This window comes from Humulus lupulus, chromosome 2, assembly GCF_963169125.1.
Source record: "Humulus lupulus chromosome 2, drHumLupu1.1, whole genome shotgun sequence".
Taxonomy (NCBI): domain Eukaryota; kingdom Viridiplantae; phylum Streptophyta; class Magnoliopsida; order Rosales; family Cannabaceae; genus Humulus; species Humulus lupulus.
In genome coordinates this window covers 263,838,784-263,910,872 of record NC_084794.1, presented here as the reverse complement: position 1 = coordinate 263,910,872, position 72,089 = coordinate 263,838,784, and the positions used below count along the sequence as shown (strand labels likewise).

Sequence of the window (72,089 nt, the reverse complement as noted above, 5' to 3'; positions counted from 1 at the left end):
AACATCAACATTCAAGAAGATAGTACATAAGCTTGGAATGCACCGATTAAAAGATCTCATAGAATGTCACAATGATGGGAGTAAATAAACATTGTACTCTTTTTCCTTACCAAGATTTTGCCCCACTATGTTTTTATGGCAAGGTGTTTATCCAAAAATATTTGCTTGATGACGTGACACGATCAAGGCGCACATGAACCGCACGTGACTGTTTATTGATGAAAGTCTAGTCGACCAATGACCAGGAAATTAAGCTGGGCGATAGGCACGAGGGGCATGCTGAGTAACAGGGAAGTTGATGTGCTGAAATATGCGACTAGATCTGCTTGAAGGACTAAAGCCAGAATTCAAATACGGTTATGTTAGATATTTCTAAGATATTTGATTTTCTTTATATGTAAATATTATTATTTTTGTTATTATTTAAATATGCTTGTAGCACAAGTATAGGACGGCCCATAGGCCCATATGTACACCCTAGAGCCTATAAATAAGACTCATAGGACCTATCTGAGAGATACACAATAATTTGTATTAAGAGAGAAGAAGTGCTTTTATACACGATTTTGTATTCCACTTTGGAGCTTGTGAAACTTAGTGAACCCTAGTTTGCTGATCGCAGGTTTCAGGATTTACATCAATAAAATCACTGAGTGGACGTAGGTTATTACCAATTTCTAGGGCCGAACCACTATAAAATAGTTGTGTCATTTTAGTTCTTGCATTCAGTTTATTAATTCTTTCATTTTTGGTGACTCTGTGTCGTTGACTAAATCAAGGGTCAACACGAGGTTTTAATGAGGTAGTTATTATAGACATACAATGGGGAGTTTTATAAATATTATAATATATAAATACATATCAATAATAATGGGAAATCCCCTTAGTCAAATACCAAAATCATAGAGAATCACCAGATTACCCAAAGTTAAACATCATCATTAATTCTTGATTGTATTTATGTTAGCTACTTGATTTTCCTAGATCATATCTTTATGTATAAATAAGAGTTCATCATTGAAATAATACACAAGTGTTTTACTGCCTTTTTACATCTCTCTATTAATCTGTTTATTTCTTCTCTTTATACGGTTATATTATTTATAATATAATTTTTAGATTAAATAAATGTGACAAAGTGTATCGTATATTGTAACATAATATATATGATAGTTATATTTTTGAATAGTGTGAATATCCAAATATGTAACATGTTTGGGGTTACAAAAACAGCTACAAATTTGTAACTCCCAAATAATACCCAATAATGTGTAGATTTGATGTTACACATTTTGTTTTATATTTGTCAAAGCCGTAAGTGATATGGCTGTTGGAGACATGATTTTAACCCACATAATGTGTTGGGAGGTTACAAAGTCATGTGGGAAGAGTATAGAACCGTTTTGAAAAATTTCACAAAAGTGTGTGCTGAAAATGGGCTGTGGCCGCAGCCACAAGTGTTCCTGGCCGCTGCCTATGGAATAGAGGCTCACGACGGCAGCCAGGAATAGCTTTGGCCATGGCCAGTGAGGCTGACAACCTAAACTATTTTCCATTTCAATTTTGAATGATTTCAACAACTCATGTAACTCCCAAAACTTCTTTTTAATTCCATAAACATCTAATTAAACATTGGTAATAGTCATGGGGATTGGTGGAATTTGAAATTCAAAGGGTGTCTCAAAACTCTATAAATAGGAGTCTATTGCTCACTTGTAAGACACACCAATTTCCATCCACTAGAGCAATTGGCTAGAAATTTACCATAGATACTTGTTTATTCTAGAAAGCAATTTAATTTTTGAGAGTTCCCTTAGTGCTTGAGATGGGGGAAAATAAGCTTTTGGACAAAGGTTGTAAACCTTGTTCAAGTTGGTGATCTCCAAACTATTCACTGTGGTTGTGTGAGTGAGAGTGTTTATTTTGTTCTTGTTCTTCTTTGCTTTTATCTTCATCTCTTTTTGTCTATTTACATATTTAATTGTATTTTTTTGCTATAAAGTTGTACTTCCATTTTATCTATTGTTCTTCATCTTTTAGTTTATTTGTATCTATTGTCTAAAGTTGTATTCTTTATTATTCTCTTTATCTACTTATTTCTATATTTACTTGTATTTTTTGTTATAGAGTTGTAATATTATTTAATAAATCACTTTTTCTTTTGTATTATTTTGCGTAGAGTTGTAAGAGTCTTACCTTTTTTCCATTGAGGCAATTTACATATCTCTAACATTCAAAAGCTTATCCTTTGTTTGTTTCAATGGAAGGTGAGACTATCAAGATTATGAATTAAGACCTAGTGAGGTTGGATAGGTTTTATGGATCCAATTTCACTAGGTGGCAAGACAAGGTGAGATTCCTCTTGACCACTCTCAAGATCACCTACATCCTAGTGTCCACCCTTGAACCTCTCCCAGCACCATCCGACAAAGATTGTAACGCCCTCGATAACCAAGACCGTTACACTGTGTAGTTAAATAGTGCAGGACTGGCTAATCAAGTCATTTGATTGAAAACGTGATCCTAAGGTCAACAATCAGATTAGGGTTAAAAGATTTTGATCTTAAACGGTTAATTTTTCATTAAAATAGATGTTTGGTACATGGGGTCCCAAAAACAGGGTTTAAGAGACAAAGCTACAAAATTCTCAAAAGTTATATACAATCAGTGGCCACTCTAATGGCAAAATTACAAGTTTTAAGCTTTTGTCCCTGTACTTTCCCTCGACCGTGGTGGGCGAGCAGATGACAATGTACATCTCCCCCCTAGAGCTCTCTAACTCATGGTTGATCCATCTTATCCTTGCCTTTACCTGCACCACGTAGCACCCGTGAGTCAAGGCCCAGCAAGGAAACCATAACAATAATACATAATCAATGATAATAATCATTCAACCATAAAAGAGTTGTCCAAATATTCAACAAGTTATAGACATCAAACTAATATCAGTAAACATATACGTTCAACAATTTATCTCAATCAATATACAATATCCAGGGTTGGCGCCCTTAGGTCGCGCCCTCTATTTACTCCACTGACTCCGGCTCGCTTAGGCTAAGTCTAGTGTTTATCTAGTTGACCTTAGCTCACAATGGCCGAGCTGTGTCCTGTGCGCAAATTATCAGCCCCAGCTCTCTTAGGTCGTTAATTCTTATATGCCAAGTCAATCATTTAACCATAGAGTAAACATGTTCAAGTATTGGGAATCTCAGTCCCGTTATAACCACTTAAGGGTGTAGTTTTCTTACCTTGAATTTCGAGCAAAGAAAATAGAATGGTCCCGAGCACGATCACTACAACAAATTTGATATACAATGACCCCCTACAATGTCTTACACCATTGGTGTAAGACATTAAAACTTATCAGGGATTTTAAATGTCTAATGGTGGGAGACATTGAAAGTTTTTATTAATGGCTACAATTGGAAGACATTAAAAATGGTGGAAGACGTTGAAAATATGCTAGATACGTGGCCAAGGGGACATCCAACGTCTCCCACTACGAGACATGAGACACGTGGCACTTCTCCCAGTGGGAGACGTTGGATGTATAAGGAAGACATCCAACGTCTCCCATTGGGAGACGTTACATCCAATGTCTCCCACTGGGAGAAGTGCCACGTGTCCCATGTCTCCCAGTGGGAGGCGTTGGATATCCCCCTTATATTTATAACCCTTGCTTCTCTTCTTCCTTCTTCACATCAGTCGATTTCATGATGTGGGAGAAGGGGCTGCGTTTTTTAGGGTTTTAAGGAAAGTTTTTATCAATTTTCATGAATTTTAGTTAATTATTTTGAAAAAAATCATAAGTTTAGCATTAAGATGAGTAATATACATGATTTTCTGTTAGTTTTATATTTTTATGCATTTTTTTTCTATATATTGTAGGATTTCTTAGTTTTTCCATGGTAGGTTTCTATAGATTCAGGATTTCTTAGTTTTTTTGTTTAATTTAACCTATCACATTGTATAGATTTCATTAGAGTATATATGTTCATGATTTTTTAAAATTTTTATCATTATTTATTTCGAAATTTAGGTATATTTGTATATATATTTATTTATTTTTAAATTCTAACTATTTTGTTATATATATATAGTTATGTTAAAATAAATTTATTAAATAATTTTTAAAATATAAATATATGAAAATTTTTATGTTTTTGTTGATTATTGAGTTTTTAGGTTATGAAATTTTTTTATTGATTTTTTGTTTAGGTTAATTAGTGGCTCATTGGAGTTTTTTTATTTGTTTAACAATCATTTACTTATTAGATATTTAGTGATATTTGTTTAGTAATGTTTAACATATTAATTAATTTAATTTCGTAGGTTGTGATTTTGTTGGTGATATTTTATAGAGTATTTTTTGCATCAAAATTTCTATATCAATTACACATTTGAGGTAATTAAGTTTATAAAGTTACAATAATAAGTTATATATTGCTAGATATTTAGTGATATTTTATTTATTATTTATTAATTTTATTTTATTGGTTTGTGAATTTAATAGCGAATTCAATTATTACGTGAAGTAATTTTGTCAGCTTTCGGATTATTAATTGCAAGAGGTACATATATATTCTCTTATTTCTACTTTTAATATTATTAAAAAAATGTTAGAGGAGTTTGAATATCTTAAATATTCATCCATAGTGAAGAAGGTTCTGAGATTAAAATTGTGTGCTGCGGTGATAACGGAAGGTTGAGAACTTGTGTGTGTTTAGTGAAGTAGGTACTGAGAAATTTGGTTGTGTGCTGCGGAGCTATAAGGAAGAAACTTATTGTATGTTGTTTGAATTGTTTGTTTTTCTATTCACATGCAGAAGGTTAGGTCACTATTATAGGGGAAATGCTGCTCGATTTTATATAGGATAATAAATATTTACTTTTATATAGACATCCAACTTTATCATGTGCTTATTTAGTGTCGTTTCTTTTCTTTTTCATAGACATAGGAGAATATATGGATAAATAGTGGATGTCGACGAATAGGTTATCTACGGAATATAGGAACGAGGTCAATTTGTCCTTAAGGTTTTGTTCAGAAAATGTGAAAGACCCAAATTTTACTTATTGTCCATGTCTTAAGTGTGGAAATGTTAAAAAGATGGATCTTACTTTATATATTTTACTTTATATTTTTTGCAGCTAACAAGTACGTCATATACAGAGGCACAAATTGATGAGTTGTGACAAGAATGAGCGACATATATGTTACCGATAATCCAAAGTTACCGACCTCGTTATTAGGTTTTCTTATTTTTTTACCTCTTTCTTCATACACAATGCAATATTTGTTAATTTTGAATATGTCTAACAAATATTGCGTTTATTGTATATGTCTAACAAATATATGTCTAACCAATTTTTTTTTCTTGTTATTTTCATTTTATTAATTATGTCAAATTCAATTTAAATTAATATTAGATTGATTTTGTTGACGTCGTTTTTTGTGAACTTAAATCGTAGAGCAATTAAACAATGTAAACTATGGTGCAAACGAATAGTAAGGAGAAACAAGAAGGTTTTTACGTGGTTCAGCAGTTAAATCTGCCTAGTCCACGAGTCAGTGTTATTAAGACTTGGAGTGTTCTGGAAATTCTTGCAAGATGAATTACCCAGACTTTTCTCTCCATATATCAGATAATTGGGCCTTTACAAGTGGTCATTCCTCCTCTATTTATAGAGAGGTTACAGAGTTCATTCTCACATATTTCGGAAAGATATTCTGTATATCAATTCAAATAATTACATTAAATGTTGTATCTTCTATATACAAGGAAACGTCCCCTGAAGACCTGGGGACGGATAACAAACTAAAAATATCCCTTAAATGTTGGGAGTATACAACAATAAATATGTTCATACATAACGGGTTGTCCCAGATGACTCATCTGATCTTCGAGATCAGCGATCAACCTTGTGGCTGTCGAGACTTATGGTATTGCTACGAGCTTGCCTTCTTACTCCAAGACATGCTCGGAACAGATAAATACTATCGAGGCTATCACACTCGAGCCTGCGTTTCCCAAGCTCGGGATGCTCAATCCGAAGGCACTCGATTATGGATGTATCCCAATGTCATGTCATTTCGAGCTCAGAAAGAATCTGGAGGTTACACATGTTCGAGATCGTCATTTTACTTCGGAGATCTTACAACTGGACCATACAATGTATTTCATATATTGCGAGCTCACACCTGAAGAGTCCAGTTTTCGAGGTCATAACTTCTGGTCTCGAAATCTGGGTGTAACAGATTTCAATTTAATTAATTATAAAATTAATATTAAAATTATGTCAATTTAATTAATTATTAAATCAAATTAAAATAATTATTTAATTTAATACAGAGACATGGGAAGTCTCTCACCTCTCCCATTGGGAGACGTGAGACATATACCTACAATGACCCCGCCTACAACGTCTCCCCAATTGGGAGACATTGTAGACTTTCAATGTCTCCCAAATGAAGTCATAAAACTCATATTTTGTTGTAGTGGATCCTCAGTCCCGAGCCTTGGCGATAAACCTAGTCACAGTGGCCAATATGTATTTATCAACTTCTAATCCAAATAAATACTTTGGAGATAAAAACTAGCCTCCAGGACCACAATTTCTGCTAAATTGGGTAGTAGAAATTGTCCCAAGCGCTTAGGTTTCAACCCCCAAGCCTCACCAACCTTAGAAACTAGTCTAGGGCAAAACCTCTAGGCGGGCCGCGACCTGGCCCTTAGGGTCACGACTTGCCCCCTAGGTTCGCGGCGCGCCCCGAACTTGAGAACCCAGGGTCTATAGGGCACACGTGTCGCAGTGCCCCAGAACTGGATCGCAACGCTCCCCCTTCGAACCCAGAAATTCTGGGTTTTCTCCAACCCTTTCCAGCCAAATTTTCCCATAATTCAATTCAGTAAAACCCCACAACTACAACCAAACTTAGGCACGGATTTATGACCTTTAATCATCCAATTAAACACAAAATCATAACAATACATACTGAAGTTTCTATCCCAAATCATCGGCTATTTATTACCCAAAAACCCAGTCTAATTTTAACACCAGAATTTCTTAAAATGATCAATGATATTCCTCAAGATACAATCTCCAATCTTTGAGCTTAAGTCCCAGCCAAACCCCCTAGTTTCCATATCTTCAATTTTTCCAAATTCCTTCCAGCTTTAAGCCTAAGCTCCTCAGTCCTTCAATTCCTTCAGCTACTCAAACTCAACCACCAAGAGAGAGAGATGGGATAAATCATGAGAGAGAGAGAGAGAGAACTTTCCTTCAGTTTCTGGTTATTTCTTAGAGTTACTGAGCTTATCCCAAGTGTTTTGTCTAAGTATATCCTTGCTTAACAAAATACTATTTTGCCCCTCAAGCCTATTAGTCTTCAAATTGTTCCTAGAGGTAAATTGGTCATTCCACCCCCAGTTCCCACTAATTCCTCAAGTGTTCCTAACATTCACCAATTAACCTCGTCATATCTAACTATATACCAATCAATTATTCAATATTTAATGATTCCCAAAATATTCTCTGAATTTCCAAAAATACCCCTAGGCTCCCTCAAGGCGGGTATTAAACCCCGCGGTGACTATTTCGCTAATCCAGTCACTAAGACCGTCCCGAGCCATAAACTGCAAATATATCCACATAATAATGTAGTCTCAACAATTCATCACAAATAATCACATTTATGCCCTTAATGGGCCAAAATTACATATATGCCCTTATAAGCTATAAATGGCCCACATGCATATCTAATACTCATAAGCATGCATGTCACATATTCATATAATAATATTAATCATGCATGCCACATAATCATGCATTTTAACCATTTAATCACACATATAAAAATTATGCCCTCTCGACACGCTAATCAAGGCCCTTAAGCCTTATTAGCATTTTGGGTCGTTACAAAGACACTCCTGAGGAGGTGGAGAAAAGAAGGAAGAGAGAGGAGGACAATTTTCTTTGTAGGGGTCATATCCTCAATTCCCTATCCGATAGGCTCTATGACCTCTATACCAAGACCAAGTCGGCAAAGGAGATTTGGGATGCACTTGAGACAAAATTCAAGGCGGAAGAGGAAGGCACCAAAAAGTTTTTGATTTCTCAATACATTGATTTCAAATTTTTTGGTGATAAACCTGTTCTTCCTCAAATTCATGAGCTTTAAATAATTGTTAACAAATTAAAAGTTTTGAAGATTGAGTTTCCTGAGGCCTTTCAAGTTGGTGCAATAGTGGCAAAATTACAACTAACTTGGAGGAGCTATAGGAAAAGAATCCTTCATAAAAATGAGGATTATTCTTTGGAGGAAATCCAAAAATATATTCGAATCGATGTGGAATTTATATGTAGGGATAAACTTGTGGAGAGGTCTAATGGATAGACTTCCAAAGCAAATGTGGTATCACAACCAAAACATCCAAAAATAAGGGGAAATACAAGACGGGTAATGCGAGAACTTTGGGTCCAAAAACCAACCCAAACAAGTTGAAGGGCGAGAAAGGTCCTTGCTTTGTGTATGAGAAAAATGGTCACTATGCTAGAGAGTGTAGGCATAGAAAAGACCAACAAGGACCTTTTGATACCCTTAGTGAGGTGAATGAGTTCCAAGGCAAGGTGAAAGGGTGGTGGTATGACACATGTGCCACCGTCCATGTCACCTATGACAAGTCATTGTTCAAGACCTTTGAAGAGTCAAAGGGCAACTGTAATGCCTCGGAATCCCTAATGCAGTTTAATGGAAGGATTAGTAGGCCGGGAGGGCCATAACTATTTAATTATGCCATTAAATGATAATATGCATGTTTATGTGAATTATATTATAATATGATGTTAAATGTATGCATGTGGGTCCACATTTTATTATAGGGGTGTTTTGGTAATTTGGCCCGTTGAGGGCGTAATTGTATATTTGTATGCATGTCGGTGACATATTATTGAGACCACATTATAATGTGGGTTTGTTCGAGCCATTCGGCATGAGACAATCTTGGAATATTAATTAGCGGTCTAGTCATAATAGGTTTAAGTTCGGGGCTCGGGATGAGTCTCGGGGTGAGTTTAGTGATTAGAGCGTTGCCGTGAATTAAAGGGTAACGGGATATGTATTATTGGTGTTTGAGAATAGCGGGAATTGGAGAGCGTTAATTATGATTAACGAGATAAGTGGAAAATGCCAATTTTGTCCTTGGGAGCCTTTAGAAACCCTTAATTGACCTAGGGGTATTTTGGCTTTTCACCCCTAGGATGGACATAAGCCATTAAGGCTGTAGAATGGAGAGGAAAACAAAGCATAAGTTTGAAGCTTCTCCCGTACCTTTTCTCCTTCAGTTTTCTTTGTGAATTTTTGAGCCATTCTTGAGGATTCAAGCTTGGGAAGAAAGTTTTGGAAGTTTGGGAGTGTGTTCCACCATTGAAGAGCATCATAATCTGAGCATGAGGTAAGTTTCTAGCCATTAAAATCCCTGTTTTGCTCTGTTTTAGTTATGGTTTTCAGCTTAGATTTCTAGGTTGGATGATTAGTTTTGTTGGGAGTTTTGGCTAGGGCTCTTGTGGTTGTGCTGCTTGGGGTATGTGAGGATCGTTTTTGGGTTCATTTGGCATCAAAAATGGGATTTGGAAGCATTGGAATCAGGTTAGAATTGAAGGAGTCAAAGAAGGAGGTTTCAGGGGAGCATCAGTCTGGGGGTAGTGCTACAGCACCCAACAGAGGGCGCTATAGTGCTACACATAATGAATGTTGGGTGGTTGGGGGTTCTGAGTATGGCGCTGGGGCGCTAGGGAGCAGCACTGTAGCGCTACTCTGTTCCTCCAGAATCCCGTTTTGAGTGTTTATAAGGGTTTTTGGCCCGGGGTTTCATTCCTTAAAGCCCGGGATCGAATCTACTCACCGTGTGTGCATGTTTCAAGGTCCTGAGAGTGGGGTTTAGGTTAACACCCTTTCAATGTTGATTTTCATTAATGGAGATTATAATTGGTTGTGATTAGGTAACCGCTAAGGAATCAAAATGGGTCGATCGTTCTCAGGAGTCGTTCTTATTATATTTCTCGCTCGAACCAGAGGTAAGAGAATTGCACCCCATATGTGACATGCATGGTTGTTCATGAGGCATGTTGAGTGTGTAAATGTGGACATGGATTGATTATTGAATGCTTAGAAAATATTGCTCACTTGTACATGGTACTGACTAATTAGTCAGAATTGGCAAAGATGTCAGTATCAACTGTGAGGTTGTGACTTATTAGTCAAGTTCGGCAGTGGTACTGGGCACTGGTCACATAGTGCTGACTCATGAGTCAGGAACGGCCTTAGCGTGTTCAACGCAAGCCAATAAAGATTAGATCTGATCGACATCTACATTAGATGACTCAAAAAAGTGTTAATGCCAGACCGACCTCAAGTTCGATGAATACTATAAGCGCTTGTCTAGCCAAAGGCTAGTCACTTAGAGCCACAGTGACTATTTAGTCACATGGTTGTGGGTGTTGAGCCCATGAGACTTACCCATTAGTCTTTCATCTGTTTAAGCTAGTGACTACCCATCAGTCACTCATCTGTTTAAGTTAGTGACTTGCTTGTCAGTCACTCAGTATGGTTTACCAGAACTTCAAGTGTTGAATCACTCATCTGTTTAGAGCTATAAGCTCTGTGTGATTATAATAATAATCAGTTGTTAATATCTATATGCATTACTGTGTTTTCTTGTTGGGCTTTGGCTCATGGGTGCTATGTGGTGCAGGAAAAGGGAAAGAAAAGCTCACCCAGCCTTGAGTGGAGAGCTTAGGTGGTGATGTGTACATATGCGGCCGCTTGACCACCATGGCCAAGGAGTTCTCGGAGGAACTAGGGGGTTTACCCTATTTTTTCCGCTTAGGTTGGCGGGTTGTAAATTCGAAATAGTAGTGAGCACTTTGAGTTGTAAATAACTTGTAAATGTTTTGATGGGCCCATGAACAATTTTATGTATTAAATAAAATATATCCTTTCCTTTTTATTGGTTTTTTTCACCTTAGCCTGTTAATAACACTTAGAAGCACGTTTTTAACCAAAGGACTCGGGTAGCGAGTCATATTTTCGATTCACCGTTCACCGTAATTGTTCTAGGGTAACCAGGGCGTTACAACTTGGTATCAGAGCGTGCCAAGGTTAGGGTTCCTGTAGACTGACTATGCATGTACACACATCACTGAAGTCAAGCTCGACTCATGGTTTGGTAACTATTTATGTAGTTATATGTTTAACTGCTTAAATATAGTATATATGCTTTACCTGTATGCATGAGACACCATGTTAAACCTGTGCCCTGAAATATTATATCTTCGGCAAATGTGTGCTAAATAGTACTGAGATTGCTGGAACATACTTATTAGTATTGGTTATTGTGAATTATTATATGATACATGCTGAGTGCTAAATGCTATAAACATGTATCTGCTTGTATAATTGTATGACTGTGGAATGTGATAATTGTCTGCTTATTCTTGGACCGTAAGGCGGTAATAGGTTTAGTTATTACTACCTAACTGGTCGTATTGACCATTGTTTCAGCAAGGTATCAGTAATAAGAATGAATCCAGGGCAGACAGATACTTCAGCTGGCCAGAGTGATCAAGGACAGAATAATAACAGTCAGGGTCAGGAGAATTACCAGTCACAGATTCCACAACCAGCTCCTGTAAACTGGCAGCAGATAATTAGTGATCTGCAGGCAACAGTGTTCAAACAGGGAGAATAGCTTCGTCTCCTGAAACAACAGCAAGCGCCTGCAATAGCTAGTGTACCGGAGGCACCTTCTGTGTCGGTTCCAGCAGCAGAGCAGCTACCTGAGGTTGGAAATAAATGGGAGCCTCTTTATGAAAGGTTCAGGAAGCAGCAACCTCCAGTTTTTTAGGGCAGTGCAGATCCTGCCAAGGCAGAACAATGGATGAGTATGATTACCACTATCCTTGATTTCATGAGGGTAACTAGAAATGAGAGGGTGGCCTGTGCCACTTATATATTTCGGGAGGATGCCCAGATTTGGTGGGAGGTTATTACCCAGACCAAGAATGTTAATGCCCTGATTTGGGAAGAGTTTCAAACTCTGTTCAACGAGAAATATTACAATGATGCCATCAGGGCAGCTAAAGCTGAGGAATTCATTAGGCTACTTCAGGGAAGTTTGTCAGTCACTGAGTATGCCTTAAAATTTGATCGTTTGGTGAAATTTGTCTTGGAGCTAGTGCCCACTGACGGGACCAGAAGAGAAAGATTTATTCAGGGGCTTCAGCCCAGATTAGCTTGTGATGTGCGTATTACCACTGTGGCTGGGGTTACTACCTATGCACATGTGGTTGAGAAGGCACTCACAACTGAGAGTGTAGAGAACTAGATTTGGCGAGACAGTGCAGCCAGAAAGGATTTCAGGAGGACAGGTCCTCCATTTGTGGGTTCTAGTAGGGGTATAGGCCCCAGTGAGCAGAAGAGGAAGGTTCCTGACACCTTCCCAGTTCCAGGTCCTGATAGGCGGCCCCGTGGTATTTCAATGGGTTGTTCAGGTGGTAGTGAAGCCTGGAAGACTCATCCTGAATGCCCTAGATGCAAGAGGCATCATTTGGGAGAGTGTAGGGCAAGGGCCTGGTTCTCTTGTGGAGCAGTGGGTCATCTTAAAAAGGATTGCCCTAACATCAGAAAAGAAGATCCCAGAAAAGCGGACAGCTCGACCCCAGCTCGAGTGTTCGCATTGACTCAAGCAGAAGCTGAGGCTTCTCCCTCAGTTGTTACAGGTCAGCTTCTTAGTGCTGGAACCCCTTATAATGTACTGATTGATTCTAGTGCTACACATTCTTTTGTTGCTAGTAGTATTATTGATAGACTGTGTAGACCCTGTGATTTTTATGCTGTGGGGTTTGGAACTTTGTTGCCCACTGGAGAGTTAGTGGTATCCAGGAGATGGGTCAGATATTTTCTAGTGACAGTAGAGGGCAGAGAGTTATCAGTGGATTTGATAGAGTTGGTTATGACTAACTTCGACATGATACTGGGTATGGATTGGTTGGCGAAGTATGGGGCAACCATTGATTGCAGAAGGAAGATGGTCACCTTTGAGCCTGAAGGTGAGGATCATTTTGTGTTTGTTGGTATTGTGCATGGACCTCGCATACCTATGATTTCTGTATCGAGGGCTAGGGATTTATTGCAAGGGGGTTGCATTGGATTCTTAGCCAGTGTGGTTGATACCAATCAGGTCGTGCCAGTGAGGCCAGAAAAGACCAGACTTGTTTGTGAATTTCTGGATGTGTTTCTAGAAGATTTGCCAGGATTGCCACCACACAGAGAAATTGAATTTGTTATAGAACTGGCACTAGGGACGAATCTAGTTTCTAGAGCACCTTATAGAATGGCCCCAGCTGAATTGAAGGAGTTAAAAGTACAGTTGCAAGAGCTGTTGGATTTAGGTTTTGTCAGACCTAGTTTCTTACCTTGGGGTGCGCCAGTTCTGTTTATAAAGAAGAAGGATGGTTCTCTGAGGATGTGTATTGATTACAGAGAACTGAATAAGCTGACAATTAAGAACAAGTATCCTTTGCCAAGGATAGATGATTTGTTCGATCAGTTGCAAGGTAAAAAGGTATTCTCAAAGATTGACCTTCATTCTGGTTATCATTAGTTGAGGGTCAAGGAGGGAGACATACCGAAGACTGCTTTTCGTACCAGGTATGGGCATTATGAGTTCTTACTCATGTCTTTTGGATTGACTAATGCCCCTGATGCTTTTATGGATCTGATGAACAGAGTGTTCAAGGATTATCTGGACCAATTTGTGATCATCTTCATTGATGATATTATGGTATATTCTTAGCCTGAGTCAGAGTATGAGCATCATCTGAGGTTGGTTCTATAGAGACTGAGGGAACACAGAATGTTTGCCAAGTTTAAGAAATGTCAGTTCTGGTTATCTTAGGTATCCTTTCTTGGGCACATTGTCAGTAAGGAGGGGATTAAGGTAGATCCAGCAAAGATTGAGGCGGTCAGAGATTGGCCAAGGCCAAAGAATGCTTCTGAGGTTAGAAGTTTCCTTGGATTGGCAAGTTTCTATAGGCATTTCGTGGAAGGGTTCTCAAAGATTGCTACTGCATTGACTGAGTTGACACGCAAGAGCCAGAAATTTGTGAGGACAGATAAATGTGAGAACAACTTCCAGGAACTGAAGCAGAGATTGATTACAGCTCCGATTCTGAGTCTTCTAACAGATCAGGAGAAGTTTGTGATTTACTGTGATGCTTCTCATCAGGGTTTGGGTTGTGTTCTGATGCATTCAGAGAAGGTATGAAAAGAGATGTCCCACTAATGATTTGGAGTTAGCAGTTGTAGTCTTTGCTTTAAAGATATGAAGGCATTATCTTTATGGAGAGAAGTGTGAGATCTATACAGACCACAAGAGCCTGAAATACTTCTTCACTCAGAAAGATTTGAATATAAGACAAAGGCGTTGGCTGGAGTTTGTAAAAGAATATGACTGTGAGATTATGTATCATCCAGGAAAGGCCAACGTGGTAGCAGATGCTTTAAGTCGGAAGGGTCCAGGACAGATTTATGATATGAGGCTGATAGCCAAGGAGTTAGCAGATGATATGACCAGAGCTGGTATAGAGTTGCTAGTAGGACAGTTGGCTAATATTACGCTACAATCTACATTGTTGGAGAGGATCAAGGAAGGTCAGCTGAGTGATCCGCAGTTGATTAAGATCAGAGAGGATGTTCTGGCTGGAACATCCAGAGATTATACAGTGTCTGAGTTAGGGTTGTTAAGATACAAGGGGCAGATATGTGTTCCGTTAGATATTGCTTTGAGGCGAGATATTCTGGATGAATCTCATACTACACCTTACTCTTTGCATCCAGGCACCACGAAGATGTATCAGGATGTGAGATCGTTGTATTGGTGACCATGGATGAAGAGAGATGTAGTAGAGTATGTGGGTAAGGTCTTGACATGTCAACAGGTCAAGGCTGAGCATTAGAGGTCGGCAGGGTTATTGCAGCCTCTGGATATCCCAGAGTGGAAGTGGGAGGACATCACGATGGATTTCGTGGTGGGCTTACCCAAGACTGCTGGTCAGCATGATTCTATTTGGGTGATAGTGGATCGCTACACCAAGTCAGCTCACTTCTTGCCAGTAAGGACTACTTATACAGTTGATCAGTATGCAGATCTCTATGTGAGAGAGATCGTGCGCCTCCATGGAGTTCCTAGGTCGATCGTGTCAGATCGGTACCCTACTTTTACTTCCAAGTTCTGGGGAAGTTTGCAAAAGGCCATGGGGACACAATTGAAGTTCAGTACTACTTATCATCCTCATACAGATGGGCAATCTGAGAGGACGATCCAAATATTGGTAGACATGTTGCGAACATGTGTGCTGGACTTTGGTGGATCTTGGAGTAAGTATCTACCTTTGATAGAGTTCTCCTACAACAACAGTTATCAGTCTACCATTGGAGTTGCACCTTATGAGATGATGTATGGTAGGAAGTGTAGGTCTCTCATTCATTGGGATGAGACAGGTGAAAGGAGGTACTTAGGTCCTGAGGCAGTTCAGAGGACCAGTGAGGCCATTGAGAAGATTAGAGCTCGGATGCTTGCTTCTCAAAGTAGGCAGAAAAGTTATGCAGATCCCAGGCGCAGGAACGTGGAGTTCCAAGTGGGAGACTATGTCTTCCTTAGAGTCTCGCCATGGAAATGGGTGAGAAGGTTTGGGAAGAAGGGCAAGCTGAGCCCTAGGTTTGTAGGTCCATTTGAGATCCTGGAGAGGGTTAGTCAAGTGGCTTATAGATTGGCTTTGCCTCCGGCGTTGTCAGCCGTGCATAATGTATTTCATGTCTCAGCTCTTCGGAGGTATGTATCTAATGTGAATCATATTTTGAGCTATGAAGATCTAGAGCTTGAGGCAGATCTCTCCTTTTAGGAGCAGCCAGTCCAGATTCTTGACAAAAAGGATAAGGTCCTCAGGAATAAGACGATACCTTTGGTTAAGGTATTGTAGAGGAACAGCAAGGTTAAGGAAGCGACCTGGGAGCTGGATTCAGATACGCAGAGTCAGTATCCCGAGCTGTTCAGGTAAATTTCGAGGGCAAAATTTCTGTAAGGAGGGGATAGCTGTAATGCCCCGGAATCCCTAATGCGGTTTAATAGCTGGATTAGTAGGCCGGGAGGGCCATAACTGTTTAATTATTCCATTAAATGATAATATGCATGTTTATGTGAATTATATTATAATATGATGTTAGATGTATGCATGTGGGTCCACATTTTATTACAGCGGTGTTTTGGTAATTTGGCCCATTGAGGGCGTAATTGTATATTTGTATGCATGTCGGTGACATATTGTTGAGACCACATTATAATGTGGGTTTGTTCGAGCCATTCGGCATGAGACGATCTTGGAATATTAATTAGCGGTCTGGTCATAATAGGTTTAAGTTCCGGGCTCGGGATGAGTCTCGGGGTGAGTTTAGTGATTAGAGCGTTGCCGTGAATTAAAGGGTAACGGGATATGTATTATTGGTGTTTGAGAATAGTGGGAATTGGAGAGCGTTAATTATGATTAACGAGATAAGTGGAAAATGCCAATTTTGTCCTTGGGAGCCTTTAGAAACCCTTAATTGACCTAGGGGTATTTTGGTATTTTCACCCCTAGGATGGATATAGGCCATTAAGGCTGTAGAATGGAGTGGAAAACAGAGCATAAGTTTGAAGCTTCTCCTATACCTTTTCTCCTTCAGTTTTCTTTGTGATTTTTGAGCCATTCTTGAGGATTCAAGCTTGGGAAGTAAGTCTTGGAAGTTTGGGAGTGTGTTCCATTATTGAAGAGCATCATAATCTGAGCTTGAGGTAAGTTTCTAGCCATTAAAGTCCCTGTTTTGCTCTGTTTCAGTTCTGGTTTTCAGCTGAGATTTCTATGTTGGATGATTGGTTTTGTTGGGAGTTTTGGTTAGGGTTCTTGTGGTTGTGATGCTTGAGGTATGTGAGGATGGTTTTTGGGTTCATTTGGCATCAAAAATGGGATTTGGAAGCATTAGAATCAGGTTAGAATTGAAGGAGTCGAAGAAGGAGGTTTCAGGGGAGCATCAGTCTAGGGGTAGCGCTATAGCGCTACAAAGGATGAATGTTGGGCGGTTGGGGGTTCTGAGTATAGCACTGGGGCGCTAGGGAGCAGTGCTGTAGCGCTACTCTGTTCCTCCAGTATCCTGTTTTGAGTGTTTATAAGGGTTTTTGGCTCGGGGTTTCAATCCTTAAGGCCCGGGATCGAATCTACTCACCGTTTGGGTATGTTTCGAGGTCCCGAGAGTGGGGTTTAGGTTAAGACCCTTTCAATGTTGATTTTCATTAATAGAGATTATAATTGGTTGTGATTAGGTAACCGTTAAGGAATCAAAATGGGTCGATCGTTCTCAGGGGTCGTTCTTATTATATTTCTCGCTCGAACCAGAGGTAAGAGAATTGCACCCCATATGTGACATGCATGGTTGTTCATGAGGCATGTTGAGTGTGTAAATGTGGACATGGATTGATTATTGAATGCTTAGAAAATATTGCTCACTTGTACATGGTACTGACTAATTAGTCAGAATTGGCAAAGATGTCAGTATCAACTGTGAGGTTGTGACTTATTAGTCAAGTTCGGCAGTGGTACTGGGCACTGGTCACATAGTGCTGACTCATGAGTCAGGAACGGCCTTAGCGTGTTCAATGCAAGCCAATAAAGATTAGATCTAATCGACATCTGCATTAGATGACTCAGAAAAGTGTTAATGCCAGACCGACCTCAAGTTCGATGAATACTATAAGCGCTTGTCTAGCCAAAGGCTAGTCACTTAGAGCCACAGTGACTATTTAGTCACATGGTTGTGGGTGTTGAGCCCGTGAGACTTACCCATTAGTCTTTCATCTGTTTAAGCTAGTGACTACCCATCAGTCACTCATCTATTTAAGTTAGTGACTTGCTTGTGAGTCACTCAGTATGGTTTACCAGAACTTCAAGTGTTGAATCACTCATCTGTTTAGAGCTATAAGCTCTGTGTGATTATAATAATAATCAGTTGTTAATATCTATATGCATTACTGTGTTTTCTTGTTGGGCTTTGGCTCATGGGTGCTATGTGGTGCAGGTAAAGGGAAAGAAAAGCTCACCTAGCCTTGAGTGGAGAGCTTAGGTGGTGATGTGTACATATGCGGCCGCTTGACCACCACAGCCAAGGAGTTCTCGGAGGAACTAGGGGGTTTACCCTATTTTTGACGCTTAGGTCGGCGGGTTGTAAATTCGAAACAGCAGTGAGCACTTTGAGTTGTAAATAACTTGTAAATGTTTTGATGGGCCCATGAACAGTTTTATGTATTAAATAAAATATATCCTTTCCTTTTTATTGGTTTTTTTCACCTTAGCCTGTTAATAACACTTAGAAGCACGTTTTTAACCAAAGGACTCGGGTAGCGAGTCATATTTTTTATTCACCATTCACCGTAATTGTTCTGGGGTAACCAGGGCGTTACAACAACCATGAGATTCAAATGGGCAATGAGGGCAAATCCAAGGTACTTGGAAAAGGTACCATTGAAGTATTTTTCACCTCTGGCAAGAAAGTCACATTAGTGAATGTGCTTTATGCTCCCGAAATGAGTAGAAATTTGGTAAGTGGAGATTTTCTTGGCAAGCCCGGCATTAAGGCCATTTTTGAGTCCGATAAACCCATTCTTACCAAGTCCAATGTATTTTTGGGATATTAGTACTCTTGCGAGGCTATGGTTAAGTTGTGCACCAATGATGTAACTTTCAATGTTATCAATAAAGATATTAATTCTGCTTATATTGTTGAGTATGATTGTTTATTTTTATGTATCTTAGAATATCTCATATAGATTTTTCAACAATGAAAATAGTTGTAAATTGTGATATGATTGCATGCAACATTAAAAACTATTGAAAATGTGAAACATGTGTTAAAGCAAAAATGATAAAGAAATATTTTCCTAGTGTAGAAAGATCATCTAATTTACTTGATTTAATCCATAGTGATCTTTGTTAATTAAATGGTATTTTAACTAGAGGTGGTAAAAGATATTTTCTTACTTTTATAGATTATTTTAGTAGATATACCTATGTGTTTCTTTTAAAGAATAAAGATGAGACTTTTTATGCTTTTAAAATTTATAAATTAGAAGTTGAAAATCAATGAAATAAAAAGATTAAGGTGAAGTGATAGAGGAGGTGAGTACTTCTTTGATGAATTCAATGCATTTTTTTTTTGAAGAAAATGACATAATTCATGAGTGCACCGCACCTTATACACCACAACACAATGGTGTTGCCGAAAGGAAAAATAGGACTTATCTAGAGATGATAAATTCTATATTGGTGTTTTCTAAGTTGAACTTCAACTTATGGGGTGAAGTGTTGTTAACCGCTTGTCACATTCTTAATCGAATACCGATGAAGAAAAATGAGATATCTCCATATAAGTTATGGAAGGGAAGAAAACCCAATATAGGGTACTTCAAAGTGTGGGGGGGTGTCTTGCATATTGCAAGAAAAATGAACCTAATAGAACAAAATTAGGTTCAAGAGCCATAAAGTGTGCTTTTGTTGGTTATGCCAACAATAGTAAAGCTTATAGGCTATTAGACATAGAGTCTAATGTTGTGATAGAATCTAGGGAAGTTGAATTCTTTGAGAACATGTTATGTGACAAAAATTCTCATGCTTCAAACTCTCTAAAGGAGAATTTTATATATGTGAACAATTCTCAAGCATCTACTTTCAAAAATAATTCTCAAGAGGAGAATTCTCAAAGGAATGTAGAGCAACCCATTGAACTTAGTGCGCAATTGAAATTGCGATAATGGTATACAACAAAAATTTTCATATAAACAATCTTTATGTGAGGATCCTTTAATATGCAATATGTTAATCAATATATAATATGAATATGAAAAATAATACGGACCAATAATGTAATGCCCCAAAATCCTTAATGTGGTTTAAAGGTTGGATTAGTAGGTTGGGAGGGCCATAATTGTTTTATTATGCCCTTAAACTATTATATGCATGTTTTATGTAAATTATATTACAATATGATGTTAAATGCATGCATGTGGGTCCACATTTTATTATAAGGGCATTTTGGTAATTTGGTCGTTAAGGGCATTTTTGTGTATTTTGGTGCATGTTGTGATTTATGGATGAGATCCTATTATTATGTGGATATATTTGAGCTATTCGGCATGAAACGATCTTAGGTTGCAAGTTAGCGGTTTTGTCATAACGAAGTCAATTATTGGGATATTGGATAATGAGAATGTTTATTTAATGATATATTGGGAGATAGTGAGATCAGGAGGAAATTATGGGAGTTTTGACTATTTTTTCACCGAGGGCGTTTTTGGGACCTCGAGCATTATGATTTAGTTGAGGTTACTTAAGCTTGAAGTAACCTGTCAGAAAGGAAACTACGTTCAAACACTTTGACTCTCTCTCCCGTTATTCCTTTTTACCGTTCGTCGCAATTTCGAAGAAAACTTGGGTTTTAGGAGTTGGAATCAAGCGAGGATCGAGGCATAGCGATCCTAGGAAATATTAGAAGATTCTTAACCAAAGGATTTAGCGAGAAACAGCCTAATCAAAGGTAATCCAAGCTTTAAGTTTTGATTTTTCGAGTTTCTAAGCTTTGAATTGGATTTTATGTGTTGATGAGTTTTTGATTTGTTTGAGCCTCGGGTTTTGATAGTTTTGGATTATGGGGATGTTTGGGAACTTTGATTTTTGGATTTGGAGATGTTTGAGTAGGTTTTTTCAAAGTTCAAGAAGTGTGAATTCTGGTTATCTCAGGTATCTTTCCTTGGGCACATTGTCAGTAAGGAGGGGATTAAGGTAGATCCAGCAAAGATTGAGGCAGTCAAAGATTGGCCAAGGCCAAAGAATGTTTCTAAGGTTAGAAGATTCCTTGGATTGGAAGGTTATTATAGGCATTTCGTGGAAGGGTTCTCAAAGATTTCTACTTCATTAACTGAGCTGACATGCAAGAATCAGAAGTTTGTGTGGTCAGATAAGTGTGAGAACAGCTTCCAGGAACTGAAGCGGAGGTTGATTACAGCTCTGATTCTGAGTCTTCCAACAAATCAGGAGAAGTTTGTGATTTACTGCGATGCTTCACATTAGGGTTTGGGCTATGTTCTGATGCAGTTGGAGAGGGTAATTGCTTATGCCTCACGTCAGCTGAAGGAGTATGAAAAGAGATATCCCACTCATGATTTAGAATTGGCGGCTGTGGTCTTTGCTTTAAAGGTATGGAGGCATTACCTTTATGGGTAGAAGTGTGAGATCTATACAGACCACAAGAGCCTGAAATACTTCTTCACGCAAAAATATTTGAATATGAGACAAAGGCGTTGGCTGGAGTTAGTAAAAGATTATGACTATGAGATTTTGTATCATCCAGGAAAAGCCAACATGGTAGCTGATGCTTTAAGTTGATGTTTTATAATACTACGAAATGATATTTGAACAAGTATTATTAAATCACATATGGTCCAGTTCTACATACTCTCAGCAGGCAAAGTACCTCCACTAAAGTGTCCTACTGTAATGCCCCGAATTCTCCGATGTGTTTAAGGCTGTGAATAGTAGGCCAGGAGGGCCATACTTGCTTAATTGTGTTAATAATTGATAAAATGCATGTATATGTTGATTATATTATGATATGCTGTGAAATGCATGCATGTGAGTCCATATTCTTAATTACAGGGGTGTGGTGGTAATTTGGCCCGTTGAGGGTAAATTGTTTATTTGGATGCATGTTGGTGATATGTTTTAAGGCCACATTAAAATGTGGATTTGTTCGAGCTATTCAGAATGAGACGATCTTTAAGTGTTAAAGTAGCGGTTTAGTCATAACGGGATTAAGTTCGAGTCTCGGGGTGAGTCTCGGGATGTTTTAATGATTAGAACGTAGTCGGGAGTAAAAAGGGTAACGGGACATGAATTATTGGTGTTTGGGAATTTTGAGAATAGCGGGAATTGGGAAGCGCTAACTATGATTAACGGTATAGGTTCGAAAGTACCAACTTTGCCCTTGGGAAGGCTTTAGAAACTTTTAAAGACCTAGGGGTATTTTAGTCATTTGGGTTTGGATTTATATGGTTTTGGATGGCTGTAGAAACAGAACAGAAAAACAGAGTAAGAAATTCCCTTCCCGTACATCCATTTCTCTCTTTCTTCCTTTGAAGTTCTTGGTCCCAATTTGAAGATACAAGCTAGGAAATCAAAGCTTGGGAGTTGTAGACTCGGTTCATCCATTGAAAAGGACTTTAATTCCATTTGAGGTAAGAATTCATCCATGAAAAACAAGCCATACTCTGTTTTACTTTATAGTTTTCAGCTTATAGTTTTGGTGTGGATAGTTGGAATCAATGGGAGTTTTTGTGAAAGATTGATTGGTTTTTGATGAGGGTGTGATGTAGATGAAGTTTAGGGGTGAATTGGGTGTCTTGGTAAGGTTTTGGTTTGGTTTGGAGGGTTTGGCTTCAAGAGAAATCGCAAAGAAGATGAACCAGAAAGTTTCTGGTCTGTTATTGGCGCAGCAGCGCCACTTGGGGCGCAGCAGCGCTATTCAGGGCTCAGAGACGGGCTCTCTGACTTGGAAATAGGGCTGCAGCGCCACTCACAGGGCTGCAGCGCCATCTGATGGGGCTGCATCGCTAGTCCATTTTTCAGCAAACACATTTTAGGGCTCGGAATGATCCTTAAGGTTTGGGGTTTGGTTCCTTTGCCCCGTTTGAGTATTTTAAGCACCCCGAGAGTGGGGGATTGATCCCGGGAGTGTGATTTTAGATTGTGAACCATTTATTAATTTATTTTATTAATGGATTATAATTGGTTATGATTAGGTAACCGCTAAGGAATCTAAAGGTTGATCGTTCTCAAGGGTCGTTCTTTTACTCATTCTAGCTCGAACCAGAGGTAAGAAAAATGCACCCCAAGTGTGACATGCATGGAGATTCATGAGGCATGTTGGTTGTGTTAATATGGACTTGGATTGAATAAAGAATGTTTAGCATATGTTGCTCACTTACGCATGGTACTGACTCATTAGTCAGATTTGGCAAAGGTGCTAGTATCAACTGTGAAGCTGTGACTTATTAGTCAGGTTCGACAGTGATATTGGGCACTGGTCACGTTGAGCTGACTCATTAGTCAGGACGGCCTTAGCGTGTTAACGCAAGCCAACAAGATTAGATCTAATCAACTATCAGCATTGAATGGCTCAAAGAGCATTAATGCCAGACCGACCACGAGGGTCGATGAATGAAATAAGCGCTTGGAGGCTAATGGCTTACCTAGCAGCCACTCTCCTACTTGAAACAGTGACATACTTGACAGTCACTCAGTATGGTTTACCAGAACCTGTTGAAGGCTAGAGGCTTACCCAACAGCCACTCTTCCATTTGAATTAGTGACATGCTTGTCAGTCACTCAGTATGGTTTATCAGGACCTCATGTGATGTTCACTCATTTGTTTGAAATCTTTATGCTCAGTATGATTATAATGATAATCATTTGATAATGTTTATGCAAAGTGTTATGTTTTCTTGCTGGGCTTTGGCTCATGGGTGCTATGTGGTGCAGGTAAAGGGAAAGAGAAGCTCACCTAGCCTTGAGTGGAGAGCTGATGTGGTGATGTGTACATATGCGGCCACTTGACCACCACGGCCAAGGAGTTCTCAGAGGAACTAGGGGGTTTACCCTATTTTTGCCGCTTAGGTCGGCGGGATTGTAAATTTTAAACAGTAGTGACCATTTTGTATTGAGAACAACTTGTAAACGTTTTGTTTAGCTCTGCAGAGCAGTTTGTAATGAGAATCTCCATTTCCTTTTTACTGGTTTCATACCTTAACCTGTTAATCACACTTAGAGCACGTTTTTGACCAAAGGACTCGGGTAGCGAGTCAAATTTCCGGTCCACCGTTCACCGTAACTGTTCTGGGGCAACCAGGGCGTTACACCTACTACACTAGTAACCCGGATATAGGTCACATGTATTCATAATACTAGTGGATCGTACTAGTAGTAATTAATCTAAAGATTCCATAACTTTATTTTACTGCGAACTATTTAAATTCATTATCTCAATCTCGATCCTCTCATACCAATATGAGATTGAGACCACATAGATGAACTTGAGAATTGTGACAGTCAGAATCCCGTGATCCACAGGGGGAAAGACCGGGTAAGAGATGTGCAATCCCACATCACCTGGGGAAGGTCAAGTGTGATGATTCTAAGACTATGCAGTTATGGAACTACACAGTTGAAGATGGCTTAAATGGATTGATGGGTACTACCTATGCCAACAAGATGCATCTTCTTTTCGGTAGCCCATCACTTGAGAACTCCAAAATTAAGCGTGCTTGACCTGGAGTAGTCTCACGATAGGTGACCTCCTAGGAAGTTTTCCCAGGAAGCGTGTGAGGACAAAGCACGCCGGAAAGATTCGTGTTGGTTTGTAGGGTCAGTCGTCATTCCAAGAAGCAACCATAATGTCGTGGGGCGTTCAAAGCACGCTATAAAGACTCGTATTGGTTTGCAGGGCCAGTCATTCCAGGAAGCAACCATATTGACGTGGGGCATTACAAGAATTTTCTGATATTTACTTAATAATATTAGCAATAATATAGTACATAAGCTACATATATACAATAATTCAATTCATTTATTTATTTCATTAAAACCATTGTCTACTAAAATTGCTTTAAGGGCACAATTCCCAACACCTAAGACTTATAGTGAAGCCATGCAATATAGAGATAGTGCATTTTGGAAAGAAGCCATCAATGATGAGATGGGTTTCAGTCTTTCTGTTGACCCTGATTTTGGTCAACTGACACGGAGTCAAAAATGCTTTATGTGGACAAATATGTTGAAATGAGAATGATGACAAAAATAATAAATCACACAAGAATTTATAGTGGTTCGACCCCAGAATCTGGTAATAACCTACGTCCACTAGAGCTGTTATTGATATAATATTTCAAAGGAGTGATCACAGAACTAGGGTCCAATGAGTTTCACAAACCTCTGAAGAACAAAACAATATATCGAATATGATCGCTCTAATACACTCGTAAAACTCTAATCTCCAATAATTAGAAAGCCAAAAGTCCCTTCCTTGATCTATCTTTCTCTATTTATAGGCTCAAGGAAGATTACATTAATTTGTTACAGATATTCTTTCCTAAATAATCGGATACTCAAGAAATCATGGGAGATAATTTCAGATATGATTATAACTGCATAAGATTTTCTCCAAATATAGCGAGTATACGACCAAGCTGGTCGTATATAAAGATTGAGTGTTGCGCCATAGACATCTTCCTGGTCGATGGTCGAGCAAGAATTATGCCAGATGTCAGCCACATGTATTAAATGGCTGCCATGTCATCCATGCCTGTTTTTTGGATAACACTTGGTAATTGGTAGACCTCCCACCGGGGTCTAAGCCAATTGGGTGTAAGTGGGTATTTAGGAGAAAATACCACACTGACAAAATTATCCAAATCTTTAAAGCTAGATTAGTAGCTAAATGGTTTAGGAAAAATGAGGGTATCGATATTTCGATACCTATGAGCCTGTTGCAAGAACAACTTCTATAAGAATTTTGTTCGCTATGACTTCTATACATAACTTGTATGTGTTAACCCAAGATATGTTTCCAAGAGGGGGGTGAATTGGAAATTTAAACTAATTTCGGAAATTTAAATCTTAATATGCCAAATTATGCAATAAATCATATTTATCAAGTATAAGCAAATAATATGGCAATCAAATAGATATAGCAAATAGTTAAACTTGTAATGTAAAGAGTTGAAGGTTAAGAAATCGCAAACTCTCGAATTTTACAAGGTTCGGTAGAACTAAGCCACCTACGTCCTTGGTCTTCAAAGCTAAGGACCTAGCTTTGAGTTCAACTATCGAGCCAAATTAGCGGGCTTGACTAACCCTTACAACCGGGAATTTTTCACCAAGGTATTTCCAAACCTCTTACAATAGTTTTCCACCACCAAGGACTATCAACCTCTTTTTCGGATTGTTGAAGTGCCAATCTCACTCTAACCGGGTTGTTTACAAAACCGGTGCCAACCTCACCTCAATCTCAATATGGGAATGTGTTTGATATTACAAGCAAAAATCACTCTAGAAGTATGATAATACAATGAGAAACCTAGAGTGATTAGCAAGCACACTTAGAAGAAATAAATACAAATTTTGGCTCAAGTGTGTGAATATGTGTTTGGATGAGTTAAACTTTGAAAGCTCTTTGAAATCAATGGATTTGGTTTGGTATATGTAATAAATGCTCAGCCAACCTCCAACTTTGAGTGAAAAACGAGTTTATATAGAGTTTGGGAAAAAACTAGCCGTTTATAGCCGTTAGGGATCAATTTTCGAAGCTGTCTGCCGCAAATCGGAAGTCCGGATGAGGGAACCGGAATTCCGGTTGGAAGCAACCGGAATTCCGGATGGCAAACAGAGAGCAAAATCAGTTTTAAGCCTATTTTCCCATTTTTCAATTCTTTATAACTTTTAGCTCGTTTATCCGATTTCAAAAATTCCAATTGCGTTACGACCGTATCGGGATGTATTTTCTTAAAAGTGAATTTAGGATAATTATTTCTCATTTTAAAAAATCACCATTTTTTAGTGCGTGAGTGAGCCAAATTCTATACTTATGACTTAAAGTATACTTGCAATCACTTTACAAGACTAAGAAATGAAGTTAAACCTTTATCTTGAGTTTCTTGAGTCTTGAAGTCCATTTCGGGTCGTTTCCGGAAAACTTGGTAAAATGACCATTTTGCCCTTGGTCATAATTTTGACTTTGAAGTGCTAATTCACTTTAGTTTTTGCTACAAAATCAACAAATCATTAGTAACAAATAATAATCAAATATTTGTTAATCATCAAAACAAGGAGACTTAAGAGTTTGGGTCAACAGTATGTTCATCAAATGGATGTCAAGAAGACATTCATTAATGGTGACCTCAATGAGGAGGTCTATATGGAATAACCTGAAGGGTTTGTACTACCAAAGTATTAACATAAAGTGTGTAGACTTGTAAAATCCTTATATGGATTGAACACAAGCTCCAAAGCAATGGCATGAAAAAATCGATCAAGCTATCGTGTCAAATGGGTTTGGACATAACCATGGAGACAAGTGTTTGTATTCAAAAACTTGTAAGGGATATGTGATTATTGTTTGTCTATATGTGGTTGACATGCTTATCTTAAGTGATAACATGAAAGAGATAGTAGAATCAAAGAGGTTTCTATTAGCAACCTTCAAGATGAAAGATCTTGGAGAAGTTGATACCATAGTTGGTATCAAGGTGATGAAAAATAGTGGGGAGTTTTGTGCTGGGGAAAGCCCACTATATTGAGAAAGTATTGAACAAATTTAACCATCTCAAGGTTAAAGATGCCAATACTCCATTTCACCATAGTGTAAAACTAGAGAAGAATGAAGGAAGAGTGGTGGCTCAATTGGAGTATGCAAGTGCTATAGGGAGTCTTATATACGTCGCTCAATGTACTAGACCTAATATAGCTTTTGTGATAAGTAAACTTAGTAGGTTTACAAGTAATCCAAGTGTGGATCACTGGAAGACTATTGGAAGAATCCTTGGTTATCTTAAGAAAACCAAAGGACTATGTAACGTCTCAAATTACCTAATAAGGCTTAGGGCCTTGATTAGGATGTCAGGTTGGCAAATTAAGGAAATTATGTGATTATGTGATATATATGTGTATCATTATATGATTATGTGAGTTATATTATATTATGACTTGATATGCATGTTTAGGTGTATTAAATATGCATGTAGGCCCATTTCTGATTAAAATGACAATTTTCTTAATTTAGCCTGTTATGGGTATATTTGGCATATATGTGATATATGTGTGAGACCACAATATTATGTGGATATATGTGTGTTACTCAGCATGAGACGATCCTAGGGAGCAAGCTAGTGGGAAAGTCACAACGGGACCCATATTTGACTCGGTGTGAGTCAAGGGGTATATCGGGAATTTAGAACATTACCGGGTTATTGGGTAATGGGAATAAATATTTGATGATATATTTGGAGTTAGTGAGATCAGGAGGGAATTATGGGGATTTGACTATTTGGCCCCCGGGGACGTTTTGGGTACCTTGAGCATTTGGATTTGCTTAAGGTTACTTAAGCTTGAAGTAATCTGATAGAATAAATAGGAAGACAACGTTCAGTTCTCTCTCTCCCGTTATTTTTTTGGGGTTCAATAGCATTTTCGAACGAAACTCGATGTTTAGGACTCGGATTCAAGCAAGGTTAGAGTTATAACGATTCTAGGGAAGATTAGAAGCTTGTTAGCCGGATGATTTAGCAGAAAAATGACATAATCAGAGGTAATTTAAGCTTTGAATTTTTGAGTTCTTACTCTGTTCTTGGTGTTCTTGAGTTTTACAAACTCAAGACTTGGATTATGAGGTCCTATGGGGATTTTGGGTATTTGCTGCTGTTTTAATGTTGCTAAGCTATTGGGTGAACTGCTTGGATGATTAAAATGTTGATTTGAGGGGATGGGGACCCGTTGGGATCGGATTTGGAGCTTTGAGGCTCGAAGAACACGAAGAGAAAAACCTAGAAATTTGAAATTCTGGTATTAGTGTTGTAGCGCTAGGTTGGAAGCGCTACATCGCTAGGCTATCTTTTGGGGGTTGAAGTTCTGACTATAGCGCTGTAGCGCCCAGTAGGTAGCGTTGTAGCACTATACAGTTTTCAGGAGTTGATTTTTTTGTAAATTTTGGGGTTTTGGCCCGAGGGCTCGGGGGACGATTCCACCACTCTGTTTGGTGGGATTGGAGGTCTCGAGAGCGCGGGATTGGTCCTAGGATTGGGTTTTGGAACTTGAACTCATTGAAACTCCGTTTATGGCTGTGACTAGGTTATCGCTAGGGGCTCAGAACCGAGATCGTGCTCGGGATCGTTCATTGGTAACCTGTACTTGGACCAAAGGTAAAAAAACTGCACCCAGTATGTAATACATGTGATTATGGCTTGGCCTGAATGTTGAATATATAATTGATCAAAGCTTGGGTCTCTGTAAATGTGCATGATTATGATTATGCTTGTGATTCCCGAATTGTTGAACATGAACATGAATAGGGCATGAACGCCTGAGTATGTGCATGATTATAATTATGCTTGTGATTATTGATTAAGCATGTTGAATGCTTTATATCTAGATATTTGATATATGATGAATGCATGTTAGCATTATACAATTGAGAAAAGCATTGACTTATTAGTCAAGGAAGACATTAGCACATTGAGTGTTGGTCATAAGGCATTGACTTATTAGTCAAGGACGGCAATAGCGCTGAGCGCTGGTCGTAAAGCATTGACTTATTAGTCAAGGGCAGCATTAGAGTGTTGTGCACTGGTCGTTATGGTTATGCTTAACCAGGAGCGCATCATACGCTTGACCGACCTATTGGACGTGGAAAACTCAGCGCCAGGTACGCTGGGCTAGCTCCAATGCTGATTATACAAAGGATAGGGCAGCGGGCCCCAGGGTGACTTATTAATCTCATATCCTAAGGTTGGGCCCCAACATTGAATTATTAGTCAAGGACGACCTTAGCACGCTGAGTGCTGGTCGTAAAGCATTGACTTATTAGTCAAGGACGACTTTAGCACGTTGAGTGCTAGTAAAAAAACATTGACTTATGAGTCAAGGACGGTAATAGCACGCTGCACGCTCATCAATATAGTTTAGTCTAACTAGGAGCGCATCATATGCTTGACCGATCTATTGGTCGGAGAAAACTAAAGTGCCAGGTACGCTAGGCCAGCTTCAAGGCTGGTTATACAGAGGACAGGGCAAAGGGCTCCAGGGTGACTCATTAGTCTCATATCCTTGGGCGTTGAGCCAGTATGATTTATTAATCATGTGTTTGGGCGCTGATCCCCAATATGATTCCATAATCATGTATTTTGGGCATTGGACCCCGATATGATTCATTGATCACTTATCTTGGGCTATTGGCCCATATGACGCTGTAGTCATTATATGGATGGTATGCATGCATGAGTATGGTTATTACTGCTAAGTACGTTTATTATGATTTGGGAATTTGTTATTAACTGCATATAAGCATGTTTAAGTTTTCTTGCTGAGCCTTGGCTCACATGTGCTATATGGTGCAGGTAAAGGGAAAAGAAAGTTGGGCCATCCTTGAGCTGGAGAGGTTAGGTGACGATGTGTACATATGCGGCGGCTCGACCACCACGACCGAGGGTTTAAAGAGGAACTAGGGTCAAACCTTATTTTTTCGCTTAGGTCGGCGGGTTGTAACTCTTTTATTGTAATTAACCTTTTAAATGTATTTTGGGATCCCATGTATACAGTAAACGTTTTAGTGAAACGTTTGTATCTTTGACCAAAATTTTTAACCCTAAACCGTTAATCACGTTTAGTTACACGGTTATGACCAAATGACTCGTTTAGAGAGTTTAGCACTATTTAAAATACACAGTGTAACGGTCCTTGAGTAGTACGACGTTACAGACTAAGCCTTCACTACTCCAAATTTCCTTCAATCTTAGAAGGGTATACTTATGCAAGTTGGATATCCAATCTAGGGTACAACTTGTTCACCACTGGTTGGACATTTACACTTGGTGGGGGTGCAATTTCTTGGAGTTCCAAAAAACATACATGTATATCTCATTCTACTATGGAAGCAGAGTTCATAGCTCTAGCTGCCACCGACAAAGAGGTCGAATGGTTAAGGGATCTTTTGATGGAGATACCCCTTAATCAAAGAGAATGTATCCACTATATCGATACATTGTGATAGCCAAGCATCATTGGTTAGAGCTTACATGGGAGTGTATAATGGGAAGTTTAGACACATTAGTCTATGACATGGATATGTAAGATAATTGATTCTAAGAGGAGTCATCTCAATATCCCATGTGAGAACAAGTAAAAACTTGGCAGATCCTTTTACTAAGCCACTAACGAGAGATTTAGTGGCTACCTCATCTCGAGGGATGAGACTTAAACTCCCTAAAGCAATTCACGAGTGATGGTAACCTATCTTAATACTAGTTACTTAACTAGTGTTAGGTTCAATAGGTAATAACAAGTCAATCAAGTGAATATTAGTTGTACTCAAAATAGTCCCATCTGAGATATGAGTACTTGTGAGTTACCAATTTGAGGGTTAAAATCATGAGGATTTTTTAATACAACTTAGTCTTGAGAAGACAAGTATTTTATGGTAACAAAATATTGTAAGAATTCTACCTATATGGACCTCGGGGTCGTGCCGCCTCTCATGAGAATTGGGAGTATTTTCAAGAACCTCCATGAATGGAAAATGCTTATGTCCATTAACGGTGCAAAGCGAGACAAAGAGGTCTCATGTGACATAGCAAAGGTGTGTGTGTTATCACCGATTTGTTAGTATGGAAACTTGGTTCAATGCCTAGTGCAACCAAATTTTCAACAAACTTTGTGATAATTACATTATAGTAAAGTTCAAGTTGAAGAACACTTTACTTTATGCACCAATGTAATGGCTTCTATATGAGATGGTTATTATTTAATCAAGTGGGGGAAATGTTATATTTTAAATATAATGTTGATTGATGAAATAAGTGTTACAATAGTTAACTATTTAATTTAGTGGGAGAATGTTATATTATTTATAATATAATGTTTAGATTAAATAAATGTGACAAAGTGTGTCACATATTGTAACATAATATATATGGGAGTTACATTTTTTGTTAGTGTGAATATCCAAATGTGTAACATGTTTGGGGTTACAAAAACAGTTACAAATTTGTAACTCCCAAATATTACCCAATAATGTGTAGATTTGATGTTACATATTTTGATTTGAATTTTTCAAAGTCATAAGTGATATGACTGTTGGAGACATGATTTTAATCCTCATAATGTGTTTGGAGGTTATAAAGTCATGTGGGAAGAGTATAGAACTATTTGGAAAAATTGCACAAAAGTGTGTGCTGAAAATGAGCTATGATCGCGACAACAAGTGTACCTGGTCGCGGTCTATGGAACAGAGGCTCCCGGCCGCGACCAGGAATAGCTCTGGCCACGACCATTGAGGCTGACAGTCAAAGCCATTTTTCCATTTCAATTTTGAACGGCTCCAACAACTCATGTAACTCCCAAAAATCTTTTTTAATTCCATAAACATCCAATCAAACATTGGTAACAATTATATTGTTGGTGAAATTTGAAATTCAAAGAGTGTCTAAAAACTCTATAAATATGAGTCTATTGCTCACTTGTAAGACACACAAATTTCTATCCACTAGAGCACTTGGTTATAAATTCACCATAGATGCTTGTTTATTCCTGAAAACTATTTTATTTGTGAAAGTTCTCTTAGTGTTTGAGATTGGGGGAAATAAGTTTTTGAACAAAGGTTGTAAACCTTGTTCAAGTTTGAAATTCCGTTTTTTATGATTACCAACTTAATTATTTAAATTAAATAATTAATTGTTAAACTGTTACAGAAATGTTTAAACAGATACCAGATATGTTTAAACAGTTTGTGACCAGAAGATAAAAACGAACATAAAGTAAAGAACACACGAATTTTTACGTGGTATCAGCAATCTTTGCAGATTGCTACTAGTCCACGAGGCCACGCCCAGAGAATGAAATTTATTAGAAGAATATCTAAATGATTACAAAACCAAATTGACTTATAAAAATAAAGACTCCCTCTTGAATTTGTCGCAACTGTTGTAATCTAAACTTCTAATCAAATTTCTGAAGTGCTAAGATCTTGAACTCCCTTCAAATCATAACACTTGCACTTTTCCTCCCGAAAAGTGACTCACGAACAAGACTTCTCCCGAAGCTTGATGACCAATGTCCAAGTGTGTTCAACCTGCACAATTAACACAAAGGAAAACAATACAGAAGTACACTGTAATAAACCACTAAGAACTTGCTGGACTCAAGTTCTTCACATAATAAAAAGTCTCTCTAAAACTTGAAAAATATTTGGAAAGTAATACCCAAGAGAGATGATCAAAAACCAACGACTTAAGGATGATTATATACTGTTTAGAATCCCTTTAGGTCGTGGAAAACAAATCAGAAATCAAACAGCCCATAAATGGAAAATCTTCCAAAACAGGAAAGTCAAAACCTGTTCAAACAGACTGGCAATCCGTTCAAACAGATTCATTGAACCTGGACAGTTTTTCAACCCAGTTTCCTTAAATAAATAAGGAAACAATATATCCTTTATAATTGCAAGCTGTACACGATTTCTGGGCAACCAAAACAGATAAACAAAATAAATATTAATAATTTCCATTTCAAGAAAAAGATATTCTTTTATAGGAAAATATATATATTTATTTTATTAACACATAAATAAAAATCTGAATATAGAAAGACATATTTTACCAAAACAAGAAACTACCCATTTTCGAAATTCACCACAAAATATTACAAAAGAGGAAACCACTAATTTCGAAAATACCCTTTTAATTAATTTTGTCATTATTGTCAAATATGCCAATAAAGGATTTTACAATCTCCCCCTTTGGCAATTTGATAGGCAAAATTAATTCAAAAACCTGCAACACAAATGTTAGTGATAAGTAAAGAGGAAAAACTCCCCCTGCAAACATGCATGAACTTATAACAAACATGTAAATAAACTAGACTTAACTCCCCCTCAAAATAAGAAGGTCCAGAGTTAAACAAACAAACAATCAAACAGGTTTTGGAAATCTACTCTCCCCCTTTGTGTCTTTCAAAGTAGCCAAAGAACCATAAAACTAAAACAAGAGTAGCAATGTTTAATGGACAAAAACGAGAATAAAACTAAACAATTGGAGCTTTGGACAGAGATTGAACAACCTCCAACACAGAACGTTGCAGTCCTTCAATTGACATCACTCGAGCAGTCAAAGAATCAACAGAGGCTCGAACAGCAGCTATTTCGGTTGCAACAAGTCCTGAATCTGTGGCAACAGAGGAGGAGGCATGAGGGAAGTCATCCGAGGCGATCTTCAAAGATTGGGGCTTGAATTTCTTGGAGGACGGAGCAGCAGTGGCTTCAGTAGGAAGGGCAGAGGCTTTGTAGGAAGCAGCAGTAGTTGGGGCCACCAAGTCTTCTTGATCACGTTGGAGGTCTTGTTTCTGCATACTCAACACTTTATAAATAACTTGAGGAAAAGGAAGATTCAAGTTTTTCCTGTTACCTTTGTGAAACCCAATGATTTGATCATGAATAACCGAAGCCAAATTTAAACCAAGACCGGTCCCCACTTTGTACAAAAATGATGCCATATCAAAAGAGATAGTGGCCGTGTGAGATGTGGGCTTCCAATTTGTTGTTGCAAACTTATGGAGGACAGCATAAGTGTAGGTGAGATTTGAGACTGAGATGACTGTATGAGATGGCCATACCATTTTTTGACCAACCAACTCAGTGATAACCATATCCTTGTCAAGAGAAGCACCATCAACATCATCCTCGACATCAAGGGGAAGATGCAAAGCAAGAGCAATGTCTTGAGGAGAAAAAGAGAACCAATGGCCCCTAACAAACACTTTATTATACAGAGGAGATGAAGGTTCAATAATTTCATTAGTAAGATTGGCATAGAATTCCTTGAATATTCTATCCACAAAACCAGAAAATTTAACCAAAGAACCTGTCCATTGTCGATCTTGAAGCATTGTTAGCACACCAAAAGGACGATGATCACTCAAGACATAATTTCTTTCAATGATAAATTTTCGTTGAGCATATAGAACCATATCACGTGCATTATCATTATAGCAAAAAATGGAAGAATAAGGTTTGAAATTTACACCTGAATGTTTTGGTGAAGGTGTAGAACCAGAAATAGGTTTCTTCCCTTTAGCTTTGGATGGCAAAGGAGATGCAATGTGGTCTGAGTCAGATTCGGCTTCTTGTTCAGAGGGGATAGTGTCTTCTTTTTCTGGCTCATCAGACTCAGCCTCTGATTCTGCAATGTCAGGAACCGTTTCATCAGACAATGTGGTATCATGAGTTGCTTCAGATTCTGACTTATCTTCCTCAGGATCAGATTCGGAGGAGGACAGTGAAGGGGGATGAGCCTTCAATTTTTTCTTGGCAGCAGACAAGGGAGAAAGAGACGCGTCCAACCCCAATTTCCTTTTGGGAGTCACAAAATTTTTCTTGGACTGACTCGGCTTCAAGGGCAATTTGAGCAACCCAGCAACAGCAGCTTTGGAAGAGGAGGAAACAGATTTCGATTTTTCCCTAGCCTCCAAAGACGAATCAAATGGAAGAGGAGAATGGTCCTTGGCTCGAGAGGGCACCACCACTTCAGATGGTGGTGCAACAATGTCAGCAGAGATATCTGGAAACACCATAGGATGTTCATGAGAGAGCGAAAACACCTTTTTGCGAGCCTTGGATTTACAGGACTTTCCAACAGATGTGGGAGCTGTTGGAACAGAAAGAGGCACCGTTGACACAGACGGAGGAGGCGAAGGAGATGGCACCTTTCGGGATTGAGAAACAGGGATCTTCTTGGAGGAGGCACCACGAGTTCTCACCATTTTTTTCTCTGAAAAACAGAAAGTACTTACAAGAGAATGAGAGAAAAAAAAATGAGAAGGAGAAGAAATAACTGAGTGAAGTCGTGGGTGAGAAGAAATAGGGTAATGGCATGCCTTTTTTAAATAACTTACTTACCCAAAATGAATACCCACGGTCAAAAAGAGGTTTACCTTTTTTATTAAAAAATTGTTTTAATTAACTAAGAAAAGGAAACAATCTACACGATTCACATACAACTTTCCCTTTTTTTTTTTTTATTATTAAAAAAACTGTTTATAAAAATGTAATATGTATAAACACCCAAACCAAAAAAGGTAACCAGAAACAATTACCCCACGCGATCTCCTCAATGACTTTTTCCCTTTTTTTTAAAAAAAAAAATCTAAACAAAGTACAATATAATAAAGATACAAATCATGATATTCCAAAATGAGAAAGAAGTCAAAAATAAATTCCTTGGAGACAAAGAATATATTAAATCACACAATTAAATGCATAATTTCTCATAATCACCACAATGATTCGGTCCACCAAGAATTTCCTTGTCAAATTATTATAATTTTTTTTTATTATCATTTTTTTTTATTATTTTATATATATGAACAAAAATAAAAACTCAACCAAAAAAAAATCTGCTTTGATCAAAGAGAGTCATCCTGATAAGAATAAAATCAAGCAAATGAAAATAAGTGTTAGTGTAAAACATAGAAAAGAACACTTGTGAAAAAGAAAAATTAGAAAGAATATTCGAGAGAAATAAAGCACAATTCAGTCACAAGCACATATTCTTAAGTGAATCAATCAACATGTATGAGTCTTACACTCACATATATATATTTTTTTTAAACTGTGTACAATTTTTATTGCATTGTTTCAAGCATAAGTGTGTGACAGTGTATGCAAGGGAACATTGCCCAATGACAAATAAGTCTTTTTCGAAATTAAAATAATTGTAACCCATGAAGACGCTGTCACACTACACCAGTGGTAGCCCTTTTCTATGGTAGCGTATCCTCTTCATAACTCCGAATTACAAAATTCCAACTTACTCAAAAGACGGCTTTCACACACTGATGCAGGTAGCTCTATTCTTGCACAGGAGCTTGAAACAATGCTACACAAAAGGAAGCTCAAACATTAAACATTGATTAATTTACTCGAATATGCCTAGGAGGAATTGATTAAATTTCTCTCAAGAATATACAACCAAAGATTCATAAACACAAGACAGATTATCCAGCTTGACACACAACAAAATTTTCAAATTGATTGACAATTTTCTTAACAAAGAATAACACACATTAGATCAAGCGGACAACATAACGAGAGAATTTAAAGAGAACAAACCCCCAAAGATTTTCGGAGGAAATCAAAGCGAACCGAATCAAGAGCTTTAGTGAAAATATCTGCAATTTGTTTATGTGCTTCAATATATTCCAAGACAAGAACTTTATTTTCAACTAATTCTCTTATGAAATGATGATGAATATCAATATGTTTAGTACGAGAATGTTGCACATGATTTTTTGAAATATTGATTGCACTTGTATTATCACAAAAAATAGTTAAAATGTCAAGATCAAACCCATAATCCATCATCATTTGCTTCATCCACAAAAGTTGTGCACAACAACTTCCTGCTGCAATGTATTCAGCCTCAGCTGTTGAGAGAGAAATAGAATTCTGTTTCTTGCTGTGCCAAGAAACAAGATTATTTCCCAAGAAAAAACATCCTCCACTAGTGCTTTTTCTGTCATCAGTGTTACCTGCCCAATCAGCATCACTAAAACACACTATATTAGGGTTAGTTTCTTTTGAATACCAAATACCATAATCAGCAGTCCCATGAACATATCGAATGATTCTTTTGACAGCTGCAACATGAGACTCCATGGGATTTCCTTGGTACCTGGCACACACACCAACACTATAACTCAAATCAGGTCGACTAGCAGTGAGATAAAGAAGACTACCAATCATGCTCCTATACAGTGTAGGATCCACTTTGACACCATTTTCATCTTTGGATAGCTTTACAGTTGTTCCCATTGGTGTTTTGGCAATCTTTGAACTTTCAAGTCCAAACTTTTTGACCAGGTTCTTAGCATATTTTCTTTGAGAAACAAATGTGCCTTCATCTAATTGCTTGACTTGTAAACCTAAGAAATAAGTCAATTCTCCCACCATGCTCATTTCAAATTCCTCTTTCATTTGTTTCACAAATACATGCACCTCAATGTCAGAAGTAGAACCAAACACAATATCATCAACATAAATCTGAGCAATAATTATGTTAGATTTAATATTTTTGATAAATAAAGTTTTATCTACTCCACCCCTTTTGTATCCATGAGAAACAAGAAATTGAGTAAGTCTCTCATACCAAGCCCGAGGGGCTGGCTTCAAACCATAAAGAGCTTTCTCCAATTTGTAAACATGATCAGGTGCATGAGGATCTTCAAATCCTTTGGGTTGTTCAACATATACCTCTTCATTCAAGATCCCATTGAGAAATGCGGATTTGACATCCATTTGGAACAACCTTCTTCGTGTTACCATACTGTCTTTTGGATTTCCAAGTATTAAATCTGCTGGATGATTTAACTTAACTCTGGTTGATGGCTCCTTTTGGACTTCATCCAAAATAATATCTGGAAATTTCTTTTCTGTCTGTCCAGAATTTGTTTCATCGGATTCGAGGTTTGTTGGAACAGATGGACCAGACGTTTCAACAGTAGTATCACTGACACAGGCTTCTTCGTGTTTTTCAGTAGGTTCATCAATAAACCTTTCAATTTCTTCCTCAGTAGAAAACTCAGAAAAATCCCTGGAATCATCAATAACAACGTTAGCTGACTCCATTACAATTTGGGTTCTCATGTTATACACACGATAGGCCCTACTGTTAGTGGAGTATCCAATAAAAACACCTTCATCACTTTTAGCATCAAATTTACCAAGATTTTCTCTGTCTCTCAAAATGTAACAAACACATCCAAAAACATGAAAGTAAGCCACACTTGGTTTCTTACCTTTCCAAATTTCATAAGATGTTTTAGATGTACCTGGACGAAGAAAAACACGATTTATGATATAGCAAGCAGTGTTAATTGCTTCTGCCCATAACCGTTTAGTCAATTTTTTGCTGTTTAGCATCACTCTAGCCATTTCTTGAAGAGTGCGGTTTTTCCTCTCTACAACTCCATTTTGTTGAGGAGTTTTGGGAGCTGAAAACTCATGAGAGATACCTGCAGACTTACAAAAATCATTATAGACAGAATTCTCAAATTCTTTACCATGATCACTTCTTATACGAACAATTTTTCCAATGTTGCAGTCTTTTTCAACTTTTAATTTCAAGCAAAGAGTTTTAAAGGAATCAAAAGTGTCAGATTTTTCTTTCAAGAAATCCACCCAAGTATATCTAGAAAAATCATCCACACAAACAAAAATATACCTTTTGCCATTTAAACTCTCAATTTGAATTGGACCCATAAGATCCATGTGAAGCAATTCTAAAACTTTCGAAGTGTTTATGTCAAAAACACTTTTATGTGTAATTTTCAATTGCTTACCAAGTTGACAACTTTTACACTTACCATCAGATTCTTTACCTAGCTTAGGTAAACCACGAACACTCCCTGCATGTGACAATTTTTTCAAGGTTTTGAAATTTATGTGACCAAGTTTAGCATGCCACATATCAGTGTTATTACTCACAACAGATTGACACATAATAGATGGCAGAAGAGTGTAGCAATTGTCATTAGATCTATAACCTTCAAGAACATTCTCACCATTCTTGTTTAACACAAAACAATTCTCTTTATCAAAGTTAACAGTATAACCTTGATCACAAATTTGACTTATGCTTAGAAGATTAGCTTTAAGACCTTCCACAAGTAACACTCTTTTGATTCTAGGCAACCCTTCAAAGTTAAGAGTACCCATACCAAGAACATTACCTTCAATTCCATTGCCAAAAGTAACAGACCCACAATGCATAGGTTTTATGTCTGTAAGAATAGACTTGTCACATGTCATATGTCTTGAACAACCACTGTCAAAATACCAAAAATATGAAGAAGCAGATCTATCATATTCACTAGTAAAACCAGCAAAACAGTTATTCTTTTTTATCCATATTTTCTTTGATTGAACATTTTCCTTTTTTACTCTTTTGAAATCATCAAAATAATTGAATTTTTCAAAATATTCGTTTTTAGCAAAATTCATAAGAGTAAAACATTTAGGACGAATATGACCCTTCCTACCACAAAAATGGCAGATTGGAATGAATTTTTCGGATTTACCATTGGATTTACCTGCTGACTGTGTCCTTTCTGTTGGAACAAACCGAGTACCGGATACAACAGATTTCACTGAGGATGCAACAGGAACATCAGACGATAACATCCCAGCCGAGATAAAGACAGTTTTCTTTGATTTTTGAGAACTTGAAGCACCCAGTCCCACATGATTTCTTTGACCTGAATTCTGTATATTCTCAAAAATAGTTGAACCGGGGTTAAGCATTCTAACATTTTTCTCAAGAGTATCCAAATCTTTAGACAACTTATTAATTTCAACATTTTTTGAAATTATTTCTTTTTCCAAATTTTCATTCAAATCAGTAAGTTGTTTAATTTCAAGGCATAAATCTTTATTTTTGCTTACCAATGACCGATTTTCAGAACACACTTTCACCCATGAACCATACATTTTTTTGTAAGATTCACTCAAAGACTCATCATTCAATTCAGATTCATCACTATCAGAATTTTCTTCATCTTTTGAAACATTATTCAAGCAAACAATTTTTTTTATTTTCAGATTTAGAACCAAGTAAAATAGAAGTGAGAGCGACATTACCTTCCTCATTTTCACTACTTTCAGAGTCATTATCACTCCAAGTAGCAATCATACCTTTTTTGTTCTTTTTCAAAGTATTTGCACATTCAGACTGGATGTGACCAAATCCCTCACATTCCCTGCACTGAATACCCTTTTTATTAGTTTGAAAAGGTTTAAGAGAAGAAGGGTTACATTTTGACATCTTGCCATTGAATTTTTTGTTTCCTATTTTATTCATATATTTTCAAAAATTCTTTGCAAGCATTGCCATTTCATTATCACCATCTTCATCATCTGAGACTTCCTTTTCAGTGCTCTTGAAAGCTATGGTTTTCTCCTTTTCTTTGGAAGAGCTTGGCTTGTCTTTTTGACGAATCTTTTGATTTAACTCAAAGGTACGAAGTGACCCCATCAGTTCTTCTACCTTCATAGTACTGAAATTTTTTGCCTCTTCCATAGCAGTGAGCTTAACATTGAACCTGTTAGGAAGAACTCGAACGATTTTTCTAACAAGAACAGAATCATCAAGTTTTTCACCAAGTGCAAAATACTCATTAGAAATATCAGATAATCTCTCATAAAATTCAGATAGTGTTTCAGAATCAGACATTCTAAGGTCATCAAACCTGGTTTGTAACATGATAAATCTAGACCTTTTAACATCTACAGTTCCTTCAAACTGAGTTTGAAGAATTGTCCAAGCATCTTTAGCCGAGACACATGTGGAAACAAGTTTTATAAAACTTTCTCCAACACCATTAAATATGGCGTGAAGAGCTTTATTATTATAGCTGGATAATTTTTCTTCTTCTGTGTCCCAAACAAGTTCAGATTTTACAATTGTGCTTCCATCTTCACCTTTTTCAGTAGGAGGTGACCATCCAGACAAAATTGCTCTCCATGCTTTCTCATCTTGAGCTTTTATGAAAGCTCTCATCCTAACTTTCCAGTATGGATAGTTTGAGTCATTTAGCAATGGAGGTCGAGACACCGAACTACCTTCTGCAAAGAAAGACATTTCACACAAAACAAATCAAACGGAAAATAACCACAAGATCTCACTAAGAGTTTAGTGAACCGCTCTGATACCAATTGAAATTCCGTTTTTTATGATTACCAACTTAATTATTTAAATTAAATAATTAATTGTTAAACTGTTACAGAAATGTTTAAACAGATACCAGATATGTTTAAACAGTTTGTGACCAGAAGATAAAAACGAACATAAAGTAAAGAACACACGAATTTTTACGTGGTATCAGCAATCTTTGCAGATTGCTACTAGTCCACGAGGCCACGCCCAGAGAATGAAATTTATTAGAAGAATATCTAAATGATTACAAAACCAAATTGACTTATAAAAATAAAGACTCCCTCTTGAATTTGTCGCAACTGTTGTAATCTAAACTTCTAATCAAATTTCTGAAGTGCTAAGATCTTGAACTCCCTTCAAATCATAACACTTGCACTTTTCCTCCCGAAAAGTGACTCACGAACAAGACTTCTCCCGAAGCTTGATGACCAATGTCCAAGTGTGTTCAACCTGCACAATTAACACAAAGGAAAACAATACAGAAGTACACTGTAATAAACCACTAAGAACTTGCTGGACTCAAGTTCTTCACATAATAAAAAGTCTCTCTAAAACTTGAAAAATATTTGGAAAGTAATACCCAAGAGAGATGATCAAAAACCAACGACTTAAGGATGATTATATACTGTTTAGAATCCCTTTAGGTCGTGGAAAACAAATCAGAAATCAAACAGCCCATAAATGGAAAATCTTCCAAAACAGGAAAGTCAAAACCTGTTCAAACAGACTGGCAATCCGTTCAAACAGATTCATTGAACCTGGACAGTTTTTCAACCCAGTTTCCTTAAATAAATAAGGAAACAATATATCCTTTATAATTGCAAGCTGTACACGATTTCTGGGCAACCAAAACAGATAAACAAAATAAATATTAATAATTTCCATTTCAAGAAAAAGATATTCTTTTATAGGAAAATATATATATTTATTTTATTAACACATAAATAAAAATCTGAATATAGAAAGACATATTTTACCAAAACAAGAAACTACCCATTTTCGAAATTCACCACAAAATATTACAAAAGAGGAAACCACTAATTTCGAAAATACCCTTTTAATTAATTTTGTCATTATTGTCAAATATGCCAATAAATGATTTTACAAAGTTAGTGATCCCTAAACTCTTCACTTTGGTTGTGTGATAAGTGTTTATTTTGTTCTTGTTCTCTATTACTTTTATCTTCATTTTTTTTTGTCTATTTACATATTTAGTTGTATATTTATTCTATTGAGTTGTACTTCCATTTTATCTCTTGTTCTTCATCTTTTAGTTTATTTGTATCTATTATCTAAAGTTGTATTCTCTATTATTATCTTCATCTACTTATTTATATATTTACTTGTATTTTTTGTTATAGAGTTGTAATCTTATTTAATCAATTACTTTGTCTTTTGTATTATTTTGCTTAGAGTTGTAAGAGTCTTACATTTTTCCCAATTTACATATCTCTAACATATATTTTATATTTCATTATTCTTGATAATTTTATAACATGTACACTATAATTAAATAAGTAGGGCTTTACACTTAAAAAATAAAAACAAATCAATGGGATTTAGATCCAAAAATTTCTTTGGAAATTTCAGCTACTTTAAATTTGAAATTAAAAAACTTGGCCTAATTCAAATATTAGATATTCGAAAATCTGGACAATAAAAACAAAACTTACAAATCACTATAATAATGAATAGGATATGAAACTAATTTTATAGAAAGAGTGTTATAACACATTTCGTTTTCCTTTCTTCATCATACTCTCCGAGTACTACACTTGCAGATATGATATTATTAAATTATTGTAACAAATTCAAATAATGAAACATTAAAAACAAAAACATTAAAAAACAGAAAAATTATTAATTCAGGAACAAAAATGAAAATGATCATTTTATTTGTTCTTATATGCTTTTAGATATATCTATTTCAAGAAAATTCTTGATATGACCAAGTTCTGCCCTCACCGTTCATACTATTTTATTTTCTTTATCAATAATTATATTTGATTCTTTTTTAGAAAAAAGATCTTATCTGATTCTATAACTATATAAATATTAATATTATGTAGTGTGAAATCAAATCTTGAATTCTCTTCTTCTTTGGTTGAATTAAACTTTTTCAAGCTGTCAGCGATATTTCTAGCCAGGACAACTCAGATGAGCTAGGTCAAGAAAATATATAATATTACACAAAATATCTCAATTATGTCAAACTTTATATGATCAACCCCTTAAGGAGTTCATATGAGTTGTATTTGCTCAAATAAAACCCAAATAATTTGGGGATTGACTCATTAAGGAATTATAGCATATCATATAGTGATTTCGTAAAATCAAACTTTATACAATTTGTAAAAGCCATGATATGTATCAGTCTAGCTGGCCAAGAAATAAAATCTCATCATTTTTTTTTTATTATTGAATTAAAGCCAGAGGATATTACATATCCTCTTAAAGATAATTGTATTGATTATATAACATGGTTTTACACCCATTTATATATATATATATATAATATTATATATAATGGATAGAAAGAACGTGCAAAACATGTTTTGCTTAGTTTTAAAGTTGTAAACATTGTCTAAATATATATTTATATGACTACATGATATATATAAAAAATACAATAATATTTAAAAAAAAAATTAATAATAGAAATGAAATAATAATATAAAAAGTCATAGTGTAGACAGTAGTATATATGTATAAACTATTTTTAGTTTCTAATATATCTTGCAATGTCCTTTGGTGAATTTGATGAAGAAAAAGATCTTCAATCACTTGATAAAAAACAAACTATCACACAAATTTATAAGATAAAAAATATATGTATACCTTTATTATTTTTATATAAATATGCTTTAATTATTTAAACTATCATAAAATATCTTAAAAATATCATATTTTAATTAATTAATTAATTTTTGTTTAATTTTATGTTTGTTCTAGTTTTTTGAATTTGGTAGTGACAACAAAAAATTATATATTATACTAGGTAGAAGTAATGTACAACGCACATTTGCTTAGTTTTAAAGTTGTAAATATTGTCTATAATTTTAATAAAATTTAGTTCACTGTTTTTTTTAATATATATTTAATAGAATGAATTATAATTCTATTGTATATATAAATATTTATATATAATAATAATATTATATATATTATAATAATATATATATACAATATATATAACATATATAACAATAATATATGTTACATAATATTTACATATATAACATCTAAACACAATGTTGACATAGATATATATTTACACGACTACATGAAATATATATAAAATACAATAATATTTAAAAAGAAATTAATAATAGAAATAAAATAAGAATAGAAAAAATCATAGTGTAGAAAATAATATACATGCATCAACTATTTTTAGTGTCTAATGTATCTCACAATGTCCTTTGGTGAATTTGATGAAGAAAAAGAGCTTCAATCACTTGATAAAAAATAAAATATTACACAAATTTATAAGATAAAAAATGATATATATGCATTTATTATTTTAAATAAATATGATTTAATTATTTAAATTATCATAAAATATCTTTAAAATATTATATTTTAATTAATTAATTACTTTATTTATTTTTGTTTAAGTTTATGTTTATTCTAATTTTTGAATTTGGCAATGACAATAAAAGATTATATATTATATATTTAATATAATATTAAGTTTAATTAAATTTTATTTAAGTTAATAAATATATGGTTTTATTATTTTTAAATACATAGCATTGTAAAATATCTCAAAAATATTCTATTTTAATTTGTTTAATTATTTATTTAAATTTAAGTCATGTTTACAATTTACTGTTAAATATAAAAATATTTTGTTAAAGTTAACAGAAAAAAAAATAAAAAACGGTTAAAACCAATCATTTCCGTTATTCACACACTTTTTATATAGAAAAGATGTTTAATATAATATTAAGTATAATGAAATTTTATTATTATAATTAAAATTAATTATATATTAATATATATAACTACTGTACATATTGATAAGCTCGGTTTTTTTGTGTATAATATTAAGTTTTTATTAATTAAAATGTATGGTTTTATTATTTTTAAATAATTATTATTGTAAAATATCTTAAACATATCTTATTTTAATTTGTTTAATTATTTATTTATTTTATTTTATTTAAGTTTAAATCATGTTTATAAGTTACTGTTAAATATAAAAATATTCTGTTAAATATAAAAATATTCCGTTAAAGTTAACAGAAAAAAATAAAAAATCTTTAAAATACAAAATTTCCTTTATCTACACATTTTTTATATAGAAGAGATATATTTAATGATCAGAATAGGTGGTGAAACAGCTGGGATTAAAACTCTAATTAAACGAGCCAAATTAGTATATTAAATAACGTATACTATAATTGTTTGACCCTCAAAAAACTATACAAATTTTATATTATAGGTTGGCTCATTGAATATTTCAACCACTCATCTTAAATGGCATGCATTCAAGTTGAAAATATTTCCAGGTTTCAATATCTTAAATATATAGGGTCTGGAATGAAAGAAAATCTCAACCCCATCGATTCGAATAATAATATAAAGGATTAGTTTTGAAGAGTTTTAAAGCATAGGCATATGCATAATCAATATTATGTTTATATATACAATATATATGTTATATATTAATTTATAATGGAGGCTAGCTCCTAGCTATGAACACCAATGGCTAATCAACAAGAGAACAATAAAAAAAAACAATGAGGCTTGAACAAGTTAAGAGAATTTTGTCGAAATTCTATATTTCCACCAACTTGAGTAATGCCCAAGTATTCTTAGACAACTTGAGTCACCTAAAAGCAAGTGAAATATTTTCACCACCTCTAACTTGAAAGTAAAAGAAAATGGATCACCAAGAAAATGTCAAATTAGTTCTAACATCATTAGACGTGTATAGACACTAAATTTATGCATCATAAAATTCTTAGGTATATTTAACCAACTATTGCAATTAAAGGATATATAGTGTCAGATAAAATTATGATGATATGATTCAATTTCACCTAAGACTTATCACATTCATACATTTATTTATACAATATAGACTCTTAAGTGTTATTTTTATTTGGGTCCACCATGCAACTAGCTAGCACGCACTATAAATTTAGAAAATATATCTCATATATTATATATATATATGTGTGTGTGTATATGCTTAAAAAACGGTGATACATGCCAAAAAAGGAAGCATGTGGAAGTTGACAACTTTTTACAAAAGACTTTCATTAATGGCGACTCAAAAGCCATGTAAACCCATTCTCATCCAAGCATGTAGTCTTTGACTTGACTTTTATAATAAGTCTCATTGTGTTAAGTTTTCACATGTATGAAGGAATGTAATGTAGTAAAAAAGAAACATGTCCAGATTTAGGATATTAAAAAAAACTTGAATATTATTTTTTATACTTTTTAAAATGTTCCATCACTTAGGAAAATTAATAGCTATTATTATTAGTGTAAATACCATTTTAGATATTGTGTTATGTAAAATTTATCGATCAGACTCTCTATTTTTAAAGATGACAATTTGAACCTTGCATTTTGTAAAATGAAACAAAATAATACACTGAGTCCGATTTTGATAAAACTTTTTTTAAATATGACCAAAATACCCCTAAATTTTATTAATTAATTATTTAATTAAATATAAAATATTATTAAAATGAAAAGTATAAAAAATTATATAAATTTCGAAATAAAAAAATCATATTTAACAAATTAAATAAAATTAAAACCAAAAATAAAACTAAAATTAAACAAAATTCCATAAACAGTAAAAATAACTTAATATACAAAAGGGTAGGTAACTGTTATCCCCGTTTCCTTCCGGGCGCCCGGGTCCACGCTTCAAGCTTGCGGGCCGCCCGAATGAGTTTGGGCCCAGACCGGGCCCGTTTGGCAAAGAGTAAAATAGACGTTGGCAGCCCAAAGTCTAGACGAGGCCCAAAGGGCATCCGGGGAGTGTTGTCCGAGATGGTCATACGGGAGATGGTATGAGCGTGGCTTCCGGTAATGACAATTGGGATCGCAGTGGATGATCTCAGAGCTTGGTAAACGGTCTGGGATCCTGGTGGAATAGTCCGAGCACCTAGTAAGCATTTCGCGCTCCTGGTAACGGTCCCGGCTCCTAGTAAATGATCCGGGCCCCTGGTAAACGATACAGGACCTTGATGAACGAAGGGGGACGTGGGTAAACGAACCCGGGTCGGTTGTCCGAGGTTGGAAAGGTAAAGCATTAGTGACCCTGACTTCGTCCCATGAAGCGTGGGGGTTGTCCCCACGCTTCACCTACAGAAAAGGCTACCTTGGGATTGTACGTCGTTGGTTCAAACCTGCGCCGCCACTACTCTGACCGATCTTGTCCCCTGAATCTGCCTCGTAACACGAGATGCCCATACCAAAGCCCCAACTTGTTGGATGACAAATGTGGCTTGGGCTGGCCCAGTGGGCTCAGATTAGTGTATTTTCTATGTTTTAATTCTTTGTATTAGGCTTCCATTAGAGAAGTCAGGCATTATTTATACCCTTATTGGGCCCGGGTCAGCCCGACCCAAGCCCAGTGCACCCGTAAACCTATAAATACAGGTAGTGGGGCATTGGGGAAGGGGGACCTCTGGCTTGTAAACAGTTACTCTGCTGAAACTTGTAGAAAAAATCCATTGTTATAGATTCTCTAAGCTCTAATATAATTGTCTCGTGGACTAATGCTCATTAACGCCTCAACCACGTAAAAACCTTGTCTTTATTCCATAAATCCTTTCTTCTAAGCTCTCTAATATTCTATTATTAAGGTTTCCGAAAAACTCGGTAAACAGTAACCATTTGGTACCATGTGTTTTTGTAAAATATCATTTTGGTACCTTGTGTTTACAATAATGCTCATTTGGTATCCTATATTTTGAAATCATACATATTTGATACCCTGTATTTTAAAATCGTACATATTTGGTACCCTAAACTCAAATTCAATTAATAAAATTTTACCAATTTAATCAAAATGCTATCAATTGTATGAGGTTCAAATTAAAATTTAATTACTTAATTACATATAACTGATGACAGTTTGGTAATATTGTCAAAAAGTTTATTAATCAAATCTAAGTTTGAGGTACCAAATATGTATGACTTTAAAATAGAGGGTACCATATAAACATTATTGAAAAAAAAAAAAAGGGTACCAAAACGATACTTTGCAAAAATACAAGGTACCAAATAAGTAAATTCCCTATACAAAAAGAAAAAAAGATTGATTCCCAAGAGAAGAGCTGAGCACAAAAACCCAACTCTTAATCACGTTTATCCCGTTCTTCCACCTCTCTCTTTCCTTCTTCTCTACTACTACTTGTTTTCAACCATGGGGAGGAACTCTACTACCTCTATCAAAGCTTGCGAATTGAAAACGATCTGGAGTGTGGCGAACCTCAGGAACGAATCGACATAAGTCACCACGAACAAAGGTTGGTTGTGTGGCAAGCCTCACGAACAGATCGCGACTTTTGATATGGAGTTGAGAAGCTTAGCATACGTGGATCTGAAAACGTCAGGGAGTTATGAGGACGTGAATCTGCAAAACATCGGGGGAGCTCTTAATCTTCTTCAGAAATTGGCCTATGTTCTGGTCCACCTGTGCTACTAGTGAGCTCCCACATCCCTCCCACAACCGAGATCTGGTGCACCTGTTCAACTGGTGAGGCCGGATCTGAAGTCCAAGAACTAGTGAGGTCTGAAGTTGATGGGGATGGTTGACGGGGATGGCTGAGTATAAGGTGCGATGAAGAGGTTCTAGGGTGTGACAACTGACGAAGGTTGTTTGTTGATCGGAGGGCGACTCGATTTGGGTGACTTGCCAACCGAGAATACCAAGTTTTACTTTTGAAGAAGAATAAGAAGAACAAAATAGTTGAGTTTTGATATTGATTTTCAAATGTAATGTTGACATTATGGATTGATTTTTTATATATTTATTTAGATTTTGTTTGTAAAACTGGGTTTGTTGTATTGTTGTTTGTTGACCACGATTTTTTCCAACGACGAATAGACGTCAAAACTACTGTAAACCTTTAAGAGAAAATACGACACTGATAATTTTATAGTGGTTCAGCCCTAATTTATTGGTAATAGCCTAATCCACTTGGAGTTGTGATATATAGAACTACACTTAAGATCAGATGAATCTGTGTCAATTGAGTTTCTTAAGTGTTAATGAAAAAGTAAAAGATTTCTCTCTCAAGAATACAAACTTTCTCTCAGAAAAATAACTCAAGAATACCCGAGTTCCCACAAGTTTCTCTCAGAAAAATCTGAATCTGAATCCTTTCAATGATGCCATGAGCTCTTTATTTATAGGCTCATGGATCGTACAATCAAAGTCCCTCAATAATCGGGATAATTGAGTTGTTCTAACCAACTCTTAATTAATAATCAAATTTAAAATACAACAATAAGCGATTTATTTGGGATAACTGAGAGATTCTCGCTGTAGCTACGAATGATTCTAACTAAAGTCGTTACTGAAACTTTGTTGAAGAGTCACTGGGCTGAGTTTTTGATCTATTCGGTCGGCCAACTCCACTCCCTTAAGTGAGACTGGTCGGCTATATCACTTTACTGGTCGGCCAAAACATCTTCATAAACTAACTGGCTGGATAAACCTAATTCCTAAAGTGACTGGTCGGCCAAAACTCTTTACTGGTCAGCCAAAACATTCCACTGGTCGGCCAAAACATTTTACTAACTGGATAATACTATTTTCTAAAGTGACTGGTCGGATAAAACTTTTTACTGGTCGAACAGAAAGTTTACCTGGTCGGTCAAATTACTTCCCAACCAGATAAATCAATTTTGTAACCAGTAATATCACAACTCTGAAGATTAATATCCATCCCTTGCCACATTTATTGCCACTTGTCACTTTTGATTTCCACGTCATCATATTCAAATTTTGGGGATAACATTTGCCCCCTAAGTTTATTATATGATTTACTCACATAATAAATTTTTCTTAGCTGCCGAGGGCATAAAAAAAACGGACTCTCCGCATTCTCCCGCTTTTTCAAACAAACCACTACTGAAGTTGCTAGACCAAGATCATGGTAGTTACCTGTTCCCAATCATGGGGGAGAGAATAGCAAGAGAATTTTAAGAGTTTTAAGGGTAAGTGAAAATTTCCACTATTTTCCTGTTAAATAGACCCGTAGGTGCTTACAATTCATAAGCAAAAAGGCTCATAAAAAACCCATTACTCTCATTTTGGCCGAAACTTCCAAAGAACTCCAAAAAGGCTCCAATTTCTTCAAGCACATCTAAGGATCCTTCAAGAAATCAATACCTCTTCAAGATATTTGAGTAAGTTCTTCCTCCTCATCTTCATTTGTAAGCTTTTTAAGCTTTAAAAATTTACATAAAAGCTTGCTAGAACTTATATGTGCCGAAACCCTCTTTTGGAATGCACTCTTGGATTTGTGTATGAATATTTGACAAATGATGCAATTTGTGGCTGTTTTGATGTAGTTTAGGTTATGGGTAAATCAATTTGGTCTCCAATTTTATGAAAATTTGAAGAAAAAATGATTTTCCATTCCACATTGCATATTTAGGTTTATGGGTATTTGATGAGCATATGAAATCCCTAGAACCTCTTGAACTCTTCAAATTCCATTCTTTGATCTTGTTGTAGTGTCCCATGAATAAGAAAAACATGTTTGTGTCCCATGCTCTTGGGATTTGTTGTCTCCTCAAAAATAATTTATTGCGAAAGCATGTGTATGGTCGATCGGTCATCTTCTTCTAACCATTCGAACACTCGAACACGCCCCCCAAGCTGCTCGGGAATGCCACCATCTGCTCGGATGCAAGGGCACAATCACTCGGACGCTCGGACACGCCCCCAAGACGCTCGGGCATGCCACCATCTGCTTGGATGCAAAGGCAGAATCACTCATACGTGCACATGGTTTCTCGGACACACACATCAACCGATTGGGCGCTCCTCCATCCGCTCGGACACCACGGAAACCGCTCGAATGCTCCTCCATCCTCTCGGACACTTGTGCCAACCGATCGGACGCTCATCCATCCGCTCGGACACCTGCGCCAACCGACTGGACACCACGTCTATCCACTCGGATTAAATGCCCAATCGATCGGACACCAGAGCCTACCCGCTTGGCTCTGAATGCTCTCAAGCCTTTGGGCTTGTAAAAAAAATGGTTCATGCATTTTAGGCACCAAAAATTTCTTCTTATTATTGTTGCTCTCATACATGTTTATCTGGGGAGTAAAAAATATTTTTACTGCTCAGATAAAATATTTTACTGGGTAGTAAATATTTTTTCTTTGCATTCATTGATTTATGTTTGTTTGGTTCACTCACCTCCCCATACTTTTTTGTAGATGAATCACTTCGACTACAGGGGAGGTGACAACCATACAAACTCTGATTCTTCAGTTCCCGAGTCAATCGACACTCCTCAAAGCAGCGATTCTTCATCCAAATCTCCTAGCAGTCATACTCCTGAGGATCGCCTTCATTGCCTTAAGAAAATCCTTCCCCAGTCGTCTTTATACTTCCTTCACAAATAACAATTTCTTAATCAACAGCTTCAACATCCGCCAATGAGGGTGAAAATATCCAATCGACTTCCTCAAGACCAAGATCCTCAAGTGGCTCGAAGAGCGACACAAAAGATAGTGGAACGTAGTGAAGCTCAAACTACAGCTTCTTTAAGGCCTCCTTGCCAGGTCCAAAAAGCTAGCAAGCCCTGGAAAAAGACTACCCAGAACTTCACAAGTGAGATTCGGCAATCATTTGCTCTAAAACCAAGAAAAGATGATGAAGATGGAACGCCTTCCAAACTTTCTAAACTTAACTCCAAAATGCTCGATAAACACATTCAAGCTTTGGGCCTTGAAGGAGTAAATGTGATATGCCTGCGACCTCATCAGAGAGCTAACAATCCTGATGGACCTTACTGCGCCTGGTCTAGATACCGTGTTTTTGTAGGAGCTAATATCCCACTGCATCCCTTTTTTCGGTCAGTAGCATACTACTTCAATGTCTCTCCCTTCCAAATAGCTCCTAATGGAATTTAAGCACTATCTGCTTTATATATTCTCTATTACTTTCAAGGCTGGGAGCCACCAACTCCTCATGAAGTGCATTGCCTTTTTTATTTTAGGACTAACCCAAGCCATAAGAATACAGGTTTTTTCCACCTCTTCCATAGGCAAAAAGGGATTAAGTATCTTCATGGTATCGCACATAAATTGAATCCTGGAAAATACTATACAGAATATTTTCTCACTCTAAACATTAAGGCCAACAACTTGGATTTCACACATGCAGGCCCTTTCCATCAACCTCTACCAACTAGGGAAATGCATTCACGAGCAGAAGAACTTGCTAACATGTCTATTGAAGAGAAAAATGTCAAGGAGTTGGACAACGTGGAAAATCTTCAACTAGTGGGGTTATTATCAAGCAATCAGAACATCATAGAGGGCAGTACCACTGAATAAGCGAACACAACCGATCAATCAAATGCTGATACTGAAGTAGTGACGGATCAGTTCTCTCCTGAACCATCTCCCTACTTACGTCGACCATGCGACCTTATTATTAGGGAACCTCTTCCAGAAGACCATCGCAGACGTGTCGTTCCTACCAGGCCTAGGAAAGGAAAGAACCTTGAGCTCCCTAGAGAAGTCAGCTCATCATCTGAAGAAGAAGACGACTTTCTTGATGAAATTCTAAACTCAGGTTATTCTGCTAACAGTAACCATAGTTTGGTGGTTTGTTATAAATAACTTTCTTCGAGAATGATTGTGTGAAATCTGTAAAGTTATGTGGTAATAGTAAAATTTTCATTTACTTATATATTATCTCCCATTTTTACTAATGAAGTTTGTGCTTCACTCTTTTTTGCAGATCGAGGTATGTTTAAAATCTAGGGAAGGTAGTAGCTCAAACCCTCCGAGCAAAGTCGCGAAGAATGTACTAACCGACCAGCCAAGGGAGATTATTTGACCACCCTATCACTATCTCGCAATTGACTCCTTCATCAATTCCTCCTTCTGCTAGCTTAACAACTACCCGGTCAGCTAGCTTAAGTGAGCCCCTTCGCATTGCTGGTGATATTGGAAAGGATTTGCTGGACCACACTCTACACCATGCTACGACAACTCAAACCTTTGAGTCTTTACCCCGGCTTAGTGTTGAAGTTGTCCTTCAAAGAGGCCTTGCTCAAATGATGAGTGTAAGTATCTTATCATCAAGACGTCACACTTTGTTTGTTACACCCAGATTTCGAGCCATAAGAATTGTGACCTCGAAAGCTGGATTCGTAATGAGTGGACTCGTAATGTCTGGAAGATGTCCGAAGTCTAGGTATCGAGCCTGCGAAGCAGAGACGACTTCGAAGATGGTAGCCTTGAGATCCTCACAAGCTCGAAAGAAAGACCCCGAAGTACGTCTATCTCGGGATGACCTCGGATCAGGGCTCCGAGCCTGACACACGTATGAGCTCAAAGTCATGTAATCTCGGGAAGATGCTATAGCTCGAAAGTCAATAAGATACCTGGGTGAATAGGGCCTTGGCGATATAAGATAATAACTTTGAATATCTTAGTGAGTCATCAACGAGAGACACGGTCCACATTGATTGCTATATATCCCCTATAATCAAGGGATATTAATTGTTCAGTTATACGCCCCCTGATCTTCAGGGGACGTTTCCTTGTATATAGGATTACAGGCTTTGAATGCCATTAAATTTATTTGCATATACAGAATAACTTCCCGAAATATGTGGGATAGTATTCTGAAATCTTCTCTATAAATAGAGAGGTCATGCACCATTGTAAAGGACCGAATTTTTGTGATCTTGAGAGAAACTCTGGAGAATTCATCCTTGAAGAATTTTCAAAGATCGTCTTAAGTTTAATAACAAAGACTCGTGGACTAGGCAGATTTAACTGCTGAACCACGTAAAAAATCTCGTTTGAGTTATCATATTTTTATTGGCCACAACTGATTATTGTTTTCGTGCTCTTATTTCACTGTTGATGAAAAACGGCGTCAACATTGTTATTAATTGTTTTTACTCTAAGTAACTTTTTGTTATCCATTTCAGGCCCTTACCACTATCAGCCAGACTCAACACCGAGCAGTAGATTATAAGGAGTTGGTCAAAGTCTTGAACGATCAATTGGTGGAATCCCAAGAGAAAATCGAACACCTAACCAAGTCTGAAAAAGATCTTCAAGAAAAAATAGAGCAGGCAGAGAGAATAGTTGCTGACCGAGATAGAACTTTGAAAGAGTTGATTGATGAGAATAACAAACTCATCCAAACCATCAAGAATTAACCGATCATCAAGAGAAAAATGTTCAAGAGATCAAGGAGTTGAAGCAGGATAAGGAAACTAATCTCGCTCGCTACGAAGAAATCTTCTTCAACTGCTTCTACCAGATCTGGAAGCTGAATAAACATCTCAACCTTGACTTTCTTTCTAAAGAAGCAAAAGTCGAGGAGCTCGCCAAATGCGAAGCCAAGGCTGCCGAGGAGGAAGCTCTTCCAGCTGGCACTGTGCCTGCCTCTCTTGCTTTATCTTTTCGACTCAAGGAAGCCCCTGATGGCGACGGCGTTGACCAACCAGGAAACAATCTTCCCGACCAGTGAGCATCTTGGACCGACCAGAGAACATGTTTGGCCGACCAGAGGCCATGCTCAACTAGAATAGTGAAAACTTTATTCCCAGCCAGTAGTTTACTTCTTTTTCTCGCGCCTTTTGTGAAGACAATCTTATACTTTACTTTTCTTTGCTAACTTGAAACATTCTAAGTCTATTTAGACTTAAAACATTTTAAGTTTTTTGTGAATAGTAAAGTATGTATGCCTTACATTTTCGCATAAGTACTTAGTTTTCTAACTTAGAAATTGTAGACATTTCATAAGTCCCTACTAAGTATGCTTTCTCACACTCTTATTGCTCTAACATTTTATGAGCACAATGTTTATTGCCACACGAATATTTGCTTCTAACTCAAATTTTTTTAAAAATTCCAAGTTGCTTAAGCTTTGTCAAACAAGTTTGCTTAATGGCCTTTTTTGACTTCGAAAATTTACAAGTCAGCCTAAAAAAAAATATCTTAACTCGTGCTCTTATTGCCTATGTTAAATTATATACCAGTATACCCCATGTGCCCCCCAAGTTATCGAGGGTTGAAAGATCCTTGGTCACTTGCTACTTGACCGAATTTGTTCGAGTAGTTAATTACTCGTGAAATACATAGAATATATGGAAAATATTCGAGCAGTTGAACACTGCTTGAATGTATCAACCAGTTGAACATTGTCCAATTTTACCGACCACTTGAACAATGTTCGGATAATTAACACACATGCACATTTGTAGCAAGAATCAACCACGCTGCGCGTAGTCTCCTTTATTACTCGTAAATTAAAAAGGACAAAACGTGTCTAATAATGAGTCTTAAACAACAAAAATTGTTCAAAAATAAATAAATGTCTGGTTAGCAAATAACTAGCTCATGAACCAAACTCAAATAACAAGTTAAATAACTTGAAATTATGCTACCACTCTAAAAGCGGTATTTTAGTGATAAAATATCCTCAGATGCTCGCCATTCCAGTGGTTCCTCATCAGGCTCCGTCCACCAAATTCGATTCTAGCACTCTCGCTCATGCCGAAGTGTCTGGGCATACATCTTCCTTGCTTTTTTACTATTCTCAACCAAGTGTGGACCTCCACATATAGTGTCTAAGGTAAAGTCCACAGGCTCGGGTTGCATGGGTGGAGATCTCTGCCGTTTGAACCCAGGATTGTTGCTGCCTCCTTCTCCTTGGGGTGTCTCTGCTTGATACTTTTTCAACTTGCCCGACCGGAGAAGAAATTCTATCTCATCTTTGAGGTGATTGCATTCATTTGTGTCGTGGCCATAATCTCCATGGAACCGAAAAAATTTGTGCATGTCCCTCTTAGATATCTCTTTCCTCATGGGTGGAGGTTTCTTGTAGGGAACTTCCTGATGACTGGTGAGATAGATTTCTGCCCGGCCAGCCGAAAGAGTTGTGTAGTTTGTAAATCGGGGCTCATACTTGGTCGACTTATCGTTCAGACTCTACTTAGCCTTCTTTTCATCATGACGGTCAGACCCGTTATTCTCACGTTTCTTTCCGCCATTTTGACTATTTCCTCCATTCTTAGGAGGATCAGCTGATCCACCCTGATTGTTTATGCCTTTCTCCTCTTTCTTAATCGCATCGTCCAATTTCATATACTTGTCTGCTCGGTCAAGAAATTGTTGGAGTGTTGAAATTGGATTGTGATGTATACTATCCCACAAGGGGCTCCGATAAGTTATCCCAAAGGATATTGCAACCATCTTCCCCTCATCTCCTACAGTAGTTGCTCGGTTGGCCTCTCTCATGAATCTCTGTATATAATTCTTCAGAGATTCATCATTTCCTTGTTTGATGTCAGCCAAATGGTTGGCATAAACTGGAGGGGTCCGAGCAGCATTGAATGGCCTACAAAATTCTTTCCTAAAAGATTCCCAAGAAGTAATGGAGTTTGGCGTGAATTTCCAATACCATTCTTGGGTAGTATCGGACAATGTAGTCGGAAAGACTCTACACCGGTAGTCGTCACTTACATCGAGCAGCTCCATTTGATCTTCAAATTTCCCAATGTGCCTAATGGGATCTGCCTTTTCTGTATATACTGACAGAACTGGTGCTTTATACTTAGCTGGCGATTGGGCTGCTCTGATCCTAGCACAAAAGGGACTACCACTTTTGTGGTCCATCACTTCCATTCCGGAGGGATGTTTTGACAAACCTTGAACCGCGACTGTTAGCGCATCAAGCTGGGCTTGGATGGCTGGTGCAACCAACAAGGTGCCAAGGTCGTGACCGCCTAGTCGGGCATTTTCATCTGGTGCACCGCTGTCAAGTATTTCTACTTGGCTAGCAGGGTGGTTTAGATTTTGCCCTTCGACCATGACAGTCCTCCTCTTGTCCCTGATAACGTCCCTTAGATCTTTCCGGGAAGTGCGTCCTCCTAGGCGATCAAACACTGTGCTCCGAGTTCTTTTAAAAGGCTTACCAAGCAGGACCTGCTCTCTCCCACTGCGCTGCTGGTCGGGATGTAGTGGTGGCCTCCCTGTACATGTCGGACAGTGTTTTCCTCCTTGTTGGTCGTTGCCATCTTTTTCCTTTGACCGGTCGGTGTGATGACTATCAGCCTCATCACGACCATGTCCATCTTTGAACTGTTAAGTTCCCTTATCACGAGGAGCTCTGGTTTGATCCTTACTGGGAGGAGTCTTTTTACTGCCCGACCGGTGACTTCCTGACCTAGAAGTTTTCGACCGGTGGCTCTTGGAGGGAGTTCTAGAGTTCTCCCTTTGTGTCGAAGCAGTTTTGGAGCGGATCCCATCATCCTCCCGACCAAGAGGATTACTCCTACTTCTGTTTGGGCCCCGAGAATCGGCTCTGCTAGCAGTTCTCCAACCGGCATCATTATTCTTTGCTCCCTGTGTGGCTGCTCCTCCTGTAGCGGTCTGGGCATTGGCCCGGGTCAACTGCGTTGCTGCTTCCAGAGCAGGTGCAGCCTCGCGGTGTCTCCGATCGGCCTCCTCCTGCCGTCGTCTGATCTCTTCTCTTCTGGCATCCATCTCCCGTCTTTGCTGCTCAAATGCAGCCTTCTGCCTGGCCATCTCTTTAGCAAATGACTCCTGTCGAGCGTTGAATTGCATCATCTCTTCTTGGAACGCCCCCATAGCTTCCTGGAGTTGTTCAACCTCTGGAGTCGTTTCCTCAAGGAAGACACTGGGCTCAATCTCAGAGTTTTGAGGTCTAGGACCTTCTGATCTAATAAGCTCTTTTGATGTGCCTGATTTCTTGGATGCCACATTGGTATTCTTGGGTGCCATATGCTATGATGGTAGTGTGTTTCTTCTCTTCAGGCTCTCAATGAAAGCACAAAAAATGTTGACCATGATTTTGGCCAACGACGAATAGACATCAAAACTACAGTAAACCTTCAAGAGAAAATACGACACCAATAATTTTATAGTGGTTCAGCCCCAATTTATTGGTAATAGCCTAATCCACTTGGAGTTGTGATACATAGAACTACACTTAAGATCAAATGAACCTATGTCAATTGAGTTTCTTAAGTGTCAATGAAAAAGTACAACATTTCTCTCTCAAGAATACAAACTTTCTCTCAGAAAAATAACTCAAGAATACCCGAGTTCCCACAAGTTTCTCTCAGAAAAATCCGAATCTGAATTATCTCAATGATGCCATGAGCTCTTTATTTATAGGCTCATGGATCGTACAATCAAAGTCCCTCAATAATCGGGATAATTGAGTTGTTCTAACCAACTCTTAATTAATAATCAAAATTAAAATACAACAATAAGCGATTTATTTGGGATAACTGAGAGATTCCTGCTGTGGCTACGGATGATTCTAACTGAAGTCATTACTGAAACTTTGTTGAAGAGTCACTAGGCTGAGTTTTTGATTTATCCAGTCGGCCAACTCCACTCCCTGAAGTGAGACTGGTCGGCTATATCACTTTACTGGTCGGCTAAAACATCTTCATAAACTGACTGGCCGGATAAACCTGATTCCTAAAGTGACTGGTCGGCCAAAACTCTTTACTGGTTGGCCAAAACATTCCACTGGTCGCCCAAAACATTTTACTGACCGGATAATACTATTTTCTGAAGTGACTGGTCGGATAAAACTTTTTACTGGTCGGACAGAAAGTTTACCTGGTCGGTCAAATTACTTCCTAACCAGATAAATCAATTTTGTAACCAGTAATATCACAACTCCAAATATTAATATCCAACCTTTGCCACATTTATTGCCACTTGTCACTTTTAATTGCCACGTCATCATATTCAAATTTTGGGGATAACATTGTTAATTATGGATTTGAGGTTGAACTCAAGAACATATTTTTGGTTTTAATTTTGATGAGTTTCCGGGTTTCAAGGATAAAGAACATGTTATGCTATAATTATTTGGTTGGATTTTTAATTTTTGTTAGTTGTTTTATTAGATTTTGATTAATTTGGTTCATGTTATAAGTTAATGATGAAATTTAGGTTTAAAATATAGTGTTTAGGTTTAAAATTTTCATATAACTATTTTAAAGTTTTAATTAATTAAAATATGATTTTCTTTATAATTTTTTAAAATTTCATATTAATTTTTAATTTATTAAATTAACCTATTTATAACTGTAGGGGTATTTTGGTCATATTGAAAAATTATTTGACCAAAATCTGGCTCATGATATTATTTTGTTTCATTTTGCAAAACACATGGTCCAATTAATAACTTTTGCGCAACACAAGATTCAAAATGATATTTACCCTTATTATAATTATTATAAATAAAAAGTCTTACATTATTTATTTTACAGTACACAGCATAAACATATTCTTTTATTATATTATAAGGTAGTTCTCTAGTAATCCCCTAGAAAAAGGACCATTAGTGTGCTGATATTTTCTGTATGTAGGTATTTATAATCCCAATTTTTTAATATGATTGTGTACATTGTAATTATAGCAAGCATCTATTAGGTTTTGGAAAATTTCAAATTTTTTATGGTGCCAAAAGTAGGGTTCATATATTCGACATCTTAAATTATTTAGAATTTATAAATAATTAGTAGAATACATACTATAACTACAATATATTCAGTCATATAAAAAAATTAGAATTATAACTCTATCCACGTAGCAAAAACACAAAAGTACAAAAATAATCCTTTTTTTTGGGAAACTACTTGAGAATTATATTATAAATTTATAGCTCTAATAATAGACACCTCTTCAAAGCATTTCATTTTAGCTCTGCAAATTGTGTTCCAAAATTCAACAAACATTAGTGCACATATATAGGTATTACCTTATTAGTGATTATTTTAAATCACTATATATATATATATATATATTTTAGTATTTTTGATACATAATTAAGCTGTAACTCTATTTGTTTTTATGATGATGTATAATGTAGTTATAAGAAACTTCCTATAAATTTTCAGAAAATTCTAAATAATTTAGGATGCTCAAATTAAGATTCAAAGAACTTGTTGCACACATGTTTGTTTCAATATTTATACGCACATACAATAAACTATTTAAATTTTGATTTCAACATTCTAAATCATCTGGTATTTCTTGAAAATTTGTGAGAGATCTCCTGTAACTACATTATACACTTTCATATAAAAAAAATTACAGCTTATTCATATACAGATAGTAATTAAAAACAATCACTACCTAAAAAAATTGAATATATATTTTAAATAAGGGTATAAGGTTGTTCCAAAAATTATATTAAAATGAAAAAAATTAACCATTAGTCGCCATATTAATCTCAATTATTATGTATATATCTTTCCAACTATGCTGCCTGTAATCTGATATAGATCGATGTAGAGGTCAGTTATACCCAAATTCTAAAGGGAAATTTCATGTTATATGCATAATAACTTAGTGAAATTTTTTAATATGCTACCGTAACTTACTATCCCAAATATATGACAATTTCAATTTTTTAGACAAAAATACCCATAACATCGAAAGTGCATCGAAAAAGCATCGTTTGGGATAATAATAAAGTTTTCATGATTGCATCGAAATGATATCGATTTGGCATCGAAACACCATCGGCATCGATGTACCATCGATTTTGCATCGAAATTGCATCGAAAAAGCATCGTTTGGGATAATAATAAAGTTTTCATGATTGCATCGAAATAGCATCGATGTACCATCGATTTGACATCGAAACACCATCGGCATCGATGTACCATCGATTTTGCATTGAAACATCATCGATGTACCATCGATTTTGCATCGAAACACCATCGATTTTACATCAAAATACCATCGATTTTGCATGGAAAAAACCTTGTTTTGGCAAAAAAAAACAACTTTTTATGATTGCATCGAAAGAACATCAAAACACCATCGATTTTGCATCGAAAAATCGATGGTACATTGATGATGTTTCGATGCAATCATGAAAACTTGATTTTGATCCAAAACAATGTTTTTTCGATGCAAAATCGATGATGTTTCGATGTAAAATCGATGGTACACTGATGATGTTTCGATGCAAAATCGATGGTGTTTCGATGCAAAATTGATGATACATTGATGGTATTTTGATGCAAAATCGATGGTACATCGATGCTGATGGTGTTTCGATGCAAAATCGATGGTACATCAATGTTGTTTCGATGGTACATCGATGATGTTTCGATTCAAAATCGATAGTATTTCAATGCAAAATCGATGGTACATCGATGCTATTTCAACGCAATCATGAAAACTTTATTATTATCCCAATCGATGCTTTTTCGATGCGATTTTAATGCAATTTCGATGTTAGGAGTATTTTTGTCTAAAAAATTGAAATTGTCATATATTTGGGATAGTAAATTATGGTGGCATATTAAAAAAATTTACTAAATCATTATGCATATAATATGAAATTTCCCATTCTAAACCATAATTACATCATAGCATGTCTCCTTCACTATATAAGTGCGAAAACTAATTAATAATTTTTAATTAAATTCGGTTTCAATCTATTTTTCAATAATAAAACTATATGTATAAAAAGAAAAGAAAAAAAAAACTTGGTGATGATAATTTTTTTATTTGAAAGAAAAAACATTTCATCATAATTATTTTTTGATAACACATTTAGGTGTAATTAAATTAATAATTATAATCTTGTCAAAAAAACTATAATTATAAAAATTAATTGTGATTAAAAATAATAAATTTAATTACACTAAATTATTACTTTTTGGGGACAAACTTTTATTTTTAATCAGGAAATATAATAACCATGATATACAATTTTTTAATCACGAATATATTTTTGGTGTATACTTTGTCCTAAATAGTTTGCAATTTGGTAATTTTTTTCAAAAGAAATATAATGGTATTTATGGTAGATTGAGTTTAATAATATTATATTATTGTATTATAATAAGCAGTGGCGATGGGACCGGGGTGCCACTGTAACTTTCAAAATGTTATAATTTTGAAAGAAAAAAAACAGACTTGTATTAAATTTTCCTTCTATTTTTTTATTGAAAAAAATTGATGGCTGGTTTGATAGCAAGGTTTAGATTTAATTTAAGTATTAAATCCATATTTGTTATTAGAGAAATTTGCGGCAATAATACTTATGTAGTTAGATTTGTTGTAATTAAATGCATATGTAAAAAATTTAGCGGCAATAATGCCTACCGTTACGAATTTGGTGTAATTGTTGGTCCCTGGCCGTTAAGTTTAACCAAGGACCTACGTGACACCCACGTGGCTGTACCTGGTTAGACTTAACGGTCAGGACCAACGACTACACCAAATTCATAACAATAAGCATTATTGGTGCCAAATTTTTTACATAGGCATTTAAGTATAACAAATCTAACTACATATGTATTATTGTTGCAAATTTCCTTTGTTATCATGTATTTCTTAATATAAAACAGTATATATAATACAATAATTTATTTATCTATATAAAGTAAGGTTACAATGAGATGATACATTCTACTTTATTTATTTTCTTATATATTAATTCATTTTTAATAATAATAATAATAATTAATTCTATTTTATTTTATTTAATGATAATGATAATAATAATAATAGTAATTAATTTTTTTCTATATTAAATAATTTCTTTATTTGCACCAAAAAAAACCTAAAAGGTTTATAACACATCTCTTTATATAAAAAGTGTGTAGATAACATATTTTTTTAAATTTTAGAGGGTTTTTTTGGCTAACTTTAACTGAATATTATAAATATTTAATGAAATATAAAATTAATTAAAATAGATATTTATTAATTATATTAATATAAATTCAAATTCAAGTGTTATAAAATATCATTATTATAATAATATATAATACAAGACCTAAATATTTAATAATTATATTAATATAAATTTAAATGTTATAAAATATTATTATGAAAATAATATATAACCTGATTTTCTACTAATTATATTAATATGTGTTGACGCCGTTTTTCGTCAACTTAATTATGAAGAACACTAAACAATATTTAAGAAAAAATAGAAGAACTCTATAACTTTTTACGTGGTTCAGTAGCTAAAATCTTCCTAGTCCACGAGTCAGTATTATTGATCTTGATACTTTCTCAAAGCTTTTTCAGAAAGCAATTTGGTAGAGTATTCTTAGTACAATTTTGTGCGTGAGTACAAATGAAATTCCCCAGGCTATTTATAGGTCTGGTTGACAGAATATCTCCCCCTTATTTTGAGAAGTTACCAACAATCATTTAAATTATTAAATAAATGCAAATAAGTACATTAATTACATAAGATCCCATGATATTTGGGATTTAATATCTGTTAGCAACAAATCCCTTAGGAATTAGGATTTCCTAAACGTTGTCATCTATAAAAAGCATTCCTGAGTTCGATCGGAAAGTGGACGCGTTTTCGAGATTGAACAAGACTCCGAGCTCGTTATTCCAGTCAGCCTCCTCCTCACCCAGTGGTTTCGTCGAACTCATTCTTCGGAGACTAATACCTTCGAGCCTGCAACTAAGGCTCGAACAATACAACTCATGCTCCAACACTTGTTATTTTTTGAGCCTACATTTTGAGGCTATTTATTCATTCTCGAAATTTGGGTGTAACATTTTCCCTCTCAAAAGTGTTGGTTCGAATCCTCTGAGAAGGAAACTTTTGTACTCTACTTTCGAAAAACATGCCCACCTACCATACTCGAGTATGGACACGTGTCATTTGGGGATTGCACACTGAAAGTACTTGAGTTCCTTGTTATTTGCCCACGTCCTTTCATATGACCTTTTTTGCCGCCAACTTTTAGAATTAAACCTGGTCCATCAGATCGCGTTTTAACCCAAATCAAAGGCTCAGATTTCCCTAACCTTTGACATTCCTTTTGTCTATTTAAGCCCCCTCTTCACCTTCTTCTTCTTCCTTTTGTGTTTCATCTTTCAGAAAACACGAACCAAAGAACAAAAACGAGAGCCTTTTTTTTCCTTTTTCTTTGCATGTTCTCTAAACCCAAAAAACAAAATAATCCCTCAACCTTTGGCTTAGTAGGATCATTTCTGCTTCCACTTCTTTAAACGACGATATCTTCTTTTCCAAGATCATTTTCGTGTAAGTTTCTAATCCTTATTCACATATTTTTTTTATGTGTTTCTTCTGTGTATAAGGAAAACTTCTCTGGTTTCCACTAGATTTTTAAGGCTTCTTTTGCATAATGTAAAATTTTGGTTTAGGCAGATTCGAAGTGATTAGAAACATGAATTTAGGCCAAAATTTTTGGTAAAATCAGATGAAAATGGGGCCTTTTTAGGTTATGGGGTATTTAGGTCACAAATTTCGTGTAGCTTAAGGAATAGGTTTTTGGATTAAGTTTTTAATGTACACATCCTGAAAATATCGCCTTTTCGGGTAACTGCCCACTTTTCCCTAGGAATTTAGTACTCATCTAAATTGGTAATAATCGTCCCACCCTCGCGTGAGTGCACTCTCGATGCCTCGAACTTCACAATAGTTCGGGATAGGCATCTAAGTTAACCTTGCCTTTTCGAGCCTTTAGGACCGATTAATGCGATCTCGTTACCTCGAGCTTACGCAACTCGAGTTATCAAGATCTTAACCCCTCCCTATTCTTCTTATCTTTTTTTATAATGGGCCCTCATCTTTTTCTTCCTTGTCAGATGTTGTAGTCTTTTGAGAATCGGTGGGGGCCTATGCAGCTAAGCTTGCCATCCCTTACCATCTATCAACTCCCGGACCTAAATCGCCATTCACACAAAATCAATGACTAATCTGCAAGCACAAGGAACGGTGTGAGTAGGAAGATATATGAGCCCATTTCTGACGTCAAATCGACGAGGTCGAAGAGAGGAAAAGAAAAAGCTCCGAGTTATGGTATCCTGATCCGGACCCTAAGATCCGGCCGATTTCGGTAGACCCCAAACTCAAAGTCACCATAGCCTATCCTCCTGGTGACCTCGTATTCAGCCTCATTGAGGGTCCATCTAACCAGCCATCCATAGCCCCCAAATCTATTTCCATCCCGGTCTTGGAGAGTTCTTTTTTCAAGGTCGAACACTACCAAAGCTCCATAACCTCGACTCGACAGATTTCAAGCTCCGCTTCTGCCATGGGTTGAAGATCTCTGGCTAGTTAGTTTGTTTCCCCACTAGCTCTGACGAGAGGAGCTATTTTGCCCTTGGTGATGGAGATCTAGATAGAAAGGTTAAGCTCGTAGCCTAGAGTCGTGAGCACTTGTTAGTTGGGGCTTTACTGCCGCTGAAGGATTACTTCCGAAGCTTTCTGGACTATGCTGGTATAGCCTCATTCCAACTCCAGACGAACTCGTACAAGATCTTGACCACGTTAAGGTCGTTGTACTAGGAGATGAAGTGGGAGGAGCCCACGGCACATGAGATCCTCTATCTCTTTTGCCTCAAAAGCAACCCTTCCCGAGCTCACGGTAGAGATGGGTTCTATTACCTTTCGAACTATCCCAAGGAGAAATGAATATAAGAGGATATCCCAAATCATCCTCCTAACTTTAAGACCGCCTTCTTCTGGTCAGATGGTCTCGCTCCTTCTCGCTTCCACTCCTTCCAGCAAATTCATAAGTATTTTACTAGTATTTTCTGATTTGATTTTCTCTTTCATTTTTTAGCTCGATTGACTCACTCCAATCTGGTATAAAGCCAACTATCACCGTCCTCAACTTACAGACGCCATGAGGGAACATAGGGAAGCTATCCTTAAGCTTCCCTACGGTCGGCGATCCCTCTCATACCTTCTTCACGAAGACAAGCTTTGGCTTTGCAACCTTCTTGAAGATGGTGAGACTAGTAACGACTCGGGCAATCGCAAATACGCGAGATGGGAAGATGTCCCCGTGCCCACCACCAAGCTCCACGTGAGAGGTAAATACGCGGGCCCGAGCTCGCATACCCTTAGATATCGCCCTTTTGAACCCTCAAGCTCGAGTAATGAGGCACAGGACGAGGCCTCATCGAGCTCGTTAGGAGGAGGTAAAGTTGTGCTCGACCCATCTATGTGGTCTCCCTCTCTACTTAAATATGAACCCGATGTATTGGTTCTTTCTTAGGACCCCATGAATAACTTCCTGGCATGGTTGAGGGTAGACCTTAGAGTCCATAGATTCAATAATTGGCTAGGGAAATACCAGACCATGTATAGGTTAAATGAGGTTTGGGATGGAGTAGTCGTGCAATATGGTACAAACGATTATAGGGACCTTTCAAGGATGTCCCCTACTTTTAGGGAGGGGACTCCAGTAGCCTCTTCAGAAGATAGGGAAATTTCCTGGTCCTCGAGTTCGAGCTCTAATGAGTGATAACTCTATGGTATAGAGTTATTTTTATAACTTTAAACTTGATTTTTCGTGAAAAGAGTAATGAATGTGATGTTGTTTGTAAGTTTGATTAGTTTTTATCTTTCTTTTCTAGTTAGTGTACTAATTTAGGAGTCTTTTAAGTTGTTAGTGTTAAATGTAATTAACTAATTAATTATGTTTGTTTTGTTGTTTAGGAAAGGAATTTTTGAATTGCCAAGGGAAAGAAAGGAATTCGAGGCCAAAGTGAACACGAAAGCTGGAAATGCTTCTAATTTGCTGGAGAACAAAATGCTATAGCATTTCTGGGTACTGGGAAATGACGTGGACAAAATAGCAGCAGGAATTTCTTCATCTAATTCAGCGCCTATGTGGCAGTCACTTAAAATTATGTCAGCTGGCTGATGTGGATTGGACTAGTGGGCCAAAGAGAAGAAAGTGGGCTTTCTAATTAGGGTAAATGAAATTGTACCCTGGAGATATAGAAGAAAAAGAAGTACCAGCCACCAACATCATTGAATAGAACACATGTGTGCTGCTGCCATTAAAGGAGAAAATAGTTGCAGAAAAGGATAGTACTGAAAACCAAGTATTAAAAAGAGGAAACCATCGAGAAAAGAAAGAGGAGGCCGAAGCTTCATTTAGTCCACCTTCTATTCGTCTTCTTCTATTTTCTTCCCTTCTATTTAAACTTGGATTTTGATAATTTTGTAAAGACAAAGTAGTTTCCATGGGAGAACAGATTTTATTTTATATTTTATTTTTTGTTTTGAACATGAGCTAAGCTCCTTTGAGAATTGGATGGCTATGAACCCCTATGCTTGTGATTAATTAACGTGAATGCATGAGTTTAGCAATTTTGCCTTTGTTCATTCAAGTGAGCTTACTGTTATTTAATTGTTATTAATCGGCCATGAGTAACAATTTGCTAAGCTAGATCTGGTTCTGGAAAGGCTAAATTTAGTGGATATAACTTGGATGATGCAAGAGAATTTCCATGTTTAGGTTGTTCTTAGTAAGTAAGATAGGAATATTTTACTACCTTGCATAACTTGAGAATTGGTGTTTAATTGATGTTCTGCAACCTAATTAAATATAGGAATATATTAAATTAAGTGGTAGAACATAATCAGTGAGTTTTGGAAAAATCTCACGAGCAATTCTAGAATTCTGTTAACTCTGTGCAACTTTGCTGAACCAAATGCTGTAACAACTGGGCAGATTAGACATAGGGGGAATTTAGCTATTCAAGTCTATCATTCCATAGATACTTTTTCTTGCAATTATTTTTCTAGTAATTGTAGCCACATTTTAAGCAGGTTTTATTTACAGTCATTTAAATTTAGATTCATTACTCAATCATTCCCATATTTTCCATTTATCTTAAGTTGTTAATTAGTTGGTTTTACATTGAATTTTGTTTGCAATCCCTGTGGAGACGATCTTACTTATCATTATATTACTTGTGTGACTGCGTATACTTGCGTATATTAATTTTCACAACAATGAGTCCTCCAGTTAGGTTCCTGATACTTAGTCATTTTTAATATTGAAATGTGTATAATTTTTCCTTTCTCGGCTTAACTGATCTTCTTTGTTCTTTTCAGGTGACATGGAGTTAGACTTGGACAACCTCCTAGGGAAACCTCCTAAGGCCCGAGGAACAAAGCGAGGACGCGCCACCTCAAAAAAAGGCGCTCCTTCAAAATCTGCAAAAGGTTGTAGAGGGTTCCTCTCCCTCAAAGCCTATCTCTAATGAGTCCAAGCCCCAGGCTCCGGAATTTACCAGCGTTGTCAGTGGCACTACTCTCGCAACCTCAATGGAAATCACCATCAAGCCCCTGGTTACCATGCCACCTCCTCAAGTGAAGTCTCCTCCTCCTCCTCCTTGCATGGTCCCTACTGGAGACAAAGGCAAAAACGTTGTGCCTCCTTCGACTCCTGGGCTTGTGGGTGCCTCGACCCCAACCATAGTTTAACAATTCGTAGCCTCGTCCCATATGCGGGAATACCCTTTGGCAAGCAAGGCTAGGACCCTAGGGCTCAATCTATGCTCAGACTTCCTGTCTCGGGTTGGCCAATCGTACAACAACCTCAATGTCGATGTATGGAGATTTCTGAAGGGGGACAATCCTACATGCCTCTTCAACCAAACCATGGAGCTCAGGGTTTCAGTAAGTCTATTTCATGTGATTTTTATTTTCTCGATTACTTGTTGATTTTCTAACCATGGTAATCATGCGTTTCAAACTCTCTTAGGTATCCTTCGTCAAAGCTCGCTCTTCTCCTCAAGAATGGCGGCGCCCGAGACCCTAGTTTATGACACAAACTAGGCTCGAATCCATGCTGAGGACAATCTGAAGGAGGCCAAGGGGGCCCAGGACAAACTCAAGGATGCCCTCAAAATCTCTCAAGCCAAACTCGCCTCTTCCGAGATTGTTGTCGACAACTTGAAGGCGGAGCTCGATACCAATACGGCTGATTTCGACGTCACTAAGGCCAAGATTGATCACCTGAAGGCAGAGACAAGTGCTACCAAGGCGGAGGCAGAACGCCTGAGGGAGGAGAAGAACTCTGCCTTCGAGATTCTCCAAGATGAAAAGAAACACATGCCCGAGGAATTTAAGGCCAAAAAGGAATGGGAAACCGACCGGGCCATGTACATGATGTGGTCCTTGAACCTCGAGATGGACACCTCGTTCCTCGAGGATAAAGAAGAAGAATTCATCTCTAAGTGGAAGGCTCGGTTTGCCGAGGAGGAGGTTGTGGCCAACACTTTGGATGGTGGGGGTGAAGAAGAGATAGGGGAGGAAGCCGAGACTGATCTTGTTGGCCAAGATTGAATTTTATTAAAAAGGATTGCATCCCTTATTATTTTTTTTGTAATTATTTTTACGCCCTTTGGGCCAAGACAATTTGAAACATTTATTTATTTTTCTTACTTATATGTCAATGGTACTTTTTATTTTTATGCTTATATTCCTTGCTCAAAATATTTACGCATATTGTCTACCTTGGATGCGTTTTACTTTTTCACACGCTTACATTTCTTGCTTGAAACATTTAGACATATTGTGCATAAAGTGTTGTACTTGTTTATCTATACAAATACTTGTTGGGTTTAAGCTTGAATTTTGACGCATTCATGCATAGTTCACTCGATTTCCCTTTTTCGACTTCGTTATTGTCAAGGTCCAATATTACTTTTACCATGTAACTCTATTAAAAAAATACTTAGTGACGTGTAACCTCGTTAGTCTAGTTAAATTTTTTTCTTCCATAGTAATTTTTCCTCATCCTCAAGTATGATCTCGAGGATGTGAGGTCGAAACGTATTTGCAAAAATTTACAGCCCTTGTCTCGACTTATGATTTTTGTTGGTTTATCTAGAATTCCAACTTTTGATGGTGTCGATTAGGATTTGCTTGTTTGTTCCAGACTTGTTTAGTTTGTGTTTGGTTAATAATCCATACACTATTATCGTAGGCTTTACTAGTCTGTTCCAAACTTGTTTAGTTCGTGTTTGGCTAATAATCCTAACATCGTTATTGTTTATTTTTATTGATGTTATGTTTTTTCGAGCTCATGGTATGATTGTAATATCCTATGATTGAGATCTTAGGTTATTGAATTTTGAGGGCTTGCAAAAAGTATAACAATAAAAATACAAAATTTGAATGAAATCCCGTGCTTTATTGATGAAAAACAAAAATTAAATAGAAACTGGGTTAAAATGAATAAACATCATTCTTATATTACTGATAATAAGGTCGTAGATGTTCACCATTCAAAGCTTGCAGAACCAAACCTCTACTCAATCTTGCTAGTTTATAAACACCAGGTCGAATGATGGACTCAATTTGGTAAGGTCCTTCCCAATTTAGGCCCGAGCACCCCAGTAGATGGGTCTCGTGTGGCCAGAAACACACGTCTGAGCATCAACTCTCCCAATCCAAATTTCCTGTCTCGGGCCCTCTTGTTGAAATATCTCATAGCCCTCTGCTGGTATGCAAAATTTCTTAGCTGGGCTTCATCTCGTCTTTCTTCAATTAGATCTAGACTCTCTTCGAGCTGGGATTGGTTCGAGGTCTGGTCGTACGCCTCGCGCCTTATAGTTGGGATTTCGACCTCAATAGGCAACATGGCCTCGCAACCATAAGCCAGGGAGAAAGGGGTATATCCTATTGAAGTTCTTACTGTCGTTCTATACGCCCATAGGACTTGTGGTAGTTCCTCTGGCCATCTTCCTTTAGATTCTTCTAGCTTTTTCTTCACAGAACTCTTTAGAGTCTTATTTACTACATTGATCTGGCCATTTGCTTGTGGATGGGCCACAAAAGGAGAAGATTTTAATTATTCCATTATTTTTCACAAAAATGTTTGAACATGTCGCTATCAAATTGGGTCCTGTTATCTGAAACGATCTTCTTGGGCATCCCGTACCTACAGATTATATTCTTCACCACGAAATCCAGAAATTTTTTCGAGGTGATGGTTGCTAGAGGTTTAGCTTCGTTCCACTTTGTGAAATAATCAACAGTGACTACCGCATATTTTACTCCTCCTTTTCCAATTGGCAAGGAGCCTATGAGGTCGATTCACCATATTACGAATGGCCACAGAGAGCTCATCATGGTAAGCTTGGTGGGTGGAGCTCGTGGTATCGAAGCGAACCGTTGATATTTGTCACATCACTTAACATATTCGAACGATTCTGCTTTAACTGTAGGCCAGAAGTATCCTTGCCTAATCACATTTTTTGACAGACTATGCCCCCAGTGTGGTCTCTGAAAAAGCCTTCATGGATTTCTTCTAAAATCTTCCTTGCCTCGGGTAGAGTTACACACCTAAGTAGGGGCATGGAATACCCTCTTTTGTACAACCTTCCTTCCAAGATGGTGTATCTTAGTAT

At 36.7% G+C, this 72,089-nt stretch overlaps 2 protein-coding genes across 2 annotated transcripts; both read right to left on the bottom strand.

The window, feature by feature from the left end:
• Window positions 1-33,866: 33,866 nt before the first annotated feature.
• Window positions 33,867-40,249, bottom strand: LOC133815446 (uncharacterized). The gene is made up of 3 exons (XM_062248285.1): window positions 40,039-40,249; window positions 34,015-35,720; window positions 33,867-33,932 (listed from the first exon to the last, which is right to left on the bottom strand). Exons 1-3 carry the CDS (start codon window positions 40,247-40,249, stop codon window positions 33,867-33,869), a joined length of 1,983 nt encoding a protein of 660 aa, XP_062104269.1.
• Window positions 40,250-58,001: 17,752 nt separating this feature from the next.
• LOC133815444 (uncharacterized) lies at window positions 58,002-58,403 on the bottom strand. Its single transcript, XM_062248284.1, has one exon. The coding sequence runs from the start codon at window positions 58,401-58,403 to the stop codon at window positions 58,002-58,004; it is 402 nt and encodes a 133-aa protein (XP_062104268.1).
• Window positions 58,404-72,089: the final 13,686 nt, after the last annotated feature.

What these genes read in the sequence shown, in the direction of transcription:
- LOC133815446 (XM_062248285.1), bottom strand. Translation starts at nt 40,249, where the DNA reads ATGCTTAACCCCGGTTCAACTATTTTTGAGAATATACAGAATTCAGGT. An exon ending in AGAAAGGACACAGTCAGCAG is followed by an intron (nt 35,721 to 40,038) that starts GTAAATCCAATG and finishes TCTGTTTTTCAG; the next exon opens with AGAAAAAAATGGTGAGAACT. An exon ending in TGCAACGTTCTGTGTTGGAG is followed by an intron (nt 33,933 to 34,014) that starts GTTGTTCAATCT and finishes CTCTTGTTTTAG; the next exon opens with TTTTATGGTTCTTTGGCTAC.
- LOC133815444 (XM_062248284.1), bottom strand. Translation starts at nt 58,403, where the DNA reads ATGGATGCCAGAAGAGAAGAGATCAGACGACGGCAGGAGGAGGCCGAT.